At 35.8% G+C, this 72,089-nt stretch overlaps 1 protein-coding gene and 1 long non-coding RNA gene across 2 annotated transcripts; both read right to left on the reverse strand.

Moving 5' to 3' along the window:
* Positions 1-45,715: 45,715 nt before the first annotated feature.
* LOC145821055 (uncharacterized) lies at positions 45,716-48,152 on the reverse strand. The gene is made up of 4 exons (XR_014363096.1): positions 47,926-48,152; positions 46,283-46,331; positions 46,045-46,163; positions 45,716-45,764 (listed from the first exon to the last, which is right to left on the reverse strand). It is a non-coding gene; the product is annotated as an uncharacterized LOC145821055 (long non-coding RNA).
* Positions 48,153-55,399: 7,247 nt separating this feature from the next.
* LOC145820859 (scopoletin glucosyltransferase-like) lies at positions 55,400-57,011 on the reverse strand. Its single transcript, XM_082917485.1, has one exon. It carries the CDS (start codon positions 56,955-56,957, stop codon positions 55,461-55,463), a length of 1,497 nt encoding a protein of 498 aa, XP_082773611.1. The 5' UTR covers positions 56,958-57,011; the 3' UTR covers positions 55,400-55,460.
* Positions 57,012-72,089: the final 15,078 nt, after the last annotated feature.

The following is a 72,089-nucleotide window of genomic DNA, read 5'->3' on the forward strand; positions in this document are numbered from 1 at the left end:
ATTGCCTGGCGCTGTCCCTGGTTTGATCTGCCTGAGATGAGCTATAACATGTCTCGACAGCCTAGATTCAGTTGATTGGCTTTACACACTATGTCTTCTACTTTTCATTTCAGTTGCAGCATCAGTTCGGCCATGACCAGACTTGCCCGGAAGAGGGGATAGAGTACCCAGCTTCATTTCCGATCCGAGGCTCACAGCTAGCTCGGTATTCCACTACATGGAGGACAAGAGAACTTCTGGCCCCCGCTCCCAATTTCAGTTGTGCCCTTTCTGGCGAATGCATAGCTTGGCTTGAAGATGAGGTACAAATCGGGCCTACTTTGGCATCTGAAGCTTCCACAAGCTCTGGGAGGGGATGTAGGAACACCTGATGCAACTATGCCCCAAGTTTATTGCTTTAATCTGTACTTTCAAGTTTTCTTTTGAATGTAATAAAAAAACAACTGCAATTTGTATCAAGAGTTAGAGAACTCTATATTGAAATCAATGAAAGTGAAGGTTGTAGGTACTGAAAATTTTCCTTTTGGTCCAAAAATGGTCTAGGTTGTAAAAAGATTAATTTGAACAAAATCAACTTTTATTAAAACTTTTCAAAACCATTTTTGATAAGGATCACAATTGGACACACCCGGAGATCTATCACTGAGATGCACAACCCCAAATCTAACAACTAGAAAGTTGCCCATTGTCTGAATAGCACTGCACTGTACTGTAACCAATTCTGATAGTGAAGATCACAACCGAACTCTTGGATGCAGAAAAGATAAAGATGACCAAAATAATCACATGGACACAGTTGATTTGGAAGTGTTTATGGTTAGACTTCAGAATGAAGTTGCCTACGTATCCCAAAGATGGGAATCAAGCCTTACGTAGTTCGGTGCGGGTTTACTCGGGTTTTAACACTCTCCTTTTGCGTTCTAACTTTTGCCAAGGCCGCCCTTTCTGGGTTTTCAACCTTGCGAGCTCAGTTTTTCTTTTTTCAAATTTTTTGTGCTCTAATTTTTGCCTAGGTTGCCCTTGCGGGTTTTCGGCCTAGCGAGCCTCTCAAGGGTAGTATTTCTTTAACTTGTCCATGTTGATTGGTTGGGAGAATTTGAGGCCATCTAGGTCTATAAGAATGACAGCTCCACCCGACCAAATTGATTTGATGATGTAAGGACCAGTCCAATTAGGTCTGAACTTGCCCTTAGGGTCGTGGATGGGTGCTCGGTTGTCTTTGAGCACCAAATCCCCTTCTTTCAGATTCCTGGACATAACTTTCTTGTTGAAAGCCCTGGCAATTCTGCATTGATAACCTTGAACGTGGTACAGTGCTTTCAGCCTCCTCTCGTCGAACAGCATAAGTTCCTCAAACCTACTCTGCTGCCAATCTACTTCCGTTATCTGGCACTCAGCCATAACTCACAACGATGGAACCTCAATTTCAATCGGCAGAACAGCTTCCATCCCATGAACCAGAGAATACAAAGTTGCCCCAATAGAAGTCCGAATTGATGTTCTATAGCCCCAAAGAGCAAATGACAGCTTATCTGGCCAGTCTCGGTAGGTTTCCACCATCTTCTGTAGAATGTGCTTGATTTTCTTGTTGGAGGCCTCAACAGCTCCGTTGGTTTGCGGTCGATATGTGGATGACTTATGAAAAGCCATGTTGTATTTTTTCAACAAGTCAATCACTTCCTTCTTGAAGTGGGAACCATTGTCCGAGATGATCTCATTCGGGACCCTATAACGACAGATGATATTATTGCTGATGAACTTGGCTACGTGTAACGCTTTCAGCACTGCATAGGATTGGGCCTTAGCCTACTTTGTAAAGTAGTCTATCGCCACCAGGATGTACTCATGCCCGTTTGACCCCTTCAGAGTAACTGCCCCAATAACATTAATTCCCCAGACTGAAAATGGCCATAGTGAAGTCATGTTGTACAGCTTCGACGGCGGGATGTTCATGCGATTTGCATGGATCTGGCATTTGTGGCATCGCCGAACAAAACCAATACAATCTTCCTTCATGGTTGACCAGTAGTAACCCTGTCTGAGAATCACTCCGCTCATGTGCGATCCGCACTCTCCTCCGTGGATGGCCTCCATTAGGCGCTTCGACTCCTCTTCATCAACACACAGTTTATGCATTCCCAGATGGCCCCGTTTGTATAATTTACCCCCGTAGATAATAAACTAAGCAGTCATTCGTCGTATTGCCCTTTTATCTTTGGCATTTGCCCCTAGCAGATAAGTCTCATTTTCTAAGAAGTTCCAGACGTCATGATACCAGGGGTTTTGATCTTGTACTTCATCTATTGTAGCAATCAGCTCATAGGCCGGCACATACCTCTGTTCAATAATGACCGGACGCATCCGAACTCCCAAAGGGATGTCTATCATGGAAGATAGAGTTGATAAAGCGTCAACGAACCTGTTGCTCTCTCTTAACAGATGCGTGAAGGTTAGCTTCTCAAACCTAGGAATCAGAACATCCAAGGTTTGGTGATAGATTTTCATCCTTTATTCTTTAACCTTCCAGTCTCCTTTCGCTTGAGACACAACCAAGTTTGAGTCCCCAATGACGTCCAACCGTTTTGCCCCTAGTTCCAGGGCGGCTTCCAAGCCAGTGATACATGCCTCGTATTCTGCTTCGTTGTTCAATACTTTAAACCGGAGTTTAAAAGCTAAAGGTATGTGGGAATTGTTGGGCGCTATCAACAATCCCCCTATCCCATACCCGTACTGATTAGACGCTCTGTCAAAGTACATAGTCCAAATCTCTTCTTCGACCTGCAGAATGGCCTCATCTAGGAACAGATACTCTACTACTTCATCCCCTTCCACTGGGTGATCAGCTAGGAACTCCGCTACTGATCTCCCTTTCACAGGCTTGCGAGTCATATACTTCAAGTCAAATTCGGAGAGAAGAAGCAGCCAATGAGCTAGCCTACCCATAAGTGCTAGTTTCTAGAAGAGATTTGATGGGATCTAATCTCGAAACCAGAATTACGGAGTGATCTAACAGGTAGTGCCTCAATTTCTTGGTAGTCCATACCAAGGCCAAACAAGCCCTTTCCAGCGAAATATAACAGGTCTCATATTCCAACATCTTCTTGCTCAGGTAATAGATAGCCTTCTCTACTTTATCCTTAAATTCCTGTGCAAGCATGCAGCCTATAGTCATGTCGGTTACTGACAGATACAAAATCAACGGCTTCCCCGGCTCTGACGGTGACAACACCGGTGGGCTCTGTAGATACTACTTGATCTGCTCAAAAGCAACTTTGCATCGATCATTCCATTGGAATTTCTTTCCCTTTTTTAAGAGACCAAATAGTGGTTCACAAGTCAAGGTTAATTTTGCAATAAACCGTCTTATAAATTGCACTTTACCCAGAAAGCCTCGCACCTCCTTTTTAGTCCTTTGTGGTGGCATTTCTAAGATGGCCTTAATCTTGGAAGGATCGACCTCAATGCCCCTTTTTGTAATCAAGAACCCCAACATTTTCCTTGTTGTGACACCAAAAGTACAGTTCTGAGGATTCAATCGCAACCAATTTTCCCTGATCCATTGGAAAAATTTCTTCAAGGCGGTGTAGTGTCTTTCTCTTTCCTTGGACTTGACAATCATGTCGTCCACATACACCTCAACCTCTTTGTGGATCATATCATGTAAGATCATGGTCGCAGACCGTTGATAAGTAGCTTCAGCATTCTTCAAACCAAACGGCATCACCCTATAGCAGTAAGTTCCCCACGGCGTAGTGAAGGCAGTCTTCTCCCTATCCTCGGGTGCCATCAAGATCTAGTTGTACCCGAAAAATCCATCTATAAAAGAGAGCAGCGCATGCCCTGCAGTGAAGTCCACCAATTCGTCGATGTACGGTAGAGGAAAGTCGTCCTTCGGACTAGCTTTGTTTAGATCTTTGAAAGCTACACATACCCGAATTTTGCCATCTTTCTTCGGCACCAGAACAATTTTGGCCAACCAAGTAGGATACTCAAATACTAACAGAAACCCTACATCTATCTGCTTGGTGACCTCTTCTTTGATTTTCAGAGCCCAGTCCGGGCGTATTCTCCAAAGCTTCTGCTTGACAGGTCGGGCCTCAGGGTCAAGAGGGATCTGGTGCTGTACAATCTCAGGATCGATTCCAGGCATGTCTTTGTGGGACCACACGAAAAAATCTTTGAAATCTTTTAATAAAGTGACTAAGCGCTCGCGTTCCTCCGAAGACAACGTGGACCCGATCTGGACTAGACGCAGATCCTTCTCAGTACCAACATTAATTGAAGTGATTTCATCAACCAAGGTTTTACAAACCTCTCTTCCTCTCGATCAATCAAATGTTTCAAAATCAGAGGAATTTCTTCCTCATCGTTTTATCAAAGTTTTGAAAGGCCTGATTAATGCAATAAACGAGCAACACAAAAAAGTACTCAAAAATAGCGATGGTACCATTCTCATTAACAACTTCTAGTTCGTCTGATTCCTCGGTTACAACCGACTCAAAAGAAAAGGAAAAAGACGACCTAGACAAAACAACGGCATCCGGATTATTAACCCCAGGAATACCGGACTCTGACTCAGAAGAACTGGAATCTGATTCCAACTCCACAAACTTTGTGGAATCAGATTCCGGTTCACTACCTGGCCCAGAACTGCTAGACAAAAAGCCTTCCTTGTACTGCCAAACGAGAGAGGGTGCGATAGATGCATCCAGAATGTCGAAAGAAGGGCCCACAGCCGATTGATCTCCAATCATGGAAACAGAGAAGTCATCCCCCAAGCTTTCTGATGTGATCTGAGGATCTGAGAGGAGACAAACCAACGCTGCTCCCATTTCAAGTTCTGTGCCATCAGACTCATCCTCTTTGCACTGTTCAGCCATAGCTGGTAGGTCAGTCTGCTCTCCGACAACTTCATCCCCTTACAATTGTAAGTCGAAAAAGATCTTGAAGCTGGGCAAACGCCGCTTCTCTGAATTCAGCCATGGCTCAGGAAAGCCACAAAATAGGAAATCTTCCCCCTCTTGGACAAAGCGGCCATTCAGGGTTCCTTGAATAGGTCTATGCACCAACTCATAGTGCTTCCCAGCTTGTTTAGCCTTGGCTCTTCCCGCCATCTCCTTTCCCTTTCTCACCCAATCCTCTTTGGTAAGCGTATAACTTAAACCAAAGCTATAAGGGTTGTGTGGCACTTCGGCAAATGCAGCAATGCCCTTCCGGCCGCTCCTTCCTAATCCCATTCCGGGTACATGTTGAAGCATGTTCATAAGGTAAACAAATTGTGCACAGACATACAGTCCCTCATCAACAGCTAGAATATCTTGTACTACCTGAGCCTAGGCCAATGTAAACCAAGACAAGAAGACATCCTCCTCGCCGTGTGCAATTTCCAAGATTGGCGTAGTAACCTCCGGTGGCGGATGTATGGAAGAGTTCCCAAAAACAATTGCTACCCCCTTCCCATGGGGGTATTTCAATATCTGGTGTAGGGTGGAAGAGATAACTTTCACTTGGTGTAGCCACGGCCGTCCAAGGAGTAAATTAAAGGTGGCTGGAACATCCAAAGCGTGGAACTCGATGTCCTGTTGTGTCGGGCCAATCTGAGTTTTGATCCGTACTGTCCCCATCACTTCTCGACTGGTATTGTCATAAGCCCGAATCACCTAGGCTGTTGGTACAAAATCTGCAGGCTTCAACCCAATAGCATAGGCCGTATGCGACGGACACACATTAATTGCAGATCCCGTATCAACTAAGACAACGGGTACTTCTCTTTACACTCCACAGAGATGTATAACGACTTGTTGTGCTCAGAGCCCTCAAGAGGTAATTCTTTATTTGTGAAAGTCAAAGTCAGTGAAGCGCCACTCGGGAACACCAGTCCCACCAACTGCTCGGGGGTTGTATCAATAGAGAGCTTAGCCTTATCCATTGTTGATAGGACGGCTTGTCTATGCACCCGTGAGGCCATGAGCAATCCCCAGATGAAGATGTCTGCTTGAATCTTTTTCAGCTGCTTCAGCACAGCTTCCTCCTCAAACAGTTTGTCTTTCTACTTCTCTGTTTCCTTGTCCTTCTCTGATGCCTTTGCCTGGTCCAGATGTGGAGGCTTAAAGTACCTCCCACTCCGAGTCATGTGGTCGACTTCTTCGGCACACCACGTATCATCCTGGAGATTCTGTCCCCAGTCTTCATCAATATGGGCCAGACGCAAATCATCGTCTTCCCACCACATTCCCTCGACAATTAACAAACAACTGTTCGGTTTCGCCATAATTGTTCCCGTGTTCATAACACATTCTGTCCCCGCAGGGGTTTTGGATTTTTTAGCCCTCTAATTAGTCTCGATCCTTTCTTGTTCGAACCGCTTCAGCGCGGTGTCTTGTTCTATATCAGCTGTACAAATGCTGCTCAATTCCCGAGCAAAATTCTTTATACCGGTGCTCTCCAACAAATTCCCTTTGTCGTCGACCGTTCCAATCGTTGCAGACGTTCCTGTTTCTGACAGTCCCTGTTTCTGTTGAGACCCCTCATCAATGTCTGGCTCATCACTAAGCCACGCTATATTATCTGTTGATCCATTCAGGTTAAACCAGTTGATGCGCATATCCCCCAGATCCTGCTCATCGAAAAATTACAAATTAGCGATGTCCTCCTCAAGCTCTGTTAAACCATCCAGTCCCTGACTTGGCCCGTCCTCCCGGACTACATTAACCTCAGTTCCCTTTGGCAATTCCACCCTCGGCTTGGCCTGATCGGTTGGTGCAATAAAGTGGCAAGGGTTGTATGCTTCCTCAATTAAGCTCGCAGATCCCTCAAGCATGCCCTATTCTATCATAGCCACCACCACGGGTTCAGGTTGGGATATGGACGTACTCATCATGCGCAAGTCTGTGCTTTTTGGGATGAACAACGCCAGCTTAGGCAGGTGGGAGGGAGTGATATATACGCTAGGGTCGTATGGGACGGCCATTGTTCGGATCAGGTTTACTTGCCTGGGTGGAGGGGGTTGGTTATGTGGTGAGAGAGGGTTTGTAGTGACGTTTGGCTTCTCAGGAGGCGCTATCACTTTGTTGTCAATGAGATCTTGAATCTCATGACGAAGTCTAAAGCATAAGTCAGTATTATGTCCATGCTGTTGATGGAAGGCACAATACTTAGCTGGGTTGTGTATAGGAGGGAGGGGATTTGGCAATGGGCGTGGTTCCAGGGGCTTCAGATGTCCTTTTCTAATCAGGACCCTCAATGCCGCAGACAGAGACATGTAAAGTGGGGTGAAAACCCTCTGGCCCCAGGGTGGGTACTTTGCAGGTTGTGAGGTGGCTCCAAATGTGCCGGTAAAGGGTGTGGCTATTTTTGGTGTGGTGGAGACCATACCGATGTCAGAGGTCCTCGTAGCTGTATTGCTACTCGTAGCTGCATTCGAACTGCGTGTAAAGGCCCTCTTGGGCTACTCTTTCTCCTGATCAATCAGACCCTATTTCATGGCATCTTCTATTTGTACCCCTATTTCATGAATATCAGCAAAGGTAGGGAGGGGTAAGACAATCATCTTCTGCAGCAGCTTTGGTTGCAGATTCCGCACGACCATTCTTATCTAGTCTTTCTCAGCTGGCCTGGTGGTCATCATGGAGGCCTTGGCCCTCCACCGAGTGACGAAGTCAAAGAAGCCCTCCTTCGGCTCTTACCTAGTTACCTTGAGATCACGAGTTGTGACCTCAATTTGATTATTGTAAGAATATTGGGCGACAAAGGCCTCGGACATCTCTTTCTATCTCCTCTTCACTGAATCCTCTAGTTTAGCATACCAGATGGCCGCAATACCCGACAGGGTTTGACCAAAAAGGGATAGCTTTTGTAGTCTAGTCAGGCCCATCGGCCGTAGAATATCTGAAAACAGCCTCAAGTGGACCATAGGATCGCCTGAGCCATCAAAGCAGTCTATGTAAGGCATTTTAAATCTACCTGGTAATGTCACTGTTGAATCTGTGTAGCCATCCTCTATGTCTAGGATTGAGTTAACTCCCTAAGCTCGCTTGAACAGCTTCTTGAGCTTGCTTAGTTTCAAAGTTGTAGGATCGACCTCAAACTCAAACAGTGCATGCGTTGGGTAAGCCGATGCTTTGGAAGTTTGAGGTGGGACTGGCCCTGCTGGAATGTCCGTATTCTCCTGGACATTAGCTGCATCCCCGGGTATTGGAACCCTAGGTGGGCGTGGGTGCGAAGCAGATGCTGCTACTTGTTGTGGTTATTGTTGTTGTTGAAGCTTAGAAATCAGCTCAGCCTGCTGGGCTACAACCTCTGTTTGGCGAGCGGTAACCTCCGCTTGGCGAGCAGTGTCCCGCTGCATGGCCCCGATGGTTTGTTGGAGTTGACACATCATATCCTCCATGCTGACTGAGGGGTGCTGATCTGACAGAACCGATGTATATTCCCTGTCTGAGGTAGAAGCTGAAAACCGGACTTCGCTGAGCACTGATAACAGACGAACTGGTGAATTATGCCGAACTCTCCTCCGTCTTGTAACTGGGGGTAGCGAAGCAAACACCGGTTGTCCTCTCACAAGATGCCTAGATCGATAAAGCCTCCTTACCTTGGTCCAGAGTGCTTGGGTGGTAACTGCTTCGTCGGAAGCAATGGTGAAAATACAACCTTGCAAAAAGAAAAATAAAGCAAAAAGAAAAAAACAATTAGCAAACGCATAGCACCTCGGCTTAGATAAAGACAACACACAGTTGAAATCGTAAGCTGGACAATCGTACTTAAACATTGATTTCTGTTCCCAAATTTTCTGCCACAATACTGATATCCTCAAATACTAATGTCCTCAGACTGATACCCAGACTTGCAACTGATACATACATTCCTGTAGAGACACACCCTAACAGCACATATCAAGCAAGTGAGAGCCAAAACACCCCTATGATGGGGTAGGGTTTCCCTGTCCTAGTTTCGTCAGGAACTAGGGGTTCACTACGCACGCATGCGGTTTCAAACAATCTTGTATTTGGGTAAGCAACCTGTCCTAGTTTGGAACAGTCTCTACGGCTTCAGATATGCAACTAGGTCAATTGGTCAAAAAGGGTGCTTCAGCAAGACCACCTAATATATCTCTCGCTCCAAACACCGAGAAGTGAGAGGAGGATCAAATGGTACAGCGGTAGTCCAGATCCGAGGTTTGTGTTCTCATCGTGGCAGAGCCCGTAACTGGTTAGCCTTTTGGCAAGCTTTTCCAAGCGAGCCTCCAGCAAACCGCTTAGGAACAATAGATGGAAAACACAGTGACTTAGGCACACCTATGCAAATGCAATGCAAAGAAACACACAAATGTAGATAAAATAACATATCATGAGTTCGAGTCAAGTTCTCTAAATCCCTAATAGAGCCGCCAGAAATAGTAGACTCGACTTTCTTCACACGCCCCCCTTTCGGAGAGGCGCGAATTGGTCTCCTACAGTTCGGACTCCTGTCACGGTTCTAAATCTAATCTCACAATGTGTAATATGAGACTGATAAACACCAAAGAGTCTAATCCGACAAATCATTTTGAAAAATCAGATTTTGAATCAAATAATGCAAAAACTGGATTGCTTTGCCAGATTACAGAGTCGCCACCTAAATATTTTATTTTTGAGAAATTTAGAAAATCCTGACTCGTGCCGAAGGCTACGTGTCCGTCATCACCAAAGTTGCCTCAGCTTGGGAACTTGGGTACGAGAGGGGAAGGTCCTGAAATGAGCACCTCCGCTTGCCCGATCAAAGGATCGGCCTCTACTAAGCATGATATGTTGTCTTATAAATCTCGTGTGTTCTTATCCGGTTATTAATCTAACTTTACTATGTGATGCACATATACAAGTATAGACTAAGTCGCAAGACTTGGAACAAATCGACTCATGTTTTTTTTTTTTAAATGGTTTGAAAAGTGCCACTCGCAAGTGGGCTAAAGCGTGGATTTGCCACCCTCAAGTGGGCTTAAAACATGATTTTGCCACTTCGCAAAGTAGGCTTAAAACTCACAAACATCAAATTGTTCCAATTCAGGCAATAAAGCCTTCACCCACAGGCATTCATACAGTTTAGCACTTAAGCAAATAGCCTCATGGCAAGCATGCTATCATTGCAACACTCACACTCATGCAAGTATGCTAAAGCGTAACACTTACAGTGTACTCCAAACCAAAACAAAAGCTAGTTAGAAATATGCATGATCCTAACTATACAAGATGCCTAATGCAACACATGCAATAATGCAACTAAATAGGCTCGGCTATCTAAGATGGCATATGAATGCAATGATTTAATACATGTATTCAAATAAGTATTGAAATACGATGCAATTTGAATAATGCGCTGAGCCTAGTGCATGCAAGACAAATGAATGGATGCAAACATGCGAAGCATAAGGTATGCTAATTGAAACGTGACCCTAAACTAACCATCGAAAGCGGTTAAGTAAAAGGGAGAAAGACGTGGGGTTGGGAGACATGCACACACACGCACGCTTATTACAACATTGGGCTCTCTCGAAGAAGGGTCTGAATAAATAAACTAAGCTACACTAAGCTAAGCTAATCTAACTAATCTAATTGAACTAATTAGACTAATTATTACAAAACAAAATAAAGAAATAGCTAAGCTAAGCTACTTAACTATTACAACACTTAACTAATTAGCAAACCAATTACTTAAATTACAAAACCAATGCTAACTAAACATGTAAAGCATTAAACCACACTGCCTCAGCTCTGCTTTGGAAAGTGGATATGCATGCATTCGGTTTTCCCCCCAAAACGCCTTCCCGTTTTCTCTTGAGAGGTTCTGTTTGTAGGGCTGCTTCAAGAACTTTCTGCTCCACCTTACCAATTCACTGCTGAGGAATGCACCAGTGGCCTGCCGGCCATGAGAGCTTGTTGCCGGCCATCTGCCGGCCAAGAGTGTGCTATGTTGGCGAAGGATGAAGCACTGCCAGCCATCAGTGTACGAGTGCTGGCCACTGGTGTGCTGAAGCACCATACTGCAACAGAGCATAGACAGAGGAAATGGGAGGGTTTTCCAAGGATATGTTTGTACTGTGCCCCTCCTTATCATCTCAAAACATCAAAGGAGTGGCATTCTTGGATCCAAAACCACCAATCAAGCATTTTCAATGCATGATGGCCAAAGATCCAAGTTGTACATTTTCAATGAATGCACAAAACAAGACTCTAGACCACCATCCTACCATGCATGATCAAGGGTGATGGAGACAAAGGAGATTGGCTCATTTCATCACTTTAAGCATGAAACGGGCCAATTTACCTTGTGTTCAATATAACATCTGATTGAACACAATGCAAACACAACATGCTTATCATGGTCATGTTTTACTTGTCCAATTCTTGTTTACACATTTTAACATTACCAAGCCATTCTTTAGTCAATTTGTCCAAGATGAGTGTCCTCCAATAAGAGAAGGGTCAACCAAAAGATGTCTTAAGACATGAGAGAGATCATGCCTTTGGTTAGTAGAAACTCTCAAAAGAGAGCTAAAACCATTGAGCACAAGTCTCAATCTCAAGCTTAAACACAACCTTAAGACTAACCAACCCTCAAAACAAATGAAAAGTGAAGAAATGAGGGAGGTTGCAGAATTTTCAGTGCTGAAATGGCATGAAAAATAGTGCTACAACATGCAAGCAATACATGCAAGACATGCTCAAAAGCCAAAAGCGATAAACTAGTGAAGAGCACTACACTCGAGGCATGCAATATCAAGCACAAATGACCAAACCAGCTCTAGACAGAGCTTAAAAATGCCAAAATAGTGGTTAAAACATATTGAAATGGTAGCATAGAAGGCAAGAAAAACATGCTCATTTATTGGCTCATAAACAAGGCTCAAAGCACAACTCTCAAAAGCAATGAAAGAGTGATATATGTGAGAGTGTGACAGACATATATGCATTGAAATCACATGTTAAATGATGCTACAACTTGTAAGCAACACATGCACAACATGTTAGGGGCCTTAAAACACAAAGCTAGTAAAGGCCATTTACACTACAACCATGCAAGGCAAGGCTTATATGGCCAAGAGGGCTCAAAACAAAGCTAAAGCATGCTAAATCAATAGCAAAAACATGCTGAGATCAAGTCACAAATAGGTAGAAAAATATGCTCACATGATAGGCTATCTACACATGCAAACAAGACACAAGGAGAGGATGCCACCCCCTCCTATTTTAGACCTCAAAACCAAGTTTTTACCACTGAATTATTCAATGGTTAAAAGGCCAAGAAAAGGTTATCTTAAAAGCTTGAAAAGAGGCACAAAAGTCTTCACAAGCCAAAGAGCAAAAGAGGAGGCACCCCCCTTAATTCAACAAGGCTTAAACCACTATTTTAAAATCTTCAAAACCGAGTTTTTTTAAGGTTGAAAAACCAGGTCAAAGCAGTGTAAAGAGATGGTTAAGCAATCAATTAAAACAAAGCTTTAAAAGAAGTAAGCTTTACTTTTGAAGCACAGTAACAAAACAGCCACAACTCTGAGCTAAAACCAACCTTAGGAGCTCAAACAAGGCCTCCAAGAATCTTAGCTCCAAGATGAAGGTGTTTGGCTAAGGGTGCTAGTGCAAATGTGTAGAGAATTCCCACTTTGAGGCACAATATATATATATATATATAGAGAGAGAGAGAGAGAGAGAGAGAGAGAGAAATTTTGCTCACAAAATTTGTGTAACCCTTTGCATGCAAGAGGAAGGTCCCTATATATAGAAGATACAAAATCCTCTTGAAAAGATCCAACCCTCCATATGCAAGCAGATGCTTCAATCTGTGTAAACATTTGTCAAAAAATATATAAAAATATCTTCTGATGCACTGGTGGCCGGCTGGCCATCAGTGATGGCCGGCAGGGCCTCATTGATGGCCGATAGAGCACATCAATGGCCGACAGACCAAAGCCCATGGCCGGTAGTGCCCAAAAGTGGCCAGCAGTGCTCCAAAAGTAACATGCTAAAAGGACCAAGACATGGTCCAAAAATGAGACAGAATTGATGCAGGGTTTGGAAAGATCAAACTTGGAGCGCTCCGCCGCGAAGTTCGAGCGCTCGACAAGCAATCAAACTTGTCACTGGATATACCTGCAAGAACATCCAAGTCTTGAGGACGGTAAAAAATGGGGTGTCTACACATGTCATAACGAATTTTGTTGTGGGCCTCCCAAGGACTCAACAAGGTAGTGATGCCATTTGGGTGGTAGTTGACCGGTTGACTAAGTCAGTGTACTTTTTACCTATGTGTGTGAGTGATTCGGTAGACTATCTTACCGACCTTTACGTAAGGGACATAGTGAGGTTGCACGAGGTCCTTGTGACGATTGTCTCGGATGGAGATCCACATTTTACAGCTCGGTTGTGGCAGAGCTTGCAGAATGCCTTGGGTACTAAATTGACCTTTAGCACCGCATATCACCCTTAGATTGACGGGCAGTCTGAGCGTACCATTCAAATCCTTGAGGATATGCTTCGAGGTTGTGTCCTTGAATTCAAGGGGTCTTGGGAGAGGCACTTGCACTTAGTGGAGTTTGCCTATAACAATAGCTTTCAGTCGAGTATTTGCATGGCACCATTTGAGGCCTTATACGGTCGACCGTGTAGATCTTCGGTGTGTTGGGCCAAGGTGGGTGATGCACCTTTGTTGGGGCCAGAGTTGGTTCCGGAAACAACGGAGAAGGTGGCACTTATCTGTAAGCGGTTAGTTACAACTTAGAGTCGCCCGAAAAGTTACGTCAACCGTAGGAGCAGACCTTTGTATTTTGAGGTGGGAGATCATGTCTTTTTGAAGATATCACCTAGGCAGGGTTTGATGAGATTTGGGAAAAGTGGGAAGTTGTCCCCTCAGTTTATTAGGCCTTGAGATACTTGAGTAGATTAGGGAGGTAGCTTACCGTTTGGCGTTACCGCCACAGCTTTCCAGAGTTCATGATGTGTTTCATATTAGTATGCTTCGGAAGTATGAGCCGGATCCATCGCACATGTTAGATTGGACCAACTTAGAGGTGGATGAGGATGCCTCATATGAGGAGAAACCGGTGAGGGTCTTGGATACTCGGGACCAAGTCTTGCAAGGCAAGACAATTCCCTTGGTTAAAGTGTAATGGAAGCATCACGGGGTTGAAGAAGCAACTTGGAAGTGTGAGTTGGAACTCTATGAGAAATACCTGGACTTATTTGGTGATGTTTGAACATGTATTACATTGTTGTTATGATAAATAGAATATGAGAACATTGTATATGTTTTAAAAAATAGAAACATTGTATATGTTGTTTATGTTTTGGAAGTACGAGTTTATTATAAACATTGCATATGTTTAGAGAAAATATGAATTATATATTCAATACTGAGAAATTGTGTATCTTGTTGATGAGAATGAATAACCGAAGAATGGGTCATGATGATGGAATTGATCAGTCATTACTATTGTAGTTGGTTTAAATAGAGTTTTAAAACTTGATTTGAAATTTCAGGGGCAAAATTCTTTAAGGGGGGGGGGAGGTTATAGCAATACCGGTTTTGACGTGACCCTTATGGTATCCCAGACTTGGGCTTAGTGATTTCATATTGTTGTTTATATCTTGCTTCCCTCGTATCCCCTTAAATTTGGCTTTGGGATTGTTGTGGTTGTGTTTGGAACATGTTGGTTGCTTGTTTTTCCAACTTTTGTTACCCAAGATTTTGGCCCTCCGCTTGAGTGGCACTACTTATGCTCGAGTGGGATTTGCAAACTCTCAGTACTTTTGCAGGTCTACAAAACTACTGGGCATGTGTATTCTATGCTCGAGCGGGTTGGCGCTCGAGCGGCCATTCTTGCACTCGAACAATTGGTCTGTTGTCTGCAAAACTGCTGGAAGTGTGCACTCTGCGCTTGAGCGTCAATTCTTGCGCTTGAGCAGACTGTGTGTATATCAGTCCGAGAAGGTCACTTTTTACATCACTTTTTCACATATCTTTTCCTCTACTTTCAAAAAAACCTAGATCTTCATCCCCTCTCTCTAAAAACTCTCTATCTCTCTGTCTCTCTTTGTCTTTCTCTCTCTCTCTCTACATTTTCTCTTTGATCTAGTGGGTTCTTTACCTAGTGCCTTTGTTAAAAAGTTAGAGCATCTCAAGATCTTCGTTTTTATCTGAATAGAAGTTGGTTTCGACGTCGTTGGAGTTTCCCCTTTTGCTTTACTCAACTCCTACCTTCGAGGTAGGGATTTTTCTACACTTTTATATGGCTTTTAACTTAGCTATGGGTTGTTGTGTAACAATGGTGGAATTTGAGGTGTTATGAACAAACCTAGGGTTTAGGTATTAAATTAAAAGAGGGGTTTTTAAGTAAATAAGCTATAGATGGTTATGGGATTGAATTTGAGGCTATATTATGTCAACATAGTTGATTTTGGCGTTTGGTTTGAAATTTGGGAAAATAGGAGGTTGCCCTAAAATGTTTTAAATATTTATTTTGTATAAATAAATAAAATTGATGTTGTAAATATGAAATGGGATGGATGTTGATATAAATGATGGTGTTGGAAATGCATTACCTCACAATTGTGAAATCTGGAATAATTTATCTGTCTTGAAATTGAATATCTGTTTAGAAATAACTGTATTGGACTATCGGTAGAGGATAGCCATAATTGTTGTAGAAATTGCATGAGGATTAGGTGAATTAAAACTAATCTCTTGTTGGTTGTCATTGAATATGACTATTGTGGACTCGCCTCTTTTCGCGCCCCGTCTTTCGAAAAGGGTTTAAAAGAAGGCCTCAATGTTCGGACTCCCGCGGTTCTGAATCTAGTCTCACAAGTGCAATGTGAAATTGATAAACACCAAAGAGTCCAAATCCAGCAAATCTTTTTTAAAAATTGATTTTAAATCAAATAATGCTAAAATTGGACTGTTTTGCCAAATATAGAGTCGCCACCTAAATATTTTGTTTTGGGAAAATTTAGGAAACCTTGACTCATGCCAAAGGCCACGTGTCCGTCATCACCAAAATTGCCTCGGCTCGGGAACTTGGGTAGGAGAGGGAAAGGTCCTGAAATGAGCACCCCCTGCTCACCCGATCAAAGATCGGCCCCTACTAATCATGATATGATTTTTATAAACATTATGTGTTCTTATTCTGGTTGTTAAACTAGCTTTACTATGTGATGCGCACAAGCAAGTATAGACTAGTTTGCAAGACTTGGAACAATTCAACTCTTGTTTGTTTGTGAAAATGGTTTGAATTTGTCACCTCAAGTGGGCTTAAAGATGCGGTTTTGCCACCAAACATTGTGGGCTTAAAACATGATTTGCCACTCAACAAAGTGGGCTTAAAACTTACATTCGTTGAATCATTCCAATTCAAACAGCAAGCCTTCATCCATAGGCATTCATGTAGTTTAGCATTTAAGCACATAGCCTCATGGCAAGCATGCGAAACAGGGCATCATGGCAATCACACTCATGCAAGTATGCTAAAGCATAAAACTCACCGAGTACTCCAAGCCAAAACAAAAACTAGTTAGAAATATGCATGATCCTAACTATGTTAAGTGTCTAATGCAACACATGCAATAATGCAATTAATAGGCTCGTCTACTAATATGGCATATGGATTAATTTGAACAACATGCGATTAAACACGTATTCAAAGAAGTATTTGAAATAACAATGCAGTTTGAATGATGCGCCGAGCCTCAGTGCATGTAAGACAAATGAATAGATGCAAACATGCAAGCATAAGGTATGCTAATCGAAATATGATCCCTAATCTAATCATCAAAGCGATTAAATAAAAGGGAGAAAGACGTGGAGTTAGAAGACATACACACACGCACACACACTTATTACAACATTACGCCCTCGCGAAGGAGGGTCCGAATGGATAAGCTAACCAACTAGCTACACAAATTAAGCTAATTATTACAACACAATATTTAACTAACTACTCTAAGCTAATTAAATATTACAATACTTAACTAACAAATTACAAAGCAATTAAGTTAATTAATTATAACACGAATTAATCAACTAATTAACTAGACAAGTTAACTAAACGGTCTCAGGAAATGAGGGATATATGAATGCTCGATTTCTCCACTCGAAAAGCCACCATTTTGTTGCTGTGAGCCTCTGCTAGCATATTTGAACACCAAAAATTTTGCCAACTTCCAGAATACCTCTGCTCCACCTCAAGAACACACTGTGCAAATTTCATTGGTGGCCGACAGGGGGCCTGTCGGCTACCACTGGTGGTCGGTCTGCCACTGATGACATGAACTCCTCTTCTTGCTACAACAGAGAGCAGACAGAGCAAAACAGTGTATTCTCACAAATTATTTGCACACTTTGCCTCTCCTTTTTATGGGGAGATCAAAGGAGGGACAAAATTTGGGTTTACAAACCATCAATCAAGCAATTTCATTGCATGATGGTTTGTGAAACTAATTGTGCAAGTTCAATGAATGCAAAATGAGACCAAAGGACCATCACTCTCTCATGCATGATCATGGGAAATGGAGACCAAGGAAAATGGCACATTTCATCACTTTTGAGTATGAAATGTCTCATTTCCCTTGTGTTCAAACTAACGTTCGATTTGAACACATGTAATGCAACATAAAGAATGCTTATCTTGCACACTTTTACTTGCCAATTTTTGTTTACTCGTTTTAATTACCAAACCATTCATTAGTTAATTATCCATTGGTGAGTGTCTTCTAAAGCGAAAGAAATGTCAACCAAGGGGTAGTTTAAGGCATGAGGGAAGCTTCATGCCGTTGGTAATGAACCCTCAAAAGAGGATTAAACCATTAAGCATGAGCCTCAATCTCAAGCATAAACAACCCTAAGGTTAAAAGAACCCTCAAAACAAATGAAAAAGTGAAGAAATGAAGGAGGTTGCAGAGATTGTATGTGCTGAAAATGAGTGATAAAAGCACTAAAAACATGTAACAAACTCACACCAATGCTAGTTAAAGCCTTAAAACACTAAGCTAGTGAAGAAATTAACACTACAACCATGCCATAAAAGACTCAAATGAAACAACCAGCCCAAAATAGAGCTAAATCAGGTTATTTCAGAGACAAAAACATACTAGACTTAAGTTACAAATTGCTAGAAAAATAGGCTAACACATAGAGCTATCTAGGCTAGCAAACAAGACATAAGGAGATGATGCTAACCCCTCCTATTTTGAACTTCAAAACATGCTTTTAGCCATTGAAATGGCTTTGAAAAATAGTGTTTAAAAGCTCTAAAAAAGATGATGCAAGGGTGGAAAACACAAAGGCAAAGGCCTCCATAACAAGGTACAAAGAAGGGCTATTAACCCCTCAAACTTTAATGGCCTTATGACCCACGCTTCAGCCCAAAAATACGGAGTTTTTATAACCCAAAATCAATTGGAAAACATGCTAGAATGAAGACAAAAGTAGCTAAACCATGGAGCTTTAAGCTAGTAAACAAGCCAAAGGAGGGGTGGCTAACCCCTCCATTTTTGGGACTTCAAAACCATGTTTTTAGCCTCTGAAAATCTTTGAAAATTAGTGGTAAAAAGCTCAAAAAAAAGTTGATGAAAGAATGGGAAACACAAGTGGAAAGGCTTAGAGAGCAAGGTTTAAAGAAGGGTGATTAACCCCTCTACCTTTAAGACCCTTAAACCACAAGCTTCAGCCCATAAAAACAGGTTTTAAAGAGCTTAAAAACAACAAGAAAAGATTGAAAACAAATGGTGTAAAGATGGTACAAAGGCAAGAGAAAGTATACCTCTTGGAGAGGAGTGAACCCTTAAGCCATAAACCACAAATTTCCACACTCTCAAGTGCTTCAAGAGCTCAAATCCAAGCTCAAACTACCTCAGCAAGAAGCTCTCTAGGTTTGCTTTGGTGTATTTGGGAATAGGCTATGAAATTTTCAAAAGAGAGAGAATTATAGAGAGAGAGGATTGCAGAGAGAGAGGATTTTTTTCAAAATATTTCTTCACTCCTAATGTTTTCTAACCTTGAAAGCAAGAAGAAAGACCTTCTATCTATAGAAAAACAGCCCCTCAGGTCAAAAATATCAAGCCCTGGATAGCTGGAGCTTTTGAGGGACAACTGGCACAAAAATATCTTGGTTTTTCACCACTGGCCGACATGTTTTAGTGGTGGCTGGTCGGCCATCAAAAATCTACTTCCAGGCCCAACTTCAAATGGGCATATCTCCTTCATCCGGACTTCTTTGCAAGTCATTATTAAGCCTAAATTGAAGCACCGAAAGTCTAATTTCTAATGGAAGTGGTCTCACATCAAAATTATAAGTGTGCTAAGAGATATTCCTATTTTAGGGAAGGTCGCTCAGTTTTGGCTTAACCGGATTGATGGTTAACTTCAACCAGCCATATCTCCCTCGTCCGGACTTGTCTTTAGGAGATTCTTGAGTGAAAAATGAAGCCCCGGAAGTCCAATTTCCAATGGTGGTGGCCTCACAACTAAAGTCCAAGTGTACAAAATGATAGACCTGATTTAGTGAAGGCTGCCCGATTCTCTCTTAACGGTTTATGCCCAACTTCTTCCCCAACTAGGTTTCTTCCCTCTCATCCAATTTTCTTCAACTTCAAACCTGTAAATAAGATGTTTTAAAATATTTTTGAAAGATTTCACCTCTCTTTCATTTATTTCCACTTTGTCCTTGCTCGGTTTACCGAAAAGTGTAACATTTAACGAAATGCAAGCCTCATAACATTGTAGAAATTTTTTTTCAAAAATATTTTGAAAGAGCGGGTTTTAAGGTCTAAAATCATTTTGGTCAAAATAGTTTTGGTCCAAAATGGGGTGTAAGGTTGGGATTTAGAGCTCCTCTTGCTGAAGAAATCGAACGTTTGCATAGCACAACTTTCATCATCGAGTGATCAATCAGTGGCGCCCAAGTCTTAAGGGCAGTCAAAGATAGGGTGTCTACAACTATGTTTTAAATACATTGTATATGTATGACTGCTTGGGAGGAGAAAGATGATGTGCTCCACTATTTAGAAGGAGATAGGGGATGAAATTAAGTCGGCTTGTGTGTTCAGCGTTAAAGTTTCGAAACCGCGCTTATACATGTGTGCCAATTCTGAGGACAAAATTTTCATAAAATGGCAAGATTGAAGTGTTTGTGTGATGATTGTGTTAATTCGGGAACCACTGAGTTGTAGTCACAGATGGGTTGTTTGAAAAATAATGAAATTGACTCATGAATTGAGATGAAAGGGATTAACTTGAATTGACTAGAAGGATAAAGGATTGAGATACAAATTTTGGTACTTTATGATTATATAGAATATAAATGTTTTATCATTAGCATTGTAAATGCATATTGTACTTATGTCTTCGTTAAAATTCATATACTGTGTTAGATTGTTCCTACTGGGTTTTGGCTCACCCTACTTGGGAAAAACCATTTTCAAGTGATGATGATATACCTCCGCCAAGGCATTAACTTGGGAGGAACCGGAGCTGAAGACTTCTCTTTTTGTATTGTGTTAATTGTTTTAATTTCAAGCCAAGGGCTTTACATATCTGTACTGAATTTGTATCCATTTTGTTGTAACCAAGCCATGACTTGGAAAGATGTACGCCTATAGGGCATTTACCTATGCTAAACTCTTGTATATCATTAACTCTATGAAATGAAAGAACATTATATTTTGATTCATGCTATTATTCATATATGTTCTAGGTTGGATTTATGGTTCTATTTTGGGGAGTGACAAATATCGAACTGTAGCAGTAATTATGCTATTGAACAACATAACACCTTCCACAATTGCAAACACTAATATCTCACCAATATAGATTCCTATATGTGGTAAAGTGTAGTGTGGAATTTCAGCATAATTGATCCAAAAATTATATAACATGCTAATTCCACATTCAGTCCTCTGTAAAGTCTTGAAAGGACCTTGCAATGAATCTCATTCATTTTTCCACATCTAAAAGAAGCCTTTATACCTTTAAACTGAGTTCTTTCATGCTTTAAACCAAGTATCATATTTTATGGATCCATATACACTTCTGAACCAAAGTGTTAATCTTTATGTCTCAAAATCAAAATATAACTGCAAGAGCTCATTCATATACGAGAATACATATATAACAATTACCAGTTATGTGTACACACACAACACTATAAACAAAATGTGAATAAACACATTAAACTTTATTAATTGAAATACACCATATATAATATTCATGCTTAAAAAAATTCTTTAACCAAGCACATAAAAAACTATAAAGTACCCATATGCCCAATATATTTAGCAAACTAAAGCCCTTTATTTAGAGGATCAACTAGCATGCATTCTGTAACATGTGCTCATAAATAATATCATCTTTAACGACTCTCTAATTCTGAAGTACTTTAAATTTATATATTTAACACCATCAAAACTTTTATTATTCTGCATAGAGAAAATTAAAATCATATATCATAACACATCTTTATAGGTTTGAAAATGAAATTAACAATTCCAAGCTCTAAAATAAAATTCTTTAATTACATAACTTAAGTTGAGCTCTAAAACATGTTGCATAGTGAAAAATTATAAGAGATTTTATGAAACTCCTTCATGAAACAACACTTCATGCACACATAAAAATGTAACCAATAATAGACACTATATCATCTGAGCAATTACCAAAGTCAACATTGGACCAATAATATTAACATGAATAATCCTTTTATTTATATGTTCCAACCCAATGGTCAAGGCTTAAATTAAAATAATAATTGTCTAATCAACTAATTGTATGTGCACTTAAAATAATAATTGTCTAATCAACTAATTGTATGTGCACCAAGTTTAATTCAAAAGTCTTAATTCATTAAACTCTTATAACAGTAGCATACGAGACATTCCTCATGAACTCTTTTTCAAAATCATTTTATGAATACTAAATGTTACTTAATTAGTCTCGATCACTAAGAGGAGCAATGTAAAGCTCTCAATACTGCATATTAAATTTAGTAAGAATGTGATCTAGGTATGCTCTTTGAGATGAGACAAATAATCTTCTAAGTTATTTTTAAGTATCTTAATGCCAAACACATAAAATACTCTATCAAGATATTTTATAGCCAAAAAATTATTAACAGCAATATCTTCATATCAAGTATTAATTTGAAATTATTACTAGTATGTACAATTCTATTGGTATAAAGAATCAAGAAAAATAAATTGCTCCCACTGACCTTGAGATATATGCATAAATTAATAGTATTATCCATAAAGCCAAGTAATAGTCTTTGGTGAACCTTTAAATTCCATTGCTTAGAAATTTGTTTGAAACCATTGATAAATTTGTTTAACTTACAAAACAAATTTATTTTGTTTGGCAAAGTAATAGATAAAAATGTCACAATATCACTATAATCATTATAAAACTATCTTTATGACATTGGTAAGGACAATACCCTTTTCAAATCACAGTCTTTTGCAATAGCTTTGTATTATTTTTTTTATCTTTAAAAATACTCATTAGATTTCAAAATTTTTAAAAAATATAACATGATCTCATATCTAATTAATAATTCGTATCAATTCATTTATCATTTTACAAATCTCCAATATTTTCATCATACATAACAATCATCTCTTCAATCTCTTAATATTGCTCATTTAGAAAAATAATATAATCACAAAGATCTTTTAATTGTATGAGAATGTCTAGGAGGTTGCATGTGTTATACATGTTCAACTTATATCAATAGAATGAATAGACACTCCAGGTTCTACTTGCACTCTCACTTTCTCTATGTGAGAATGAACGGACCAATTTATTATAAGAGACACAAGTATACAGGAAGATTTATATATTTGAGTTTTAAACTGTTCACCAATCTAAAAACTTCACATTTTAAGCTTAAAAGATTCTCAAAAACAAGATAATAAAATCATTGACAACTTACAAAGTAACAACAAATAGCTATGGGTCCCATTTTAATTTCAAAAGCACTTAAAATTTTACTTCTATGCAATTCCAAACTCAAAAGTTATTCTAAATTTTCTACCAGTTCACAATTCAAAAGTGTTTTAAAAATATTTTTAACTTAATATCATATGTAAAGTATACACAAGTATACATACTAATTAAACATATTTTATCACAAAAACACACATATAATTTAAACATGTTAACATATTAGAGTCCAATTACGACGCTCAAGTACTCAACTTTCTTCCGAAGTTACAAGTATAATATATTTAAATTGATCCCATAATTTTGTGAAAAATTAATAATTAAGAGGTTATGTACATTAACCAAAATTATCATATTTACTATAATATCTACGTTGAATTAATAATTTTAAAATCTTGATCAGTGTGTTTTTCAACATAAATGAGATAGACAAATGCATAACATCAATACTCATTTATAAAATTAATAGAATAATTTCTCCCACACACTTTATGATAATTATCATCCAGGTAAAAATAAAAATCTATTTCAATTATTATTATTATTATTATTATTATATTTATTACCAAAATTAAAAATAATAACCATGACATTAAAATTAAATATTATCTCATGGACAATATAAAAACAACATTCTTTAAAATAATATTTGTACGAACTTAAATAATATGACCAGAAAATATATATTTTTTTGTTTTTGTTTTTTGACACATGCACTTTTAAGCAATTTAACAAACAAATAAGGAGATTCTAGAGATAGAAAGAACGTCATAACTCACAAAATTCTATAGAATTTTCTTACTCGAATTACTAATATATAAAGAGATTTACAGAATATTCTGAAAAACCATTCAAGAGAGATAAACAATTTGTTTAAAACAAAAATATTATATATAGCATTGCAAAGTATGAGGTAGATTTTCTTATAAGAAATCATCTGCTGAAAATTTTAAAACTCTACTTCCTTAAATGGTTAACATTGAATATAATTTCAATCTTTTATACTATATTGAGACATTAATATAAAGGGTTAAGAAGGCACATTCTCAAGTATGTCAATATTTAAATCAATTAGTCTTAAAGCTAACTCAATATCTTTTAGTTGATTCATAATGAAAACCTTAATAGAATATATTTGATTATCATAAAAAATATCTCCCTTCATTATCTTCAATTCAATACAATATGAATCAATTATATATTGACAATAATAATCTCATCACCACAAATAATGTTCTCAAATATTTTTAAAATGTATCACTTCTAGACTGAATATATAGAAAGTACTTTAATATCTCAAACTTTCAATGATACATAGGCAATTCCTATAATTTCACAAAATTATGTTGCGAATAAACTTTAGCAATATTCTCAGATGTACCAGAATGTATCACTATATAAATACCTTTGGGTTGAATATATAGGACACAATCAACATCTTTAAACTTCAATAAAATCTTAATTAATTATATATGTGTAATAATTATAATCTCACAACAATGGACTGGAAATAAATTTTAACAATATTGTCAGATGTTTCAAAATGTATCATCATATAAATACCTTTGGGCTAAATATATAAGACACATTCTAGCACCTATAAACAAGTCAACTAGGAAGAATAATTTATCAAGAATTATCTCCTTTGGGTAGATAAATTCTTTTAAAATCAATAAAATTTCCCCTACTAGCGACTCATACCAGATCTGACTCATCTCCTTTAGATCTGCCTCTGGCCACCAGTGTTGGCGTCGCTTCTCCCTCTTTCTGATCTTCCAAATCTGATGTTTGGCTTGCGCTCAAACTTACACATTCGCGCCCAAAACTTTAATATCTAGTTTCAAATCTTTTCACAATCCGAAAACTGATGTTGTTTAATACGCTCATTTCATGCTAGGCAACCATCTCAACCTCAATGTTCCATCTTGACCAGCGTAGGTGGGATATTCAGATTTCAAGTTGAAAGTTGTGGTGTAATGGAGCTTTGGATGCATTTGGTTACTTGGATCTGGTTGTTTTCGATTTGCAATTTTTTATTTTTATTGTTTGCTGTAATAATCCTATTTGTGTGAAGGTTATATTGTAAGCTACGTCTCTTAAGAGGAGACTTAATGTGGCTCACATACATATTAATATTTGTAAACTATATATATGTATATTATTTATTTGTTTATCCTTACATGTATATTTATCTTTTGATAATTATGTGTAGAGACCCTAATTTTTGGTAATTACACATGAAACCCTGAGCCTTAGTTTAATATCATTTTAGCACCTAGTTTCGTAAAAGTCTGCAAAATGGCCCAATAAAGAATAATTTTCCTGTATATTATCGAAATTAACCGAGAACACCACCTTATAATTGGAAATACCCTAAAACTTGGTTTTTATTTATTTACCTCTTAGTTTATAAATTAATTCATACATTTTATTTTTATTTTTATTTTTGTTTTTGTTTTTCTTTTATTTATTATTTATTTGAATATTTATTATTTATTTGAATAGAATATTATTTATTTGATTATGTACATAGGTGTCACAAATAATATTTTGGTAGAAAATTGATTGAAAAACAAAATATAAAAATATCTAGATATTTATGCTCCCTTAGTCATTAAGCTAAGACCAAGCTTATTTCCTATAAATTAGGAGCCTTGTCTCAATTCCACACTCACACACACATACCAGCAGCCAAGGAGAGGGTGAGAGAAGGAGAGTGTGATTAGAGGGAAGTAGAGAAGAAGAAGAAAAGAAAAAGAAGAAAAGAAAATGAAGAAAACGGTGCCTTCTAGGGTCAAGGTACGAACACACCCTTCCATGTCTTCTCCAATTCTTTCACCCATCTCATCCTATTGTCTAGATACCCTCTTGTGTTGCATATTAATGGTATATAGGGTTTTTTGATGTGTATGAAAGTGTGGGTTTGATTTAGTGACTTTGCCTTACAAATTTTCCAAATTATGCACTGCTGCAACTTCTCTAATTTACAAGAAATATCAAACCTATTTATTTTTCAAATTGAATTTAGTGTAGGCTATTTGGTGTGTTTAGAGCTTGTGATAATTTTACTAGCCCCTAATTATGTGGTTTTAGGGCTTGGATATTTTATTTAGAAATCTGGTCCTGAGTCTCTGAAAAACAGTCCACTTCTTTCAATTTTATAAAATTCCATAAAAATCATCTCATGTTGGTTCTTCTGTCAAAACTTAGAATTCTGAGTCATCTTTCCAATGGAATTTATTTGGGTGAAAATCATTGGGTAGATTGAGAGGAAAGCTAGTTTTTCCAAAGGGTAACAAATCTGGACAGGTTTTTGAATATAGCTTGTAGATGAATTTCTGGAGGTGCTGTGCAAATTCTGAGAATTGGAATTAAAACTAGACAGGTTAATTATTATTTCTGTGAAATTTCAGCCCCTAATTTGACCTAGAAGTATTTTTCCCAAAGCATTCTTGTTAGCCCTGCAAAACCGAACTGTGCTGGAAATGGTGTTTTATTGTGTTATTTGTCTCTAAGTATTTCAAAGCATGCCTAATGTTATTTGCTTGCCTTACCATACTTATGTATGCTTATCATGGGCTATATTTCTTCTCTTATGTTTGTCCCATGCTCTTTTATATTACCGAATTACCGAATGTGACTAACTTGCTTGGCAAAAGATCCAATAAACGGGAAATGATAAGGGTTGGCAATGGGTGACGTTCACATTAGTGTTGGAATAATTTATACATATGAATGGCATGAATTATGATGGGATTAAAACCAAATGAGTTAAGTCTTGCGCAAGCAGTTTAAGCGAGCCCCTAGGTTGACACGGATGTATTCAGACTCTATGCGGTGGTTTCGGGGTATAAGCGAGCCCTTTGGTATGGTATGTGCAGGGTGTAAGCGAGCCCTAGGCACGATTTGGGTGTAAGCGAGCCCACTTGTTTGGCTGTCCCTTTTGAGGTCCATCAATGTTACTGACCGGTAAATAACCAGGAGGTGGGCATAGGTGGTAAGGTCTACAAAGCAGCAAAAGGGGGAGTTCTGAATAGTCCGGTGTTCAATCCTTGTGGTTGGATAGAAGGATCTCTTTGGGGGATTCTAGATGTCTAGTCTAACTACTAATTCATAGACCCTTGTTGTAATATTGTATGTTATGTTACCTATTTTGTTCTGTGTATGGTTGATTGGTTGATAGAAGATATGGGGGCGTGCGTGTTTTTACTAGGCATTCCAAGCTCATGGCGTGTCATGCCAAGTGATGAAGCAGTTTACAATGGTAAAGGTTATTTCGAAGGCAAACAAGATGAAATGTTGGAGCTGTGGTTCATTTGAAGACTTAGAGTAGTTGTTTTTTTTCCTTTTGACTTTTGGTTTGGCAATGTTTTGGTAATCCTGTAATGGAACATAAACGAATTATCTGTGCTATTAACTCTGGTTATATATGTATATTAAGATGTTTTGGTTATCTACCCTACTTGTGTTGTATTATTGTGTGTATTTAACGGCCCGAAAGTTGGGGCGTTACATTATGGGTGATAATTATTGAGGTTGCCTAAAATATCAAGAACTCTAAATGATGGTTTGGCTAAGGCCTATCAATTTCCACTAAGTTTCTTTGATGGTGTAACAAGCCCGCCGGGGGGGGGGGGGACCTCGCTACAGTTCGGACTCTCGATTTGTGTCACGGTTCTTAATCTGAACCAAAGAGTCTAAATCTGGCAAATCGTTTCGAGAAACAGATTTTTGAAAAAAAGTAGTGCCAAACATGGACTGCTTTGCCAGATACAGAGTCGCCACCTAAATATTTTAAAATGGGGGAATTTAGGAAACCCTGACTCGGTGCCGAAGGCCACATGTCCGTCATCACCGGAGTTGTCTCGGCTCGGGAGCTTGGGTACGATCGGGGAAGGTCAGCTATGAGCACCCCCTTTCGCCCGGTCCGAAGACCGGCCTCTACTAACCGTGATATCCGTTTTTGAAAACTTTACGTGTTCTTAAACCAATTATTAGCCTAGAATTACTATGTTATGCGCACAGCAAACAAGTATAGACTAGATTGCCTAATTTGGAAAGAAACATTGCATATCCGTTTGTTTTGAAAATGCTTTGAAATTTGCTACTCGCAAGTAGGCTAAAATACGGATTTCAACGAGTTTTTCCAACTCAAACAACCCAACCTTCACCCACAGGCATTCAAGCAGTTATAACATATAAGCATCTAGCCACATGTTAAGCATGCTGTCATGGTAACATTCACACTCATGTGATATGCTAAAGCGGAAATACTTACATAGTACTCCGTGCCAAAACAAAGAACTTGTTAGCAAACATGCATGATCCAAGTCCATGTGAAGTGCCTAATGCATCGCATGCAAAATGTTACCAGAATAGGCTCGGCTATCCTAAACATGTTATGTGAAAATGCACAATTATCACATATTCAATTTTTTATTTGAAGTACGAATGCAGTTAGCGGGATGTACCGAGCCTAATACATGTAATTCAAATGCATGGATGCACACATGCATAGCATAAGGTATGCTGAATTAAACGTGCCCTAATCTACCATCATAAGCAGGTAAATAAAAGGGAAGAAAGACGTGAGGTTGGAAGACATACACACACTCACGCACACTTATTACAGATTTGCCCTCGCTCAGAGGGACCAAATAAATATTACAAATTAATTAACTACGCAAGCTAATTAATATTACAAATTGCCTAATTTAATTAACAAATTAAATAGACTAATTAAAACAGGAAAACGCCTCGAGAAGCGCGCCACCATGCACAAGCTGCCTCTGTTTTCCTTCCTTTCACTCTTCTGGAGGCTGTCAAGAACCTCAGGGTTACATCCCTAGGCACTGGGGAGTACCACCGGCTGGGTGGAATCACCACCGGCACTGGTATATGTCCATCGGCACAAAATTGAAGCTGTCGGCAGAGAAAAGGTTGCCGGCCGGCACCTTACACTGCCGGTCGGCAAAGAAAGTCTGCAGGACCTGCAATTCACAGCAACAGAGGGCAAAACAAGGCATGGCAGCATATTTCAAGGCATGTATGCACCAACCATGTCTCTTATCATTGTGATGACTCAAAGGGACATGTGCCTCGGTTCTCGGACCACCAATCACGCATTTCCATGCATGATGGCCCGAGGAACCAAGTATGCAACTTTGATTTCAAATGCATGCACACCAATCAAACAAATTAGGCCCAATTCCTATCACCAATTCAAGGAACAAGGCATGCATGCAAGATGCAATGTGACCTAGGCATACAAGCTAGGAATGCAACATGACATGGCAAGGCACTTACGCAATCATGCAAGCATACATATGGTGATGTAAATGGATGGCAAGATGGACTTATACATGAATTAGGCAGCTCTAATAAGGCCCAAAACAGTAGCCAATGTGCTAAAAAGTGAGGGCTAAATGACATGTACACACACATGCATGCAAGGACTAACACTTAAGCACAAATCAAACAACATTCAAGCACACTTGAAAGAGGCATTTGTGGACTAAAAGCATGCAACACAAGCTCTGAAATCATACTATAAAATGATGCCAAATCAAGTTATAAATCAAGTCAAGCATGCAACAAATGGCCTAAGTGTTCAAAGCAAATCAATGAGGCATTGAACTACACTTGACAAGACCAAACAAGGCATGCATTAAGCGACCAAAAACAGGTTTATAGCACGTTAAAACAAGGCTAAAGGACTCTTTAGATGGCATCTAAATGGCCCAAATACAAAGGCATACACCATGGCCAAAACGTGGAGCATTGCAACACATGCTTTCAAAGCATTAAAGAGACATGTAGGGCAATCCAACAAGCATGGAAATGGGACTGAAAAAAAAGCATGTAGGATGATTCCAAATCATCAAAACAATGCAAAGATGGCATGCTACACATGCACATACTCAAGGCTAACAAGCCCAAACACAAAGGAGCTATATCAAGCATGCAAAGATCAACCCAAACGACTATGGATAGAGCTAAAACATGGCAAGATATGCACAAAATCTTCACAAGACTAAGCCTAAAACATGCTCCAACAAAGGCTAACAACCTAGAACATGTTAAGGCACAAATAAGGCATTACATGGCAACTATGCTAAGCATGCATGAAGTTCCAAAACCAACTTGAAATCATGTTATATTATGGATATATAAGCATGAAAAACAAACCAAACAGGCTCAACACACACTCAAGCATAGGCTTCCTTAGGAGGCCAAAATATGCCCTTTTCAAGGACAACAAGGAGAGGGGGTGGCCCTCTCCTTCTTGGGACTTCAAGGCATCATCTTCACCACTGAAATCCCTCAAGATTTCAGTGGTGAAGAGACCTCAACACCAAAATCCCGGAGCTAACACAAAATGGCTCAAAATGAGGCCTTTTGAGGCCTAAGGGTGGTCAACAACCCTCAAACAACAAAACACTCTTAATAAACAATAAAGAGGGCCTAAAAACAGAACTTTTTTATGTTATACAATAAGCACAAAAATAGCTCTAAGATAGGTATAAAATTAATGCAAGAATGGGAAAAAAAAAAGACTAGAATCTCACCCTTGAAGACCCCTTCACAAATGGTGCTCCAATGGCCTCCTTGAGCTTGAATCCAACACCAAAATCTCAAAACACACTCTTTAGAACCTCAGCTCCAAGAGGAAGGTGAAACACTAGGTGTTTGTGTGCAATAGTGAGACACAAAACACCTAGTGTACAAATAAGAGGGAAAGAGAGATAGAGAGTGTATATCTAACCCTAACCCTAGAAAAACCAGAGCTTGGTCTGTGTTTTTCTCTCCCAAAAATGTCTAAAAGCCCTCCCTTGCCTTAGAGAGAGCTCCTCTCTATATGCCTCTTGTAAAGCTTACAAGACAAGCTTTGCAAGAGGGAGATCCCTCCATACACGTGTATGGAGGGGAGCAAAAGCAATACAGCTGTCTAAAAATATCTGCAAAAGCAGATGAACAGCAATCGGCCGGCTAAAAATGCCATCTTGGCCAAAAAGAGTGCCGGTCGGCAACAAATAGTGCTGACCGGCAACAAAGAGTGCCGGCCGGCAAACTATATTGCCGGTGGCAGCAAAAACCAGCCGGTGGCATCTAGCCACTGCCGGTGATGGGTGGGGATGGTCTACAAGCCCCACCCTGTCTCTCAAAGGCAAGATGCAAGTGTTTGGTGCAAAACCAGACACTAAACGGTCGAGTTCGGAGATCCTGAGGCAAGGCACGCGAGCCGAGGCCTCCGGGAACTCCAAACGAACACAAACAAGGATAATCACCGAGTGTTCAAACGGTGACGTCCAAGTCTTGAGGACGGTCAAAAGTGGGGTGTCTACAGATGGAAGGAAACTAACAAGGTTCATCTAATAATGTATCTATCTGATAAGGGTTTCTAACCTAGCAGTTATAAACAGGCCTATGGTTTTCCATCAATAAGGCACTCAAGTTCTGCATAGGTTAGAAGACACTTATTCCTAAAGTGTAAGGTGAGTGATATAATATTGAGAGATTCAGAAGAAATACACACATCACACAACTTGATTAACAATGGCTGGAGGAGGTTAGTATAATTTTATTCCGCTGTATATCCATGCACATGATTATATTATATATGTGTATGATTTTCCCACATTGTGGTATCAAAGCTTATCAGCTTATCTCCAAATCCATGTTGCTCAGTATATAGATTCACCTTGTTGACGTTCTTATAAATTTTTTGTCAATCTCCTTTTGCAATTGTATAGTTGTTTGTCCTTCATCATGACTAGGATAATCTATAATTTGGATTTATATCAATTTGTTTTATATCAAATGTGTTAACAGTTTCCAAATTAATGCTTACATAGCTTACATACAGGCAATTGTTGGTTGCCTTGTTATATATATGCATAGAATTTCTAGCCTAATAAACAGGGCTCCAAACTGATCTGAATATTACAGTGTTCGTAATGAGTTTTGATCATCATCAAACATCAAGCTATATTTATATATATATTTTTTATATACAGAAAACACATAATATTATTTGTGCATTTACATGATGATTGATGTCTTCTATTATAAACCGTCCATTTATAAAGTGATTTTAAATGGATTTTTTTTTTAAAAAAAAAAATTCAATAGTTGTGGAATAGTTTACAGAAATTAAATATCTTGGGACCATTATATTTGGGTTTGTGTTTTGTTCCATTAAAGGTCATACGGTGTCGTATTTATAAGATGGTTAAGCATTACAGTAATTTGAGAATAGCCACAGTATCTTAAGTTATTGTTATGTGTATAAAGTTAGAGAATAATTATATGAGATCGCATCTTATTACTTGCATTTAAATTAGTAAAATTAATTATTTTACCCATAGAAAGATAATTGTTTTATTAATTTATTTGGAATAAGATAGTAAGTTAAATATCAAAATAAAAATTTTCTATGTCCACATATAATGGAATTTTTTTATTTTGTGAGAGATATTTACTAGTCTTATTAATAAAGTTAAGTAGATTCGATACAAGTTGCAATCTTTACCGACATGGAGATTAGAATTTACTTTATTTTTATTTTTCCATAGCATGATTTGTTCTTGGTTGTTGCAGTTATTCCTATTACATTATTGAGTTCTAAATCATCTCATATTTCATTTTTGAGCGGTGAAAATTTTTTTGACTGTAAAGATAAGGTTCTTTTGAGTTTGGGGTCCATGGACCTTGATTTGGTGCTTCGTGTAGACGAACCACCTGTTCCCATGGAATCAAGTATGCTAATTGAGAGGGCTTCTTATGAGCAGTTTGAGCGATCTAATCGCTTAAGTTTAATGCTCATCAAGTCCCATATCAATAAGGGCATTAGGGGTTCAATCCTTGACTGCAACAAGGTTAAGGTTTTCATGAAGGCTATTGGAAAGCATTTTGTGACATCTGATAAGGCATTAGCCAACAACCTAATGAAGAAGCTCTTAGGCATGAGGCTTAATGGTTCAAAAGGTGTGTGTGAACACACTATGGAAATGTAGGACATTGTAGCTCAACTTAAAACATTGGAGATAGAGATTTCTGAGTCGTTCTTAGTACATTTTATCCTTAACTCTCTTCCTATGGAATATAGTGCTTTCAAAATTTCCTATAACACACAGAAGGAGAAATTGTTAGTAAATGAACTTTTGGCCTTGTGTGTTCAAGAGGAAGAGAGATTGAAGCATGAAAAACTAGAGACTGCCAATCTTGCATTTCATGGAAAAGGAAAAGGCCAAAAAGACAAAACTATTTCACAACAGAAAGCGCAAATGAAGCGTTATGGAAATAAAGGTGAATGCTTCTTTTGCAAGAAAAAGGGACACATGAAGAAGGATTATCCCAAGTACAAGAAATGGCTCGAGAAAAAGATGTAATCTATTCTCTCTTGTGTGTTATGAATCTAACTTTGTTAAAGTTGCTAATAATACATGGTGGATTGATTCTAGTTCTACAATTCATGTTGCCAATACTATGCAGGGCTTTCTCAGCCTAAAGAAACTGACAACAAGTGAACAAGGCATCTATATGGGAAATGTGATGCATTCACATGTAGAGGCTGTGGGAACTTTCAGACTGATTTTAAATTATGGCTTTGTTTTGGATTTTAAAAACACTTTTTATGTTCCATCATTTTCTAGAAATTTAGTTTCGATTTCAAAATTAGTACCTTTTGGATATACATTTAATGTTGTTAGTTCGAGTTTCAATTTATTGAAAAATAATGCCATTATTGGCAATGGTTTTTTAACTAATGGTTTATATAAATTTGATTTGGATCTTTCATATGAAAATAGTCTTTTAACCTTACATGATGGAATTGGCATAAAGAGAAGCATTACCCATGAGAACTCCTCTATGTTATGGCATAGAAGATTGGGACATATCTCAATAGAAAGGATAAAAAGATTAGTGAACGATGGAGTTTTAAATACTCTTGATTTTACCAATTTTGGTACTTGTGTGGATTGCATTAAGGGAAAGCAAACCAACAAGTCCACTAAAGATGCCAAAAGGTGTTCTAATATTCTTGAGATCATACGCACAGACCTCTGTGGACCATTTACTCCACCTTGTTTCAATGGTCAGAGATATTTTGTCTCATTTATTAATGATCATACGTGATATATGTATCTCTATCTTTTATTCGATAAGGCTAAGGCACTTGATGCTTTTAAAGTCGATAAAGCTAAGGTAGAGAAACAAACATAAAAGAACATTAAAATCGTGAGATTAGATAGGAGTGGAGAATATTATGGAAGGTACACAGAATCTGGACAAATACCTGGTCCATTTGCTAGGTTTCTTAAAGAAGAATGCATAATTGCACAATGTTCAATGCCTGGTACACCACAAGAGGAGACTTAATGTGGCCCACATACATATTAATATTTGTAAATTATATATATGTATATGCATATTTATCTTTTGATAATTATGGGTGATAATTATTGAGGTTGCTTAAAATATCAAGAACTCTAAATGGTGGTTTGACTAAGGCTTATCAATTTCCACTAATTAAGTTTCCTTGATGGAAGGAAACTAACAAGGTTTATCTGATAAGGGTCTTTGACCTAGTAGTTATAAATAAGCTTGTGGTTTTCCATCAATAAGGCACTCTAGTTCTGCATAGGTTAGAAGGCGCTTATTCCTAAAGTGTAAGGTGAGTGATATAATATTGAGAGATTTATAAGAAATACACACATCACACAACTTGATCAACAATGGCTGAAGGAGGTTAATATAATTTTATTCCGCTATATATCCATACACATATGATTATATTATATATGTGTATGATTTTGCCACATATATCCCTCATTTGTGAGCATTTTTTCTTTTCCTTTATGGAGATTAGGATTCTTCCTCCTACGAAAATTTGCCATCTCTTTATGAAATCTTCTACCACCGCTGTACGAGATTGATCCAATTTTCTTATCGGTTTTACAATAAAGATTTTTTTTTCCTTATCTAAAAAAATAATTAAAATAAAATTTTCTTCATTTTTCTTGTAAAAAAGTGGCACATGTGAGTATGCCTTATGCTTGAAGGATCCTTGTTTGTATGTGCTTTATTATGTTTAGATGACGCCACTACAACAATTTGCACTTTTGGCCATCAAATTTGGTGACAAAAAAAAAATTAGTTGCCAAAAGTTGTGGAATTGGTGACCTAAAATTATATTAGTGGACAATGTGAGTGAAATAACTTGAATCATTTATCTGAAAACTAAATTAAGCAAACACTGATAGGTATGACAATGCGATAAAGGGATCTCATGCTTAGGTTAGTCAATGGCCCAATTGTTTGTTCCTTTTTAAATACTTGCACCTTGTTCATTGGCTTTGAGGTTATCATTGATTTTGTTGGGTCTTTGAGAGGCAGGAATTGGGTGGCTTTTAGATATTTGTTGTGTTTGACCATGTGGTCGTGAATCATGAACATTGGATTGTGGTGACAAGTTTGTGGTGGAAATAAGTTCTTTGATGGCTGGAGATTGCTGAGTGGTTCTTCCCAAAGTAATGGACAACCATGAAGTGTTATTGACAGAAGATCATAAAGGGAAGAAAACTAGATCATAAGCGGGCATCGTAGGTGCTTGATTTTGAAAGATATTAGGTGTAGATATGAATTATGTGACACACTAGAGATTTGAAAAACAAACTTGATCATCAAATAAGTGATAAATTTATCAATCTCTCTTGTTTTTATGAATAAATTTACATTAATAAATTTATCTATAAGGACCTATAGGTAAATAAGTCCAGTTAATACAATTGATTGGTAAGTGTCCCTTTATTTAACTTCCACTATTCTTCTTCATTCTGCATTTGGTCAAGGTTTTACATGCATAATTCTAATGTCAAAAGATGAATTATGTGTTTCATATCATGCTCTTGGGGGACATGAACATTATTTAAGCACTACAAATGATTTTCTCTTGCCAACTTTGGTTTTATGCTTCACTTGTTATAAGGGCTTCTGTTACTTCTCAACATTCAGGATAAGGTTTCCATATCCATGGCAATAGGGGACTTCCACTGTAAATGCTAAGGATGCTTTTATAATGATGGTTGCAGCTATGATTGCTCTTGTTGAGGTTGATTTATTCTAGTGAATTTTTTAAGTATATTGATTTTATATATAGTTGATGTATGGATATCACCGGTAGCTCGTATGATTATTTGTTTTGTATGAAATTATTATTTTAAGTTGGAATATATTTGGTTTGTATGCAATGTTGACATTAAAAGTTATTCTTTTGTTTAGATGGTTGTAAGTGAAATAGATGCAGATTGTGGAATTGATGATAATATATATGTATTGTTTTGTTTGTATACATGTTGCAGGTTGCATGAGATATATACAGGTTGTGGACAAATTGATTAAAAAAAAAACATAAAATGATGTTTTTGACGACTAAACAATTGGTAGTTGAAAATGGAATAAATATTCTAAGCGACTAAATAGTTAGTAGCCAAAAAAAGAATTAAATGGAAACAAATCTTTGGGCAACTAAATATTTAGTAGGCATAAACAAAAAAAACTTTAGGCAACTAATGATTTAGCAGCCAAAAAAAAAAAAGTGCTTTTGGCGACTAAAATTTTAGTAGCTAAACAAAAAATTAGACGTTAGGCGACTAAACCATTTAGTAGCTAAAAGAAATAAGATGAATAAAAAAGAAAATTAGTAACTAAAAGTTTGGTCGCCCTAAATGGTTAAGTTTTTGGCGACAAAAAATTTTAGTCATTGAAAATATAATGTTAAATTTATTATGAACTTTTGGCGGCTAAAAAATTAGTCCCCAATTGAAGACTTTCAGTGACTAAATAATTTTTAGTCGCCAATTGAAAACTTTTGGCGACTAAAAAAATAGTCGCCAATTGAAGACTTTCACCGACTAAATAATTTTTAGTTGCCAATACCTTTCTTGACAATCATCTAGCGACAAAGCTGGCGATTGAAAAGTTTAGTTGGCAAACATTTTGGTGACTAACATATGACTTTTTGTAACTAAAAATTTAATTGCCAAAAATATAATTTGTTGTAGTGCGTAAATAAATAAGTGAAACTTTTGTTATGAGGAAGCTAAAAAGATGTACTGAAACAAGTAGCTGAAAAAATTAAAGCTGCATGGTCTTTTCTTGTTATTAATTTTAATTTTTAATTAACTTTTGTGTAATTTTCACTGGAAAATATTTTCTTATGAAAAGTCACAATAGCCGTTACAATCATTTGACTTAAACGTAGAGTGGGAATTAAATGAACCATGGTTGTATGGCGTAGCTCAGTTAAGCTGTTTATAGGTTTTTTATATTATTTTATTTTGGGAATTTGTGTTAAATTATTTATTGCAATTTTAATTACAACTTGTTAGATATAAATAGAGAGTGTTCTTAATAAATCTCATTATTAAGATTTATGTTTCATTTAATTCATATTTTTTTTTAGTATTTCATTAAATCTTAATTGGTGTAATATGACAAAATCACCCTTCCAACTTTATACGCTTGTTTTTATTTTGAAATTAATACACAATAAATAACATCAATTCATTATTCTATGGAGAACATCTCTCCCTTATTTCATAAAGAAAATCTCTCATCATTCTAGGGAAATCTTTCATTCCAAGGGGAAAATCTCTCATTTATTTCATGGAGAAAATCTCTCTCTCATTCTTGGGGAGAAAATTGCTCCCTTACTGCACAAAAAAAAAAAAAAAAAAAAAAAAATCTCCCACATTCTCAAAATTCTAAATCATCTACCTTCTAAAAATCTCGTACTACATGTTGATGTGAACTTTCACATTATAAATGCATGCTAATAAATAATATCTCCTCACGAAACTGTATGCACATTCAATATTACATGAATGTGTGAACATTCACATCTCTATGTACACATTATGTTTGTGCTACTATGACTACAAATATATAACTAATTTTCCAAAAAACAAAAATACATATCAAAGTACAGTGTGAATATTCATAATAAACAACAAACATATAACTAATCTTCAAAAAAATAAAGCTCATATCAAAATACAATGTGAATATTCACAGTTTATAATTAACATACAACTACCCTTAAAAAACTACACTTATACCAACGTGAACATTCACACTGTAACGTAAAAATATATAACGAAATTGAAAAAAAAAGTGAAAATAAACTATTTCGATTTCAATGGTAATAAAAATTATTGTTCAACCAACAAATATAGTAACAAAAATAACAAATATACAACTAAACTTTCGAAAAAACAAAATTCATATCACAATACAATGTGAATGTTCATAGTTTACAATTAACATACAATTAGTCTTAAAAAAACTAAACTCGTACCCATGTGAACATTCACACTACAAAGTGAAAACACGCAATAAAATTAAAAAACTGAAAATCGACTATTTCGATTGTTCAATGAAAATAAAAATGATTGTTCAACCAAAAAGTATAGTAACAATCAATATATAACAAATCACCAAACAATATATATATAATTATCAAATAGTTCATACATAGTGACATACCTTTTTAGAAAAATCTATATATAATCAGCTCTAGTATAATACCAGTGAATAAACTATACAATATCGGTGGCTACACGAACCGACAAAGAGATTACAGTTTATTTATAATAATGGCAAAAAAACGATTGTTCATCGCTGATTTACTATCATCTCTATTGTGAGTGCATCATCATCTCTATCATTGATCTACATGTATAACTAACATTTTCTTCCAAATGTTCTTCCATGGCAGGACTTTATTGTAAAATAATTGTAAAGAAAGATTTTTGATCAAGTGAATCCCTTATATTGAGGTAAAGAAATTACTAAAAATAATAATCTTTTATATTTATATATAGTATTTTATATATATAATAATTGAAATGTGTTTCATAATAATTTTCTCTCTTCTAGATATATGGTAATATATATATATATATATATATTATATAATAAAAATTTACAAGGGTAAAATAGTACACATAATACTTTTAATATGGGAAAAAAAGACCCATTGAAATATAAGTTCAAATATATGGGATTAGGTGGAACACAAGAATACTTTGTAGACTTATTGGGCTATAAATCTTCTAAATGATATTTATAAATAAATCTCTCATATAAGTAATTTAAGTAAATTGAAAAAAAAAAAAATTGATTATCTAAAAGTGGGAGTGAGTGTAATTTTAACTTTAGCTTACTGAGTGTCTGTTTGGCAATTTTATTTTTTTAGTAATTTTATTTTTTTTAAAACTTTTTAATGAGGTAAAAAAAGTTGGTGTGTTTAGAATGGATTTTAGTTGAATAGATGATTGTGAATATATATATATATATATATATAATTAATTGATATGTATAATGTGACATTTCATTTTTTTAACTTTTCAATTTTTATTTTTATTTTTTTTGCAACTTTATGATTTTTTTTAAAATTAGGGGCCTAGAGCATTTAAATATAGTATTAAGTACTAATATACCATTTTTAAATAGACAAATGCGATTCAATGAAAGAGCTATCGATATCCAATTAGTTTGATTTTTTATACTCGATGTATCATAAAAAATAAACGATTTGAATTATCAAAATGGGCTCAAAAATTAGGCCCATTAGCTATACAATAGTTGCTACTGTGCGGGAGGCACAACAACCACCCCAATTCCATTTGATCTGTGCACATATGTACAAATCAATGCCCATAGCATTTTTCTTCTGGGTTAGGCTTTCGTCTAGTGCTTGAGTAGAAGGGTGTTGTCCGAGTTTGAGGGGTTCATCATTGGTACTGTTTTGACAATCTGATTCGTTCATTTTTTAGGAACTTTCATGTATGTCTTACACAAAAAAATTAGATTGATTCAATAATCATGACATATTTAATTTATCACGTTTGTCACAAAAATAAATAAATAGATAGTCTATTTTTAAAAACACACTTGTTGTCTATTTATTTGGATACAAATACAATAAATTGAACAGTTCGATTCATCAAAATAAAATCCGTAATGGGCCCATGGGCCCAAATAATACCCTCCAGTCCAAATTTTGTATTGAAGGGAAGTTTGTGTTCATGGACGAATCTATAATTATCACTATGGAGATGCAAAAGCACGTTTGATAGTACAAATACTTATAATTTTTAATTATTTTAAATTTTTTAGTATAATATATGATTATTTTCAAATTTTTGGGGGTGCGGTAGATCCATCATTGCTTGTGTTAATATGTTTGTTGTAACTTCTGCTTATAATTTATGAAATAAAAATAATTTAAATAACATTCACAAAAAAATTAATTATTTAGAAGTTAAAGTATATGGGTTTTTAACTTTTATATTTTTATTATATATGTTCAACTTATAGGAAGTAGCACCAAATAAATCCTATGTTTCATTATTATCCATTATGAATAAAGACTCAATACTCTTGGAACACCCGGTCTACCCCAAATATCAAGCTTATATGGTCAACCCAAGCTCAATCCTAAAAAACTTATAATTTTCCAAGCCTGTCTATGATATATATATATATATATATATATATGAGTTGTTAAATGGAGAAAAAAAAGGAACCTAAAAAAAAAAAACCCTTTTTTATTTTAATAGATTGATAAAGGCTTAAAAAAAATACTGAAAAAATAAAGCTATAACAGTGGGAGGAGGAGGAGGAGGAGGCCATGTGATTGAAGTTTTTTTTCCGTGTTTGGGTGGAGTCGGCACTGTGTCTGTGTACAAGAAAATGAAGGGTAAATTACACTTACCTCGCTTAATGAAATTTCAGAAATTTCACTTAAACCTCCCTTTAAGGTTTAAACCTCCATTGAGGTTTATTTTTTAATTGTATTGAGCTCTCTTGAAATTTAATAAAATGTGGAAATCTTTCCTAACATTTCTAAAATGATAGAAATATCTCTTGAGGTTAATTTTCAATTACACTGATCTCCTATGAGGTTTAATTAAATTGTAGAAACATTTCCTAAGGTTCTCTAAATGACAAAAACCTCTTTTGAGGTTTAGCTTTTTATTACTGATTCTCTATTCTGTTATTTTATTGTAAAAAATTACAAAAAAAATATTGACGTCATTAAAAAATTTAATTATATTTTTAATTTACCTTTTAAAATTATATCCAGTTACAAAATAAATAAATAAATGAATGAATGCTTGTTTATACAAAACCCCAATAGAAATTGTTTTTTTTTTTTTTTTTTATCACTTTGTAATTTGACACAATTTTAAAGGGTAAAATTGAAAATGTAATTAAATTATTTGATGATGTGAATATTTTTTGTTATTTTTGTAATGATGTCAGAGGGTTTTCGATAAAGGAGGTACATACAATCCATAGTAATTATAGGCATAATAAAAAGAGAGAATAGAAGTTATATTTCTTACTTCTTTGTAATTGGACACAATTTTAAATGGTAAATTGAAAATATAATTAAATTATTTAATGATATCAATATTTTCTGTTATTTTTTGTAATAAAGTAACAGAAGAGGGAATCAGTAATAAAAATCTAAATTTCAAGAGAAGTGTATGTCATTTCAGAAATCTTAGGAAAGGCTTATGCAATTTGATTAAACCTCAGGGGAGGTTTCTACCATTTCAAAACTTTTGGAAATGTTCTACATTTCATTAAACCTCAAGGGAGGATAGTGCAATTAAAAACTAAACCTCAAGGAAAGTTTCTATAATTTTATTAATCTCAAGGGAGATAAGTGTAATTTACCCAAAATTGAAACTTGAAAGGTTTTAAATAAAATTGAAAAATATCTTAAATTAAAAACTATATATTTCCAATATATTATACAAATAAAATAAAATAAATAGATATATTAGTGGATTGGGCCAGACCAGGCAACATACCTAAATCTCAAGCCTAACCCATTAATTTAACAAGCCTAAAATACCGGCACAACCTGACCCTATGGATTAGATTAATATTACCAAGCTTTGAAAATGTAGGATTGGACTGTGCAGGTTGGGCGGGCTAACGAGCCAATACTCTTCTCTAAGTTTGAACAGTTAATTACTTGTTTGACTTTGTTGGATAAATTTAAAATTATATAAAAATATCAAATAACATGAGGTTGATTTGACAAAAACTTGTTTAATATTAGCTCGAAAGTTTAACGAACCAAACTTAAACAAATTTTAAAACTCATTAAAATTTTCAATTAAAACTTAAACAATTGACTGTTTGACTCATTTATCACTCTTACTCAATAAGAACTAAAAACCATGAATATGATGTTAGTCTAAACTAGATTAGGTACATTTTTCATTACATCATCAAATATATAATATTACTCAAAAATATTCCATTACAATCATATGCATTACAATCATACAAAATAGAAGAATTTAAAATCTGATAGAATAGAATAGATTATTCATTATGGGGAGGATATAATGATATCATTAGAATTTGGCAGGTAAGTATAATGATATACTTAACTCGTAATTTGGATATAACGAGATCATAATTTGGATATAACGAGGATCTGCACTCGTTTATACTTAACTTAATAGATGGTTATATCATAATTTGGCAGGTAAGTATTGTGATATCATTCTATTTTCAGATCCTCGTTATATCATTGGTAAGTATAATGATATCAAGAGCCTGCCAAATTCTAAACTTACCAATCCACAAATAGAATTAAACGAGTGCAGATCCTCTCCTTGGTGAAGATGCACTTAGCTCTTTATTTGGTGGGTTATTGGGCCTATTTTTAGGCTCAATTTTAATAATTCAAATTGTTCATATTTTAAGATTTATTGAATATATCGACCCTGTTTGGTAGGGCTTATTTTTAGCTTGTTTAAGCTTTTAGTTTAATTTAAGCTATTTTGGTGTGTTTGGTTCAGTTTAATAATACTTATTTTTAGCTTTTCATTTAATTTAAGTTATTTTTGTGTGTTTGGTTCAGTTTAATAATACAGATTATAACTTTTTATAAGTCAAAAATCAGTTTTTCCTTTGAGTGGGGGAGGAGAAGCTTTTCCAATCAGCTTAACAAGCAGCTACAATTTGAGGAGCAAAATGACTTAAATGCCCCTCACAATTTCAAGTTATTACAAGTGTACCATGTATATAAATCAAAACACTCTCATTTTTGTCTCTTGTACGAAGTTGTCTGGCGATTTCCAGGGATTTTCAATCGATTTCTGACAAACCACAGATCTCTCTCTCTCGCACGAACATGAACCAGAGATCTCTCTCTTCTCTTTCTCTCTGTGTGTGCGCTACATCGATGGCGCCATACCTAGGGTTTTTTGTCGTCAATCTTGAGTTCGGAGGGTGGAATGTCGCCTAAAATCCACACAAATTTCAGATCTCTGTGTGGTCTCCTTTGATCTCAAATATCATATCTGTTATATATGTATATATGTGTGTGTGCGTGTGTGTTTGTAGTGTTTGAGGACTTCGTATGAAGTTGGATGATTGCCGAAGGGGTTCGTGTCAGCGAGGACGAGATGAGAATGTACTCTTCGTATTAACCATCGCGATCTCTCCATCGCGATCTGAACCAGAGACCCTGGCGATGACAATCGCCTGACAAAACCCTAGTGATCTCTCTCTCTCTCTGTCTCTCTCTCTCTCTGTGTGGATCAATCTCAAACCTTATCGTTGAATCATTGTCACTGTGCCCCGCCGGAGCTAGGGTTTTCAGTTTTTTGCGTGTGTGTAGAGGTTTTCGGTGTTTTTTTAATAAAAATAATATTAATTAATGAATAAAAAATAATAATTGATGCTAATTAAGCTATTAATTGATATTAATTAATTTGTAATGAAAAAATGAAAAAATTTATACTAATTGGTACTATTAATAATTTTAGTATTAATTAATGCTAATTAAGCCATTAATTGACACTAATTAATTTATAATGAAAAATGAAATAATTTTATACTAATTGATGCTATTAATAATTTAAGTATTAATTGATGCTTATTAAGCCATTAATTGCAAGTAATTAATTTATAATGAAAAAATGAAATAATTTTATACTAATTGATACTATTAATAATTTTAGTATTAATTGATGCAAATTAAGCCATTAATTGACATTAATTAATTTATAATGAAAAAATGAAATAATTTTATACTAATTGATACTATTAATGAAATGATAATTTTTGTAATGCTAATTATATTAACTTTTATTAATGAAATAATTTTTTTTTAATTAAAACTGAAAAATATGACAAAATAATCATTTATAATCATTTTTATATCATATAAAGGCAAAAAGGATAATTACACAATAAAAAATTATTTTACAACTTATTAACCAAACATTACTCAACTGCTTAAATCCATAATCCCACAGCTCCACCTAACAACTTAACAGCTTATGTTTACAGCTATAAGTCATAATCTGTTAAGTTATCTCGTTTGGTAGAGTTGTGAGAAAGTGATTATAACTTATACCCTAACAGCTTATAACTTATAGCTGTGAACATAAGTTGATTTTTGACTTACAAATTAAGCTTCTCCTCCCCCACTCAAAGAATAAGTTGATTTTTTACTTACAAAAATGTATAAACTGTATTGTTAAGCTGAACCAAATACATCAAAATAGCTTAAATTAAGCTAATAGCTGAAATAAGCTAGAAATAAGCCCTACCAAACAGGACAATAATCTATAATTACTTTTACACAACTCTACCAAACGGGAACATCATAACTTTAAAAATTCAAATTGATCGGATATTGAAAATCACGTATTCAGATCATCGAATTGAAAATCGTATATTAAAAAAAATTAATAAATAATTTTATTTTTTAATAAAATAATATTTAATTTGATGATCCGAACACATAATTTTAATATCCAATTAACTTAATTTTTTATAAATATAATATACTCGATAAGTCTTAAAATATAAACTATTGAAATTATTGAAGTTAAACTAAAAAAAGGGATTCAATGACCCACCGAATAAGAGCAAGTACACAAAAGTAAAGAGTGGATCCTTACTCCAACTAAACACGACATAACCAGCAAGCTATTACGCACACATGCAATTGCTAAAAGTTACTGACCTTACATATATATATACTAGCGTATGCCCGTGCCTGCAGGCACGGTGTAAATAATGTTAGGATTAAAAAAATAATGTTAGGATTAAATTCACAGAACTCTTCACAAAAACTCACTTTTACTTATATAATATATAGCTAGTTAGACAGATGTGCCTCATCAAAAGTGTAATTAACTTTTTAAAAAAAAAGGATAAGGAGAGATTCTCTCTCTAGGACTCATGCATCACAATTGACAAACACATTTCCAGAGACATGGTTTTCATTTTTCTTCATCTTTCTCACCTCTAGGATCCCCAAATTCCTCATACATATATACACACACATTTGCAGAGATCAAAACCCCATAATTTGTATCATCATCAAAAACCCACACTCTCTCTGTGCAAAAATGACTTCAGTGATATACACGTTTCTTTTTTTGATCTCTCATTTTTAACACCATGTGAGAGTGTAACTTAACTGGTTTATCGAGATGTAAGTAGCCAAATCTTTTGAAATGGCATATAGTTGTCCTGTAGCATGTCTAAAATACCTGTTTCCTACCTCCTCGAATTTCCAAGATTCAAGTTCATGGTACCTCACTCCCCTGTTCCACAGAAGGCACAAATAAGACATCTAAAAGCTTAACACTTTCTCAACATCCAGTTAACAGCAAGAATTTTAGGACAAAATTCCACTTACTTCTGCACCCGTGGCTTTTTCCTGTATCTTGCCAAAGTTTCTCCTAGTGTTGCTGCAAAATTTACATCTTACCCAATGCAACAAAATAAATAAATAATTTGTAGAGTTACAAACATATATAATTTCATTTTCAAGTAAAACTTGTTGAATCAATCATATCAGTCGTAGATTTGAATTTAGAGGTTCATATGAACATGGGCATCTGAAGTTTCTACCCCGATTGGGAATTTAAAAGTTGTAACACATTGAGTGTCTTGCATCTATGTATTGGATTTTAGACCTTCATGTATGCATTTTATTTTTATATCAAGTACTAAAAACAAATTTCTTACCTATATTTACATGAACATCATCATCAACTTTGACATAAAAATCTGCATCCCATGAAGCAACAGCAGCAGCAAAATATGACTGTCTTCACATAAAAATCTGCATCCCACGAAGCTTGAGTCTGCATAAAAACGCAATTCAAGTAAAATTAATACATTAAAGACTATCAAATCTTATGAATTTAATAGTTTGTTGAACTTAATTAGCAAGAAAAACAGAGTAAGGGTGTTGAATACTCACAGAGGCCGACTATAGGTGGTAAATTCGCAAGCTTTGAATAACTTATTCCCTGCAGTGTGAGATAAAATCGACATGAGATCTTTGAATAACTTATTCTTTGCTATATATTTTTCTGGGATAGTATATGACCCCGATATGTGACATAGAACAAATAATTTTCCTAGCCGTTTAGTTGTGTTTCTGTTTGTAGTTTTTTTGAAAAACGAAGACAATGAAAAATTCTAAAAATGGCCATCATTTTAAGTACTTGTTTAGTTGCGTTTTCATTTTCTGTCATCTGTTTTTCATTTTTGGAAAAATACCCAGAAATGTGACATAAAACTGGATAATTTTCCTACATAGCCATATCAGAATATTTTCCTAAAATTGATTTTCTGCAGACAGGCATTGATTGGAGGAAATTATGGCCTTCTCAACACTACAACATTTATCCCTAATTCGGATTATTACGGGTTAGTCAATATTGAGATTTTCTAAAACCCTTTACTATTTAATAAAGCTGAAATTATCATTTTGACACATTTATTCTATATTAATGTTTGGTTGGCTCTTCTACAGTGCTCTTCTGTGGCATCGCTTAATGGGAAAGATTGTACTTCAGACCACTTATGACAGTTCCCCTTATCTATGCGTATATTCTCATTGTTCAAAGAAAGAAGTAAGTGCAATATTCTTAACCTTTTTTAGCTTAATTTCTCTTTCTTCTCAATAATATATCATTTAGCTATCACTTCATTAATTAAATTCATTTACTCTATTTTATCTCAGTCGGGCATTTCACTGCTTCTAATCAACATGTCAAATTCTACTACCTATGAAGTTTCGGTTGCGGATGACTTGAACTTCTATCCTGACAACTATGATGATAACCAACAACAAATCCACAGGGAAGAGTACCACTTGACTCCAACAGATGGCAATATTCAAAGTGATGTGTTGATGTTAAATGGTGTCCCCTTGGTGCTCACAGAGTCAAAGGATATACCAGCTATGTATCCAGTGCTCGTGCATGCTTCAAACCCTATCAGTGTTGCACCTGATTCTATTGTTTTTGCAACTCTTAAAGATTTCAAAGCACCAGCTTGTTCTTAGGAATTTTTCTTTATGTCACGTTATTAGAGATCTTTGATTTATTTATTTATTTTTTGGGTATATATTTACAAATGGTAATAATGGGATTCTCTTATTTTGTTTCATTTCGTCACATTAATCAGAAAATAGAAGTTAAAAACACCATGAAATGTCACATTTCTGGGTATTTTGAATAATGCCCCAGGGCTATGTAGTAAATAATCAGAAAATATTCTCACCTAATAATCAGAAAATTTTCATTTTCTGATATGGCTATGTAGCCATATTCTCACCTAAATATTCTCACCTACATAGCCATATTCTCACCTAAAAACACTTAAATTAGGTGAGAAGTGTTTCATTTTCTGTCATCTGCTATGAAGAATGAATAATGCCCCTGCTCTCATGAGTCATATCCCCAGTTTAAGGTGAATACATAATGAAATGTATTGAAAATTTTATTACGCATGTATAGACTGACTATGCATTTTTGTGGAAATGATGATAAACAGAAATGAACCCAAGTCAAGGATTTCAAAGCAAACTGAATATGTTCGCAATTAGAATCTCACCTGGAAATTTTTTGCTTTCTTCGCAAGCCTTTGAAGGCAAAATCTGAAATTTCAAGCAGAAACTGAATTCATTACCCAACTAATAAAAAACGCAAAACTATATGAATTGAGGATGATACATGTTTTCTTCTAACTGGGCTTAGCAGAACTAACAAAATCATGTAAATTAATGATACAGAAAGATGGAAGAAAAAAAAAAAAGTTGTTCACGATTTATAGACATGAAACCATAATGAACAATATGACATGGTAATCTATATAACAAAAGAAACAAAATCTGATTCAAACATAAATTCAAATAAAGAGATAATTTGTCCTCTTAATTTCTGAAATATTAATATTAATGGAAGAAGAAGAAGAAAAACTGTTCGCTTCTGATTCCGATTTAATATTAATATTCAAAAAATATAAAATATAAAATAAAAATCAGAGATGGGTATAGATGATTTACAGTTTCTCTGCGATGGAGGACGGAGGTGCCGTAGTGGGTTGAGATCTAATAGGGAGAAGAGATTAAATAATTCAGATTAATTATATATTTATAATTTATAATAAGATTATGTTTATGTTTATGTTTTAAAAAAAATAAATAGTTAATATGATTTTGATAATTTTTTTAAAAAGTGGAGTTTGATCATGAGTCTATATTTATTCCATTAACTTGATTTTTTATGCAAATGATGTACTCAACGAATCCTATAATATAAATCATTCAATTCATGAAAATATGATCCGAAACACTAACACCCATCCCAAATCCACACCTAGAAACCAATATATAACACATTTAATTATCTAACACACACAAATCCTATAATTATCTAGTATTCCTCAATTATCAAACACATCTGCTAGAAAAATATGTGGAACATGGACATGTGTTTTCCAATTCATGGTCCAAACCATATGATTTGACAGAGCTTGTAAACAATTTGAATCCTAATGTTTGAATCCAGAAAATTTATGGATGAAATCACAACCACTCCAACCACAGAGGATATCAATCATATACCTACAAATCAACAATTTTATGGGAAGAAGAATACCATGGTTGCAATAAGAGCAATGAATTTCTAGTTGAAAGTAGAAATCAAAGACATAAGAATACCATGTAATCCTCTTTATCATCAAATGTTGTTTCATATTTGTGTGGGTGTGTTTTGAGTTATTGACTCCTAATATTATTGTTTCATACAAATTTAACTAAACCCATCAAATCCATTTCAAATTATTAAAAATCAAAACCCATCAAACCCATTTCAGAAATCACAACCACTCCAACCACAACAATTAAAATAGCTTACACCGAATTAAAATTAGAGACTTACAGTTTCACCATCTCTCTGCGTTTACTTTGGGAAGACAAATTATTAGAAATTAGAAATCAAATTATTAGAAATCCATTTAACTTTGAATTTCTGCGAATTAAACCCATCAAATCCATTTCAAATTTCAGAAATCAAAACCCATCAAACCCATTTCAGAAATCACAACGTACTCAATTTTCAAACAGATATAAAATGCATGACACAATGTCAACCAATAGCTAAAGGATCAACTATGGAATAAGTACAAAGCTAAGCACAAATTTCAACTTATTGTCTTGTAAACCTTTTGGCAATCCTAGAATAAAAATATATGGGAGAAAGAAAAAGAATATTACACAGTTGCAGCAACTGGGTTCCTTGGCAATCACATAACTAAGCCAATTAAGTATTACCTAACGGGTCAATTCAAAAACTCATCTACAAAAAATAAATGCACAAATAGATAAATAAATAAATAAACTTTTAAAGGATATTAGACCTGGTTTGGAATAAGTTATTTTAATAATTTTTAATTTTTTTATTAAAATATAAGGTAAAAAAATTAATATATTTTGAATAACTTTTTAATTTTTTATGAAAAATTGTACAAAATAGAGGGAAATTTTTTTCTTTTTATTTTTTGGTATAGGTCGTTTACTTTTAAAAATTTTTTTTTTATTTTTTAAATTTTAAGCTAAAATATTGAGAGCTAAGACAATGAAATTTTCAAAAGACAATGAAATTCTTAAATTTTTTTATTTTCTAGTCAATTACCATGAAATCAAGAAAAGACCCAGATCCAAATTCATAAAACACTATCTGATCATGTAAACTCAATTCAGAATTAAAGGAAAAATAAATAACTCCATAGAATTGTTCAAATCTCTAGTTACAGAAGCGAATTTAAATGCCAAAGAATGAAAATCAAACCTAGAAATGAACGAATCCAGTTGATCTTGAACCACAAAATATCTATAAAATTCAATAAAATATCTATATATGTACATACGATCTCCCTCTCTGTATTAGTGTGTGTGTAGTAAAGATTAAATCATGCTGCATACTTCTAAGCATATCTTCACACAAACTCACAAGGTACTATTGTTGACTTCCTCATTGACTTGTTACATTTAAAAACAAACACAGGTCTTAATCTCTGCAATTTCCAAATCAAAGAAGATGCAGAGCAATCCCATTGCTATATTTTCTTTCTGTCAAGAGGCTATTTACAATCTCAATTATGCCTAATTATAGATTTTTTCTTTATATAGTGAAAAATTGAACAAACAAAACAACACCAACAACACCACCATCAATCCAAATCATCAATCGACTAAAAACACAACAATTAGTTACCTTACCCGTATTTTCTCTACCAGGTTTGCCTTGTCGCTCTTCACCATCGACAGTTACCTCTGTTTCATGAATCTTCTTCTCCACCACACGTTCCTTTTCCTTTGAATCCTTATATTTTCGCCCCAAATCTTTTTCAGACTTTGCTGCTACTCTTACTCTTACTCCTAGAATCCTTAACTTTGTTGCTACTCTTACTGTTTTCTTTCTCTCCCACTAAACCCCCACTTGATTCAATCTTCTCACCACCACCACCATCGTGCTTTCTACTACTTTTACTCTTCGAATCAACCAAAGCTTTCGACTTTGAAGTCTTATCCCCATCAATCCTTGAACTTTCCACTTTCAGTAATTGAAAAAAGGAACATGATACTTCAAACATAGAGAAACAACCCATGCATTGCTCTCCTACGTAATAAACTCCCAAGTGTTCATAACTAACCTACCTAACTCTTAAAAAAGACAAAAAGCATTGAATGGAAAAAAAAACATTCCACTCTGCTCCCCCAAATGATGAGCTAACCAACATAAAACCCACTCCAAAATGTCTGGAAAGTTGTTTCCTCCAAACCATTTGGGTTCAAATATATTGCACCCGAAATTCTCAGTGGCCATAAATTTAAAGTTAGCAGCATGTTCCTAAAATAATACACATGAGAAGCATCTATAAAGAAGTTACACTTACAGGTATTGCCAGGGCAACAGGATCCACTGGAACATTGAAGGGCTCAGCAGCATCCATTTTCATAACCATCTTAATGACCTGTGAACACATAAGATGATTCATTAATAAATAAGTAAAAATGTTCTAACCACATTTCAAGCAAAGATTGTGTTTACATAGGTGTCAACAAATATGATTTACATGTATATAAAGGTCGTACCCAATGCATATTGCTCCCATTAGACATCAACAACAGGGCGGTTTTTAATTCTTGCTTTTCGTATTGAGGATCCTGATGAAGCGAGTTTGCTTCTTTTTGATGCGTCCTTCCATTCTGCACCTGTTCTGCATTGCTACCTGGTTCTATACTGGAGGCAACTATTCCACCTATTAGAAATAATTTATAAATTCAGATCTTATAAATTATCAGCAAACCCAAAATAATTTATAGTTTTTTGGGTTATTTATCATTATAAATTATTTCACCTGATTAGAAATAATTATCATCATATAAATTCAGAAATAATATTTCACTCTGAATCTTCGGTAATCTCTCTCCCGCTTAAGTTTTTTGGGTTATTTAAAATTTTAATCTGAATTTATATGAGAAAATCTCTACTGTAAATTATAAGAAAATCTCTAACTGTTGGTAAATTATTTTATCATCAGGTGAAAATAGTGAAATAATAACTCTCACTCTGAATCTTCGGTCTAAGGGGTCTTAACTGTTGTCCAGTATAAGAAAATCTCTAAACCATATATTTTCTTAGTTTAAAATATATGCTGGTATATTTTCTTAAAATGCTACTGGTATATTTTCTTAAAATGCTATTCTTAACCATTAAGTATAAATATCATCCAGAGTGAATTTAAGTATAAGTATATATTGATGAGTATATTCAATATATTCCAGTATAAGTATATTCAATATATAAATTATTTCCAGTATAAGTATATATTGATGAGTATATTCAATATATTCCAGAAGCACTGGCCTGATGAGTATATTTCCAGATGAGTATATTTCCAGTTTATCATCATGATGAGTATAAAATTATTCCAGTATATTAATTTACCAGTTTATCAGTAAACTGGAAATATACTCATCAATAAACATTTCCGGTATACTCATCAATAAATTAATTTACCTGATGAGTATATTTCCAGAAGCACTGGCCTCACATCCGCTTAGTTAAAATCTCTACTGTAAACATTTATATGATGATAAATTATTTCACCTGATGATAATTATTTCACCATTAGACATCAACAACAGGGCGGTTTTTAATTCTTGCTTTTCGTATTGAGGATCCTGATGAAGCGAGTTTGCTTCTTTTTGATGCGTCCTTCCATTCTGCACCTGTTCTGCATTGCTACCTGGTTCTATACTGGAGGCAACTATTCCACCTATTAGAAATAATTTATAAATTCAGATCTTATAAATTATCAGCAAACCCAAAATAATTTATAGTTTTTTGGGTTATTTATCATTATAAATTATTTCACCTGATTAGAAATAATTATCATCATATAAATTCAGAAATAATATTTCACTCTGAATCTTCGGTAATCTCTCTCCCGCTTAAGTTTTTTGGGTTATTTAAAATTTTAATCTGAATTTATATGAGAAAATCTCTACTGTAAATTATAAGAAAATCTCTAACTGTTGGTAAATTATTTTATCATCAGGTGAAAATAGTGAAATAATAACTCTCACTCTGAATCTTCGGTCTAAGGGGTCTTAACTGTTGTCCAGTATAAGAAAATCTCTAAACCATATATTTTCTTAGTTTAAAATATATGCTGGTATATTTTCTTAAAATGCTACTGGTATATTTTCTTAAAATGCTATTCTTAACCATTAAGTATAAATATCATCCAGAGTGAATTTAAGTATAAGTATATATTGATGAGTATATTCAATATATTCCAGTATAAGTATATTCAATATATAAATTATTTCCAGTATAAGTATATATTGATGAGTATATTCAATATATTCCAGAAGCACTGGCCTGATGAGTATATTTCCAGATGAGTATATTTCCAGTTTATCATCATGATGAGTATAAAATTATTCCAGTATATTAATTTACCAGTTTATCAGTAAACTGGAAATATACTCATCAATAAACATTTCCGGTATACTCATCAATAAATTAATTTACCTGATGAGTATATTTCCAGAAGCACTGGCCTCACATCCGCTTAGTTAAAATCTCTACTGTAAACATTTATATGATGATAAATTATTTCACCTGATGATAATTATTTCACCATTAGACATCAACAACAGGGCGGTTTTTAATTCTTGCTTTTCGTATTGAGGATCCTGATGAAGCGAGTTTGCTTCTTTTTGATGCGTCCTTCCATTCTGCACCTGTTCTGCATTGCTACCTGGTTCTATACTGGAGGCAACTATTCCACCTATTAGAAATAATTTATAAATTCAGATCTTATAAATTATCAGCAAACCCAAAATAATTTATAGTTTTTTGGGTTATTTATCATTATAAATTATTTCACCTGATTAGAAATAATTATCATCATATAAATTCAGAAATAATATTTCACTCTGAATCTTCGGTAATCTCTCTCCCGCTTAAGTTTTTTGGGTTATTTAAAATTTTAATCTGAATTTATATGAGAAAATCTCTACTGTAAATTATAAGAAAATCTCTAACTGTTGGTAAATTATTTTATCATCAGGTGAAAATAGTGAAATAATAACTCTCACTCTGAATCTTCGGTCTAAGGGGTCTTAACTGTTGTCCAGTATAAGAAAATCTCTAAACCATATATTTTCTTAGTTTAAAATATATGCTGGTATATTTTCTTAAAATGCTACTGGTATATTTTCTTAAAATGCTATTCTTAACCATTAAGTATAAATATCATCCAGAGTGAATTTAAGTATAAGTATATATTGATGAGTATATTCAATATATTCCAGTATAAGTATATTCAATATATAAATTATTTCCAGTATAAGTATATATTGATGAGTATATTCAATATATTCCAGAAGCACTGGCCTGATGAGTATATTTCCAGATGAGTATATTTCCAGTTTATCATCATGATGAGTATAAAATTATTCCAGTATATTAATTTACCAGTTTATCAGTAAACTGGAAATATACTCATCAATAAACATTTCCGGTATACTCATCAATAAATTAATTTACCTGATGAGTATATTTCCAGAAGCACTGGCCTCACATCCGCTTAGTTAAAATCTCTACTGTAAACATTTATATGATGATAAATTATTTCACCTGATGATAATTATTTCACTATTTTCAGCAGAGAGAGTTATTATTTCACTGTTTTCACCTGATGATAATCTGAATCTTCTGTTACAAACCCATCAAGATCTGAATCGGTTGTAGAGAGAGTTATATAATATGATAATCCAATCCACAAAACAGAGAGAGAGAGAGAGGTTTTACTTTCGGGTATGGCGAGGGTTTTGGAGAGAGAGCTTCTCGTATACCAGAGCGTCGAACAGAGCTTCTCATATACCCTACAACAACACATTTCAATTTTCTTTTTTTTTTTCCCTTACAAAAACCCTTAACAAAAAATCCCAAATTCTACAACAACAACAAAAAACCTAATTCTACAACAACAGATTTCAATTTGTAGTTATATACCTGGTTCGGGTCGTAGACAGAATCGGGCTGGTCGGAGAGAGAGAGTCGAGAGAAGACAGATCGTCGACAGAAGAGAGTCCGGCGGGACTGAGCAGCGAGAAGCGAGACTCGATCGTCGGAGAGAGAGACTCGACTCGATCGTCGGATGGAGGGAGGCTCGGTCGGTGACAGCCTCGGTCAGGTCGAAGAGAAGGGTTGTAAGGGAAGGAGGAGTAGCGTAGCGAAGAGGGAGGGTGGGTATCGAAGGGTTCGAAGGGTCTTCAATGGCTGTGGTGATGAGAGACACTGTGACAGAGAACGTGGGAGAGAGGGAGCTGAAGAGAACGTGTTTGGGGACGTGGGAGAGGGACAGATGAACTCAAACGGGTGGAAAATGCATCTGATTCATCTTGGCCATTGATCTAAACTCAGGATTCATCTTAACCCTTAAAACCAAATGTATCTCACATACATTTTAAGACATTTTCAAAATCCCTCTTGCCTTATTATATAGATATATATATAGTTACTGAACTTATTTATATATATACACATATTTTTTAGGAGTTGCTAAACTTACACAGAAGTCAAATGCATGCTGGACTCAACCTCACGGCACGATCTGAGTTCCTCAACCAAAGCATTCAGATCATTCCAAGACGACCCACCTTCTTCAACAGCCCTCTTAGCCATCTCTCCCAAACCTCTTGCTCTGTTTCTCATCTCCTCTGCTTCCTCAGTCACCACCATCACTTTCCTCACACCCTTCTCTATTGCCTCCCAACCCACCACCACCCTCTGTTCCCCAAACTGAACCCACTCTTCAGCTCCCACTCCAACCCCTGTCTTCAACACATCAGTCACAAGCTTTTCGTTGAAAAACTGCTCTGCGCATATCGGCCACGTCACCATCGGCAACCCCGCACTCACTCCTTCGATCAGAGAGTTCCAACCGCAGTGAGTCACAAAGCTTCCCACTGATTCATGTTCAAGAATCATCAATTGCGGTGCCCAACCTCTGATTATCAGTCCCTTCTCTGACTCTCTCATTCTCTCTTCAAACCCTTTTGGCAACCAATTGGGATTGTTATCATCTTCCTCTTTCTCTCTCCTCACCACCCATATGAATTCTTGCCCTGATGCTTCAAGCCCCTTTGCGATCTCAATCAACTGCGAGTCTCTGAATTGAGTCAGAGACCCGAAACATACGTAAACGACCGAATTGGGTTTCTTGGAATCGAGCCATTTCAAGCAATCGTGTTGGTCGATGGATGCTTCCCTTCCTCTCTGAGCCTTGTCGTCATCGTCCCTGTTACAAAGCGAAACAGGGCCGATATGCCAGACTTTCCTTCCTTGCTTGTACTGATCGGTGAAAGCAGGTTCGAGCTCATAGAAGCTATTGAAAATAACTCCGTAGCTACTCTCGAAAGACTCGTCAAGTCTGTCCAGCAATCGTGTAAACTCATTCGATTGCTCATTCTCCAATAGAAGTCTTATCAACTGTAATCTGGTTAATTTGATCTGGTGTGCAAGGACAGGCACGATAAACGGTTCTGTATCGGAGTTCACATGTTCGTGAGGCTTGTGTTTATTTAAGCTCTCTGTAATGCATGTTGTGAAAAAACCAGACCCATAGAAGACCAATCTAGGAATTCCGAACTTGGCTGCAAGATTTGTTGTCCATGGGAAGAACATATCGGCGATGAGGGCATTCGGCCGAGATTCTTCAAGAATCTGTTCGAGAGGTTGTTGAAGCATGTTTATGGCGGTGATGAACTTCATCTGGGTTTCATGGGAGGTGATTAGATCGAGACTTTCGAAGCCTTGAGGAAGACCAGCCTCTTCGGCAGGGAAGTTGAGGACTTTGATGGCGATATTGATGCTGCGATTTTTCGATGATTGGGTGGTTTTGGAGAAGAAAACAGGGGCGTTGAGAGGGGTGGTGACAATGGTGGTTTTGACACCGCGGGCGGCCAAGAGTTTGGCCATGTCCATGATTGGAAGCATGTGGCCTTTAGCCATTAGAGGGAAGAACATGATGTGAAGCTGATTAGTTTCAGTCATGTTCATCATATTGGTGAATTGGTAAGGCCTTGACCTTGGAATTTTTTTTTACACAACTAGAACAAGAAATGATGGATGGCATAGAAGTTTGAGAGATAAATGAACATTGGCATTGCAAGTGTTTTGGTTTTTATCTTGGTTCAGGCCAAAAGTACTTTCCATTAATTTAATAAAAAACAAAAATAAAATTAAAAATATTAGGTGGTTTCGGTCGCCACCCGGCATCATGTGGCACTGCTACCATCAATCTTCAAATGTCATACCCGGCGTGCGCCCATCAAATTTTATCCTTTTTTTTTTTCAATGAATCACAATACTTATCGGGCACCATCTGGTCATGCCGCAAGATCACTAAATAAATTTTCTTAATTGTGGACTTAAATCACTATTATTACATCTTGGCATTGTCAAAAAAATTATGAAAATTTATTACTATTTTAAATTTAGGCCTCGTTTAGGATGCTACCTTTTTAGTCAATTAGTCAAAAAGTTACTAAATTAGTCAATTAGCCAATTAGTCATACCAAAAAGTCAACAATTACGGCTTCTCTCTACTTTTTGCACAGTTTTTCGTAATTAGTCAAAAAGTCATCCCAAACATACAAGTTTTTTTTACCTACCTTTTTAGTCAATTAGCTAAAAAGTTACTAAATTAACCTGTTCCCAAACGAGGCCTTAGAAAGAACCATTATAAATTCTTAGATAATGTAACAAATATCTTTTATTATAATTTTGAAATCTATATTATTATATAAACAAAAATATTGTGGCCTTTTAAAAATTGAAATTCTAATCTATTTTTTTAAATTTTTTTAATTTTAAAACTATCAATGAACTACTAGTCATTGGTCATTGTGATATGATTAATATGGTAATATATTTGACATTTAAACTTTAACCCTTTTAAAACATTTTTTATGAAATCTAAAATCATTTTTTTTTTCGAATTTCAAAACATCAAAATGTATTTCATTATTGATTCATTGATCAATAAATTAATGTTTTTCAAATTCCCTTAAATCATGATACTTTTCAAAAAAAATAAACTAAGATATATTTTCGAATCTAAAAATACACATGTTACAAAGTAACAAAATTAATAAATATTATTTTTTCAATATTATTAAATTTTGTCAAAATGACATTTTTTTTTTCCCCTAAAATTCATTTACATATCTACTATCCATTATAGTGGTTCACTTGAAAGTGATTGCCTCAAATTATGTTCATTCGACAATTATTTTCAAATATATTGTATTTCGTACTAAGCATTAGTTAACTTTTTAAAACTTCTTCTTAAATCAAATTTCAATAATTTCTAATTAATATTGAATTTTATTTTATTTTTTTTGAGACAATTAGGGAGACGTCCTCCATTTATACTTGTGTAAGAGTTTAAGAACAACAAAAATTAATTTGATTGTTAAGATTCCTAAGATTTAAAATTTTAGAAGGATATATGAGCCAAAATGCCCTTTCAATCCTAGAATTCCTTTTCTTCTTTTCCTTTTTTTTTGAAAAATATCCCAAAAAAAATGAAAAGTAAAAAAACAATTACAAATTCATGAAAGTACAACACTCATTTGCGCAATCTAGTGCATAAATCATTTGTACTCCCCTATCAGATTAAAATGACATATTTGTCCCTGTATATATATATATATATAAAATAAAATAATACAAATATTTTGTTCATGTCATTTCAAAGGAAATAAAAATAAACTTATTTGATTTAATTCACACAAAAAATTAAGTTTTTTTTTTTTTTTTTATGTTCCATATTTTTTTTTTACTGAATTTTTTAAATATTTTAAGCAAATTTTTATTTTTATTTTTTAGATAGGAATAATTTAAATATAGTTAAGAAGTATAATATTTTGTGATATAATGATAGAAATAAAAATGAAAATTTATATTTGTATATAAAAATTTATACAAAAAATATCAAAAAAATGTTGTGATAGTGATATTGTTGTAAATATAAATCATGTTTATGGATGTTTTATTTTAAAGTGAAAAGTCACCATTATATTATATAATTGTGTTTGAAAATTCTATATAAAATTTATGTTTGTATATCATCACTCAATAAGAATATGTTCAGATAATATTTAATGATGAAAAATTGTGTTTTCAAACACTCAATTATATATCATCACTCAATAATATTTTGTGATATAATGATGGAAATAAAAATGAAAAATTATATTCATATATACAAATTTATATAAAAATATATCATAAAAATGTTGAGATAGTGATATTGTTGTAAATATAAATAATATTTATAGGTGTTTTGTTTTAAAGTGAAAGGTCACCATTATATTATATAATTTTGTTTGAAAATTCTATATATATTTTTATATCATCACTCAATAAGAATATATCCAGGTAGAATTTAACGATGAAAAGTTATAGAATATAGTTACGATGATAGGAAGAAGAAATTGTAGGAAAAAGTGCAACAATTCATGGGATAATTTATCATAAGATTCCAAATTTCAGAGAGGATAATGTAATTTTTTAAATGTGAAAAGAGAATTTTTATTAAATAAAAATCTCAAGAAGTATCAATGTAACTTATGCTAAAAAATAAAATAATTGACTAATAAAATAGAAGGAAGAGAGTATGATATTAGTATTTGAAATAAAGTTGAAATTACCTAATAGAATGAAGGGTGTATGATAATAGACTAATAAAAATATCAGTCTTTAATGGCTACCCACGCTTATCCTCCTTTATCACAATACGGGGTAATTATTCAATAATCTCAGAATATGGACATGTAATATTCTATAGTATTATATGTGTGTTTGGTAGAGCTTAAATCCAACTTATTTTAGCATTTAACTTAAATTAAGTGATTTTTGTGTGTTTGGTGTAGTTCAAGTGATCACCTTTTAGCTTAAATTAAGTCAAAAAGGTGATTATTCTTTGAGTGGGGGAAGAGGTGCTTTTCAGATTCAACTTAAGCACGCAGTTGAAATTTGAGGGGCAAAATGACTTAAATGCCCCTCACAATTTCAAGTTATTATAAGTGTGCCATATATATATACCAAACATACTCATTTCTATCTCTTCACACGAACCAGAGAGACGATTTCTGACAAAAGGAGGTGATTTCCAACGAACCAGAGCTCTCTCTCTCTCACACGAACCAGTGAACCAGTGCTTTCTCTCTTCTCTCTCTTTCTCTCTCTCTCTTACATACGAACCAGAGGCATTAAAGCCCTAGCACTATGAAACCCTAGCTCTCTCTCTCTCTCGTTCTCTCTCTCTCTCTCTCATCGCGATTGATAGCGTGACAAACCCTAGCTCTCCGTCCCTCTTCGCGACTGACGCTGTGACAAAACCCTAGCTCTCTCTTTTCGTGATTGCGGCTAGGGTTTTACAAGGGGCTGCTGACAGTGAGATGAGAAGGAGGAGAAGGAGGAGAAGAAGAAGAAGGGGCTGTCAGCCTGACAAAACCCTAGCTCTCTCTCTCTCTCTCTCTCTCTTCGTGATTTACGTTGTTGTTGGTCTCTCTTTATTTCTATGCCTTCATCGTTGTCCTCCATCTTCCATCGCGACCGGCCGTGCGAGGCGATCTCAAACCCTAGCGCCGCCACGTCTCTACTGTGAGTGCTGGAGCTAGGGTTTTCAATGTTTTTTTAATAAAATAATAATAATAATAATAATAATAATAATAATAATGCATTTTAGCTATTGATGAAATAAATTTTATACTAATTTATACTAATTAATAATTTTAGTATTAATTGATGCTAATTAAGCCATTAATTGACACTAATTAATTTATAAAGAAAAAATGAAATAATTTTATACTAATTGATACTATTAATAATTTTAGTATTAATTGATTCTAATTAAGCCATTAATTGATACTAATTAATTTATAATGAAAAGATGAAATAATTTTATACTAATTGATACTATTAATAATTTTAGTATTAATTGATGCTAATTAAGCCATTATTTGACACTAATTAATTTATAATGAAAAGAAGAAATAGTTTTATACTAATTGATACTATTAATAATTTTAGTATTAATTGATGCTTATGAAGCCATTATTTGACACTAATTAATTTATAATGAAAAAAAGAAATAATTTTATACTAATTGATGCTATTAATAATTTTAGTATTAATTGATGCTTATTAAGCCATTAATTGACACTAATTAATTTATAATGAAAAAATGAAATATTTTTATACTAATTGATGCTATGCTATTAATAATTTTAGCATTAATTGATGCTAATTAAGCCATTAATTGACACTAATTAATTTATAATGAAAAAATGAAATAATTTTATACTAATTGATGCTATTACTAATTTTCATATTAATTGACACTAATAAATTTATAATGAAAAAATGAAATAATTTTATACTAATTCATACGATTATTGAATGATAATTTTTGTAATACTAATTATATTAACTTTTATTAATGAAATAATTTTTTTTTTAAAATTAAAACTGGAAAAAATACAAAATAATCATTTTTATATCATATAAGGGCAAAAAGGATAATTACACAGTAAAAAGTTATTTTATAGCTTATTAACCAAACATTACTCTGTTGCTTAAATCCATAATCCCACAACTGCACTAAACAGATTAACAGGTTATGTTTACAGATATAAGCTATAATTTGTTAAGTTATAATCTATAATCACTTTTTCACAGCTCTGCCAAATGGGGCCTATGATTGGTGAAGAATGTGGGTAGGTAAGGCATTGTGCTGAGTAATTAGATAACATTAATAATATATTGAATGATGATTGGTTAGAGAGTATAAACACGTGATACTCCAAAAATATTAAATAATTTCCCTACGTGGGTTGGTGTTCATTGGTCAGTCAAGATTACCCAAACCTTTTTTTTATTATTTTTTTTTATTTTTTATTTTCCAATTTTTGATAAGAGTTTGAACATAGTTTTTTTTTAGTTTTTATTTTTTATTTTACAAGAAAATCCTCCCTACTCTCCCGCAGGTCCAAGGCAGCGCCCCTTTGTAGAGATTACCAAGGTGTCCTGTTAGCCGTTCCGAACGAGGAGACTATAACCTGAGAACTTGCCCCGATCTCCCAAGACAAACTCCGCTTAAGTCAAGACTCGCACAACGAGGGAGCATTGAACCCAATTTAAACATAGAGCATGTTTGTTTTGAGGGATAAAGGTGTGGGATTGGACTATTAGTCCCACCGGACTAATAGTCCATTGTTTGTTTGAAAAATTTTGCTCCGGACTAATAGTCCCCCCGGACTATTAGTCCCACAAATATGGGACTATCCTATCTCATGGGAGGAGGTGGGATAGAAATCATGGGATTGGTATCCCATGGGATTATTTTGTGAAATGTCTATTTTACCATCCATGCTATTACTTAGTAAACAATTAGAAAAGGGTAAAATAGTCATTTGAATATTTATAAATTATTTTTTTAGTGTTTTTAATTTAAAACTATATATTAAATAAAAAATTTAAATTATAAATTATAAATTTAATTTAATTAAAAATAATAAATTAAAAATTATGGCCTTATAAATTAAATTTTTTTGGTGTTTTAAAAAATTAAATTTACATATTAAATAAAATTATTTTTTAGTGTTGTTAATTTAAAATTATATATTAAATAAAAAATATAAATTATAAATTTAATTTATTTAAAAATAATAAATTATAAATTATGGCCTTATAAATTAATTTTTTTTAGTGTTGTTGAAAATTTAATTTATATATTAAATAAAATTATTTTTTATTGTCGTTAATTTAAAATTATATATTAAATAAAAAATATAAATTTAATTTAATTTAATTGAAAATAATAAATTAAAAATTATGGCCTTATAAATTAAATTTTTTTAGTGTTATTAAATTATAAATTATAGATTACAAGGATAAAATAGTCTTTTGAACATTTATCCTTCTCTATAATATCCCAAACAAACATGGGATTCAATAGAATAGTCCAATCCAGATTTCTAATCCCATGACTAAACAAACATAGGATACAAATTTAGTCCAACCAAATAGTCCCGGGACAATGTATCACAGGACTAATAGTCCGATGGATTACAATCCCCCCTATCCAGTCTGTCCAAACAAACGCACCCATATTTGATTTGTGCATTTCTTGTTTTGCTGAGAAGCTATACTTGTAACTTCTACTTCTACAATAGACTCTTCCAATCGGTAAACTTTAATATTGGTGATGGTCCTAGACCACACAAGAACATGGCATATATACACCTCATAAAGACTCTTCCGCTCAGTAAATTTGGGAGACCACACAAGAACGTGACATATATACACCCTTTTTCTTCTTTTGAAATTTTTTTTTTATTCTTTTATTTTTTATTTTTCACCCTTTATTAAATTTTTTTTAATGTGAGCATAAAGCCTTCTTCATCTTGTGAATAGCTTACCAAACTCGGGGATATTGGGGATGATACTGCACTTTTTGATTTTTTAATTAAAAAAATAAGAGAAAAAAAGATAATTGTTTGAGATATGTTTTTAATTTTTTATGAAAAAATATACATTATAATATTGTAAGAAATACCAAATTTACAGTATTATCCCTACCCCCCATGCGTACTAACAGTGACGAACTTCCTTGGCAATACGGATTGCTTTTTCATTGTGTAGTAGCTAGGGAGAATTGAGAAGATATATATATATATATATATTGTTTTTTTTTTTTGTACATGTTCCCTTTTCGCACGTGAAGTTCAGCTTGTACTTATTTAGGTTAAGTTTGGGTAGTTTAAAAAAAGTTAAAAAGTCAAAAAGTTACTCAAAAAGTTAAAAAGTCATCACTATTCACCAAAAGTCAACAATTACGGCTGCACAATTCCCAATTCTAATTTTTCCCTACAAACTAATTTTTACAATTTTTTATTACACATTTTTCCATAAAAAGTCAAAAAGTTAACCCAAACATTCATATTTTCAACCTCAACTTTTTAGTCTAAAAAGACAAAAAGTGCACTTATTTAGTCTTCCCAAACTTGGCCTTACTTTAATTTGTGGTTACAAATTTGACTTTGCTTTTTCTTTTCACCCACCTATGCAAATGTTTTATTTTTTGTATTTTTATTCTTTCTAATTATTTTGATTATGTAAGAAATTTAAAAATACAATTACAATATATTATGTTTTTGTAATTTTTATTTTTTTTTTGTAATAATTTTGATTATGTAAGAAATTTAACATGTGTATGAAATTGAATGTTGTTGATTATTGCAATATTTTTTTATTTGTTGTGAATTTGGTACAACAAATTATTTCCTTATAATTAACGATATAATAATATAATCACTTTCAACAACATACATCAGTGCTACACAACATACAACGAATATAACACCCGCCATAGCAACAATTGCGTCGGCCTTAAACGTGCACTTGCTGTCGCAGTGCGTATGTAATACTCGCTCTTATAGTCTCCATATGGGGATCTGAGTCCCTTGATTCCATGATATCGCCAACCTAGGTGTATTCGGGGTGGTCAGGCATTTGCGGCGCAACGTACTCGTTGTCGTCTAGGATATTGTGCGTGATCGGGTCAGATTGACTGTTCTGGCGTATGAAGTTATGTAAAGCCATCGACGCACATACGAAGGGCACTTGATCGGAAAATTTTATCTTCGACATATTTCGCAAAGCCTCCCACCTCGACTTCCAAGTATTGAATGTCCGCTCAATACAACTACGCAAGAAGTCATGTGCCTTGTTGAATCGTTCGTACTCGTTTTGTGGTATTCGGTTGCAATAAGCATTTTGGTGATATTGATGCCCCTTGTACAGGGCTAGATATCCTGTCTTTTTGCTGTACCCGCTATCGACCAAGTAGTATTTGCCCGAAGTTGAGGAAGCCTCCCACATCGACTTCCAGCAGCTTCTGCTTTCCATGCACCTCTTGCGGGTATCCCTGCACCAAGAATCACAATCCGGTAGACCCGATCACACCGTAAGCCTCCAAGGCACCAGTGTACCAAACCAAGCCTCCGTTTGAATTCGAAGTTGACCTGACCGCACTTAAGGTCAACAAGTTGAAGAAACTTTTCAAGCGGGCACAGGATGTGAACTCAATCCCCGACATCGAAGATAGATATACTGACTCTGCAGTAACCTTGCCAGACCGGTTTAAAATACCACACATAGATCGGTTCGATGGCTCTAGAGATCTCATGGTTTATCTACAGTTGTTCTCAGATATTCTACGGCCGATGGGCCTTACTAGACTTCAAAAGCTGTCGCTTTTCGGCCGGACCTTGTCAGGAATAGCGGCTATCTGGCATGTAAAGCTGGAGGACTCTGTGAAGCGAAGTTGGGAAGAAATGGCTGAGGCCTTCATCGCACAATACTCATATAACACGCAGATCGAGGTCACAACTCGTGATCTTGAGGCAACCTGTCAGGGGCCAAATGAGGGCTTCTCAGATTTTGTAACGAGGTGGAAGGTCAAGGCTTCGATGATGACTACTAGGCCATCTAAGAAGGATCAAATCAGGATGGTGGTTCGCAATCTGCAAGGGAAATTACTGCAGAAGATGATTGTCTTACCGTTATTCACGTTCACTGAGCTCCACGAGATAGGAGTTTAGATTGAAAATACAATGAAATAGGGGTTGATAACCAATGAGAAGGAGCAGGCCAAGAGGCCTTTTATGCGCAGTTCCAATGCAACCACTAGCGGAAGCATATCTGTGCGGCCATCTGATGTGAACGTCGTTACTACCATAACCAAAACTGCCAACCCTTTCGCCAGCACAAATCCACAAACCTCAAACAACCAAGCTTGATCTCAAAGGGTCTTTACCCCACTCTACATGCCTTTATCACAAGCCCTGAGGGTGCTGATCAAAAAGGGGCACCTCAAGCCATTATAGTCTCGCCCACTACCCGATCCTCTTCCACCTAAACACAACCTAGCCAAATATTGTGTTTTTCACCAGCAGCATGGTTACGACACTGACCAATGCTTTAGGCTGCACCATGAGATTCAAGATCTTATTGACAACAAAGTGATAGCACCACCCCAAAAGCCAAATGTAACCACCAATCCTTTCCCGACCCATAACCAAGTTCCCCCACCCCAGAACTTAAACCTAATACATACACTAGCCATCCCCTATGACCCCAGCGTATATATTACCCCTTCTCACCTACCCAGACAGGTCGTGTTCATTCCTGAAAGCACGGACTTGTGCATGATGGACACGTCCACACTTCAACCTGAACCCGTGGTGGTGACAGTGGTAAAAGAAGAGAGGTTGGCTTTAGAGAAGAGTACAAGTCTATTGCCTGAGTGTTCTGAGGATTTGACTGAGGGGGAATATGACCCGTGTTGTTACATTGTGCTAGTTGATCAAGCCAAGCCTGAAGTGGTATTGCTAACAGCAGTGGAGGTCAATGTGGTTCAAGAGGATGGCTCGAGCCAAGGTCTGGATAATCTGGCGGACCTGGAAGAGGACTTAGACAATCTGCAGTTCTATGACGAACAAGATTAGGGGGACGTGTAGATTGACTGGTTTGATTTGAATGGGTCGACAGACAATTCGGGGTGGTTAAGTGATAAACCTGACATGGAGGAAGGAACTGAACCAAAACCTGAAGAAAAGGAAGAAAGAATAGCTGGAGTGGCCGGAATGGCTGAAGGAAAGGGGAAACTGTCGGAGAGCACGGGCATCAAGAATTTACCTCAGGAACTGGGTGCCGTGAGTACCGCTGATACAAAACAAGAAGCCGCGTTGAAGCGGTTTGAAAAATAGAGGGATCAAGACAAACAGAAAGTTGAAATAACCCAACACCCTGTGGGAGATGCTCATGATGTGAGAATAATCAGACCAGAATTGAAGAATTGTTTATCGGTTATCGGAGGTGTATGGTGGGAAGATGATGATCTACCTTTGGCCCACACTGACGAGGATTGGGGTAAGTCCCTACCAGACAATACTTGGTACTCTGAAGAGATTGACAACATGACAAGGAGTGGAAGGTATTTCAAACCCCACACTTGGACCAAACTGAAGCCTCTAGGAAAGATAGAGAAGTTGAAAAGCAGAAAGAAAAATAGTTGGAAGAAGAGGCAGTGCTGAAACAACTGAAGAAGATCCAAGATGATATTTCAATCTGGGGGTCTACTCATGGCTTCTCAGGTGCATCAACGGCTATATTATCAGCAATGGACAAAGCCAAATTGTCCATTGATACGACTCCTAAACAGCTTATGGGGCTGGTCTTCCCAGGAGGCCCTGTGCGAACTCTAACCTTTTCAGATAAAGAACTGCCACTGGAAGGCTTAGCACATAACAAACCTCTGTACATATCAGTAGAGTGCAGAGAAAAGTGGGTACCAGTGGTATTGGTCGACAATGGATTAGCAATCAACGTCTGTCCATCCCCCACAACTTATGCCATTGGCATGAAACCAACAGATTTCGTGCCTACAACCCAAGTGATTCGGGCATATGACAATACGAGCAGAGAGGTTATGGGAATGGTACAGATTAGAGTTCAAGAGTGCCCAGCTCAACAGGATATTGAGGTCCATGTTCTAGATGTGCCGCCACTTTCAATCTACTGCTAGGGAGGCCCTGGCTACACCAGGTGAAAGCTATCTCCTTTACCCTTCATCAAATGCTACAAAACCCTCATGAAAAGGGAGTGTCTATCATTTTTAGGAATTCGTCTATCCATCCTCCACCAGAGGTAACTACACCTGTGTTGGAAATCGTTCATGGCAAGGAGGTTGTTTTCCTTTTAGGGTTCACTCTAGCTGAGGCTCGAGCAGTGCAAACTATCTTAGCAACTGATGAGGGCTTGTATGTCAGTGCCCAATCAATCTATTTCATGAACAAGCTCCAACATGTGCCAGGAATGGGAATAGGAAGAAGTGGCTAGAAAGGCGTCACAGCATTGGCCGATGTGCCACATAATCCACATGTCTTTGGTCTTGGCTATACGCCTACCAAAGAAGATTGGGTCAGGAAGAGGGAAGAGAGAAGAGATGGCAAGCAGAGCTAGAGCCAAGCAGGCCGCGAAACGATATGAGCTTGTTCGCAGACTGATCTGGGGAACACTAAATGGTCATTTTGTTCGGGAGGGTGAAGACTTCCCATTTTGCGGCTTTCCCGAGCCCTGGTTGAATTCTGAGAAGCAGCGTCTTCTTGGCTTTGAAATTTTCTTTGACTTGCAGTTGCAAGACAGTGATACAGAGGAAAAAGCTAAACCAACTGCTGAAGCTGAGAAGAGCATGGAAAATGACTCGGACAACAACGAGCTTGAAGTAGGGGCAGCATTAGCATGTCTCCTTTCGGATCCTCCGGTCGATTCATAGAGCTTGGGGGATAACCTAACTATCTCCATAATCAGGGACCAATCGGGGTGTGAACCCATCTAGCAGCATTTTGGATGCATCTGAAGCACCATCTCTCGTTTGGTAATTTGAGGAGAGCTACCTGTCTAGTAGTTCTGAGTCGGGTAGTGAACCAAAATTTGATTCCACAGAGTCTGTGGAGTCAGAATCAGATTCTGGTTCTTCTGAGTCTAAGCTCAGTATTCTTGGGGGTGATAACCCGAATGCCAAGGTCTTGTCCAGGTTGTCTTTTTCTTTTGCTTTTGAGTTGGTTGTAATCGAAGAGCTGGATGAGTTGGACTTTATGAATGAGAATGCTGCTGCAGATTCTGAGTATTTCTCTGTGCCGTTTGTTTATTACATTAATCGGGACTTTCAAAATTTTAATGAAAACAAAGAGAAAGGAATTCCTCTGGTTTTGAAAATTTTGATTAATTGAGAGGAGGAGAGGTTTGCCAAATCCCTTGTTGACGAAATCATTGCTTTTAATGTGGGTATTGAGAAGGATCTACGTCTGGTCCAAATTGGGTCCACGTTGTCTTCGGAGGAGTGCGAGCACTTAGTCGCTTTATTAAAAGATATCAAAGATGTTTTCGCGTGGTCCTACGAAGACATGCCTAGAATCGATCCTGAGATTGTATAACATCGGATCCCTCTCGACCTCGAGGCCCGACCTGTCAAACATAAGTTGCGAAGAATATGCCCAGATTGGGCTTTGAAGATTAAAGAAAAGGTCACCAAGCAGATTGACTCAGGGTTTTTGCTTGTGTCTGAATATCCAACATGGTTGGCCAACATTGTTCCAGTCCCGAAGAAGGATGGTAGAATCAGAGTCTGTGTTGACTTCAGAGATCTGAATAAGGCCAGTCTGAAAGACGACTTTTCCTTGTCGCATATCGATGAATTTGTGAATTTCATTGTGGGCTATGCATTGCTCTCCTTCATGGATGGATTTTCTGGATATAACTAGATTTTGATGGAGCCCGAAGATAGAGAGAAAACTGCCTTCACTACGCTGCGGGGAACCTACTACTACAAGGTGATGCCATTTGGGCTGAAGAATACCGGGGCTACCTATCAAAGGGCTGCGACCACAATTCTGCATGATATGATCCATAAAGAGGTCGAGGTGTATGTGGATGACATGATTGTCAAGTCCAAAGAAAGAGAGGGCCACTACATCGCCTTGAAAAAATTCTTTCAATGGATCAGAGAATACAGACTGAGGTTGAATCCACAGAAGTGTACTTTTAGTATAACAACGGGGAAAATGTAGGGTTTCTTGATCACACAGAGGGGCATCGAAGTAGATCCTTCCAAAATCAAGGCCATCCTAGAAATGCCACCACCAAGGACTGAAAAGGAGGTGCGAGGCTTTCTGGGTAAAGTGCAATTCATAAGACGATTTATTTCAAAATTAACCTTGACTTGTGAACCACTTTTTGGACTCCTGAAGAAAGGAAAGAAATTCTGATGGGATGATCGATGTCAGTTCGCTTTTGGGCAGATTAAGCAGTACCTTCAGAATCCACCTGTGTTGTCACTGTCAGAGCCAGGGAAGCCTTTGATTCTGTATCTGTCAGTCATAGACACAACTATGGAATGCATGCTTGCTCAGGAATCTGAGGATAAGGTGGAGAAAGCCATCTATTACTTGAGCAAGAAAATGTTAGATTACGAGACCCGCTATACTCCATTAGAGAAAGCTTGCTTAGCCTTGGTATGGGCTACCAGAAAGTTGAGGCACTACTTATTAGCTTAATCCGTAATTTTGGTTTCGAGATTAGATCCCATCAAATATCTCTTTCAGAAACCAGCGCTTATGGGTAGGCTAGCCTGTTGGTTGCTTCTTCTCTTCGAATTTGATCTCAAGTATGTCACTCGCAAGTCGGTCAAGGAGAGAGTGGTAGCATAGTTCCTGGCAGATCACCCAGTAGAAGGGGATGAAGCGGTAGAATACTTGTTCCCAGATGAAGCTATTTTGCAAGTCGAAAAAGAGACTTGGGCAATGTACTTTGACGGAGCGTCTAATCAATATGGTTATGGGATAGGTGTGTTGCTGATACCACCCGAAGATTCCCATATACCTTTAGTCTTCAAACTCCAGTTCAAGGTATCCAATAACGAAGCAGAGTATAAGGCATGTATCGTTGGTTTAGAAACCGCCCTGGAACAAGAGGCAAAAAGGTTGGACGCCATCGGGGACTCGAACCTAGTTGTGTCTCAAATAAATGGAGACTGGAAGGTCAAAGAAGAAAAGATGAAGATTTATCACCAAACTCTGGACATTCTGATTTCTAGGTTTGAAAAGCTGACTTTCACGCATCTACTAAGAGAGAACAACAGGTTCGCTGACGCTTTGTCAACTCTATCTTCTATTATAGACATCTCACTTGAAGTTTGGATACATTCGATCATCATTGAGCAGAGATACACGCCGGCCTATGGGACTATCGCCGCAACAGATGAAGCGCAAGATCAAAACCCTTGGTACTATGATATCTGGAACTTCCAGGAAAAGGAGGTTTATCCACCATGGACAAATGCCAAAGATAAGAGGGCAATATGGCGGATGGTCGTTCAATTTATCATCTACGAAGGTAAACTGTACAAGAGAGGTCATCTTGGAATGCATAAGTTGTGTGTTGAAGCAGAGAAATCAAAGCGCTTGATGGAGGCTATCCATAGCGGAGAGTGCAAAGCGCACATGAACGGAGTAATGTTAACTCGGAAGATTCTCAAGGAAGGTTATTACTGGTATACTATGGAAGAGGATTGTATTAGTTTTGTTGAACGATGCCACAAATGCCAAATTCATGCCAATCGCTTGAATATCCCGTCGTTGAAGCTGTACAACATGACTTCACCATGGCCTTTCTCAGTCTGGGGAATTGACGTTATTGGGGTAGTCACGACAAAAGGGTCGAACGAGCATGAATACATTCTAGTGGCAATTGACTACTTTATGAAGTGGGTAGAAGCTCAGTCTTACGCAGTGTTGAAAGCAGCGCATGTGGCTAAGTTCATCCGAAACAATATCATTTGCCACTATGGAGTCCCAAACGAGATCATTTCAGATAATGGCTCCCACTTTAAGAAAGAAGTGATCGACTTGTTGGAGAAATATAATGTGGCTTTTCACAAGTCATCGACATATAAGCCGCAAACCAATGGAGCTGTTGAGGCTGCCAACAAGAACATTAAGCATATTTTGCAGAAGATGGTTGAGACCAATTGGGACAGGCCAGATAAATTGTCATTCGCACTTTGGGGCTATAGAACTTCAATCCGGATGTCTACAGGGGCAACTCCTTATTCTCTTGTCTATGGGATGGAAGCTGTTCTGCCAATCAAAATAGAAGTCCCATCGCTACAAGTTATGGCTGAGTGTCAAATAACAGAGGCGGACTGGCAGCAGATCAGGTTCGAAGAACTGATGCTGTTTGATGAGAGAAGGCTGAAAGCATTATACCTTGTTCAGGGTTATTAACGCAGGATTGCTAGGGTTTTTATCAAGAAGGTTAAGTCTCGGAATCTCAAAGAAGGGGATTTGGTACTAAAAGACAACCAAGCACCTATCTATGTTGGACTGGTCCTTACATCATCAAAACTATCTGGTCGGGTGGAGCTGTCATTCTCTTGGACCTAGATGGCCTAGAATTTTCCCAACTGATCAACATGGACAAGTTGAAGAAATACTATTCCTAAGAAGCTCGCTAGGCCGAAAACCCGAAAGGGCGACCTAGGCAAAAGTTAGAGCATTGAAA

This window comes from Camellia sinensis, chromosome 3 (genome assembly GCF_055761805.1).
Source record: "Camellia sinensis isolate YWXY chromosome 3, ASM5576180v1, whole genome shotgun sequence".
NCBI lineage: Eukaryota > Viridiplantae > Streptophyta > Magnoliopsida > Ericales > Theaceae > Camellia > Camellia sinensis.

Excerpts from the sequence above, each read along its gene's own strand:
- LOC145820859 (XM_082917485.1), bottom strand. The coding sequence starts at position 56,957 with ATGATGAACATGACTGAAACTAATCAGCTTCACATCATGTTCTTCCCT.